Raw genomic sequence first — 72,089 nt, forward strand, 5'->3', positions numbered from 1 at the left:
GTTGCGTGACTGGGTGATGGGACACCATGGAGGTCATTGGGGATGTGAAAGTCATTTTGACTGCTCCATAAGAAATATGTGGCCTAGTGGACACAATCAAATTACTGTGATTAGAAGGAATTGAGTGACTGTGTTCAGTCTTGGGCACAGGAGAAGTTAAGAGCATGGGTGAGATGGATGATGGGGCAGTGTGCTGGATTCTGCTGCTGGGGCCATAAGACCCAGACTTACCATTTGGCTTGGGCAGGTTGTCTGGAAGTGGGACTATCGTCAAAGGCATATTTACATTCACCTGAGGTGCTTGCGGGTCTCCATTGGCTTGGAGTCCAGGGGTGGTTCCTACTAGGGAGAACTCCCTCATTGCTGGACCAGGTATGGGGTCTAATATCCCAAGGGGATCCTTCTCAGATGACAGTTGGATGATGTTTTGCAAAGTGCAGGGAGGAAGCTGAGGATGCGACAGCGTTGGCTGAATGAGAGGTCCTTGCTGGGGCTTGGGATGAAACACCTCTACAGTATAACTGCATGAGTTTCTCATGATTGGACTTTTGGCAGAAAGAGTGGGAGAAGGGTTGAAATGAGCATGACTGGCCAGGGCACAAGAAGCCTTGGCAGGGGAGCCATGAGGCAGGGTGCTCACTGGGGACAGCAGGATCCTGTGTTTTACATTTCTATGGTTGGAGCCAGGTTTGCAAGTTCCACAGGAACAAATCGTTGAGGTACCTAGACTTCCATGAGCATCTCTTCTGGGTGAGGGAGTACCATCCGGAAAATACTGTGATCTTCCTGCAGTGGTAGGACTAAGCAGGATGCCATTGTGATTACGGGGAGACCTCTGACCTGCCAGATCAGTTGTGCCAACCCTTATTTTGCTGTAGCTAGAACAAAGATCTTGCTGAGGTGAAGAACCCAAATCTTGGTGGTAGTTTCTCTCATCTGGCACTTTCACCGATGTCCTTGTAGCTTGCAGGGTCAGGTAAGGTGGAGAGCCAACCTGTGACAAACCTGGTGCACAGATGAAAGTTTATATCAATTTATAGCTACTTATTGCTGCAAAGAGCTCAGTGAGGTTAATACATTGGGCTAAACAAACAGACAAAAAAAAACCCAATAGAGAAACCAGGAAATCTTGAGATATTTCCCTCTATCAGTATATGGAAAACAACAATAAATCAGAGCAGTGAGGGCTGAATTACACAATTTTGCAGATGTTACAGTTTTTATTAAGAAATATTCTTCAATTACTAGAATCAGATAAAAGTGCTTTGAGATACAAATATCACAATGTATCCATATTTATTAGGACATTTTAACAGTTCAAGGATTTGTGTGATTCCAAAACAAACCTGATTCTTACATTTTCTAAGAAATAAGAGTACTCTCCAAATATTTTAGACCTACCGGTTCTGCCACTTGAACTGGTGAGAATCAGTCTGGGGTGCGGTGACTCCATGCTTCTGTGCAGGGAAGCTACAGCAATTATTTTCCTCTTGTGGATGCACAGTTTTGTGACATCCTCATCAGCCTTGACATCATCAGCTGTCCTTTGCCTAACAGCAGCCCCAGGGTCAAAGTTGAACACCTGGATGTTGTGATGACAGCACCTGTTACCCATTTAATTGGTGATAAAAGTGTGACTTTGCTGACCTGCTCTAATGTTTGCTAGATGAGACCTTCAACTATACAGTTTCATAGAACATAAAACATAAGAAACTTCAAACTTCTTTGCCTTCTCACCCAATTCACATTGTACCGGCATGCTGCCAATAATGTACTTTTACACACCCACCTTTGACAGAATGAGAGGGCACTCTAAACCACACTTGCAGGTTCCATTTTTCAGCAGATAACTCTTCACTTGCTCCAAACAGGTCAGAACTGATCCACTGGGACTATGGAGTAAGAGTATCAATATGCTATAAACCAACCCTTCTGAATGACAAGACTGGAACGTTCTTTTCATCAGTTCATTTGACCTTGGCCTAAACAGAGAGAGAAACACTGAGTCTGCAAGGCCACACTGGCTACAAGGACATCTTCAAAGGACAGCAAAGGACCAGAAGCTCCATCAAGGTCCGTCAAAGGACAAGCCACAAAAGTAGGAACACCACTGACATCATCAATCATGCTCCCAAGATGCAGTTCTCTACAACAACACTGTGAACAGTGGTTCTAGCACAAATCATGGCACCATAAACCAAAGTGTCTGGAAATGACTCAACATTTACTCTAGGATACAACTTTTTCAGAATAGGATTGAGATGTCTGGGGGGTATGCCATATGGTTTAGGTTACCAAAAAAGGGATGGACCTGACTGCAGCACATTTCCTCCATTAAAGTTCCTCCAATGCTTTGACCAGGCTTTTTTACGTCCTTCTATAAAGGTCATAGGTAGTAGAGCTTGTAGCAGGACCCAAAAAAAGCCCTCGATGAATGATTTATACAAACTATGAACAACAAACACCCAATAAGGATCACCCCAACCTAAAACATAAGAATGGGTATAAACAAATAAATTACTCTAAATCCCAGCATTACCTATAGTACTGCTAACCATTCTAGAGTCACATTACAGTTTGTCATAAAGACAAATTTTAAAGAAAACTATTTGGTTATCAAATTAATCCATATCCTATAGTATCTAGAACTCCTAGAGTTATTATACTGTAAGTAACTGTACAGGCCATTAAGTGTGGTAACCTTGGACTCCTATATTGTGAATGTATTTATTCTATGTGCTGTCCAGAGGAGGACTGGCTCTCCCTGTTGAGTCTTGGTTCCTCTCAAGATTTCTTCCCAATATTCACACCATTTTAGGGAGCTATTCCCAGCCACTGTCTCTGTGGGCTTGCTCATTGGGGGTTTAGGCACAGATCTCTGTAAAGCTGCTTTGAGACCATTTTAGCAGAAAAAAGCGCTATAGAAATACACTTATCCTGAGTGTACTTATACAGTTATCCTGAGAAGTTAAAATAAGTGAGAGGTCATGAATACAAAAGATAACAAAGAAACTTCCTTACCTGATGTACATCACCCTATTATGGTCCACCTTGCGCAGCCAACCGACAGGAGTCTGGGTAGAGGAGGGCAGGCCCTGAGCACCCACTCCATCATAAGTCTTCACTCTGTTCATTTTTCCAGGGCCCTACATGCTATGCTCTTGCAGGAGAACACAAATCCAGTGTTGCAGAATATCCTAAGGATCAGTTTCATTGCTACACCATGACTCTAAGGCTCTTGTCAATATATGTCTGTAACACTATAATAGTCTTTGCCAAAGGGGTACCATGTCGTTGTGGGGTTGTAGTGTGGTGGATTCTGACTGTAGCCACATTTGGACATCAATGGAGAATAAGAGGGCTCTCATCTCTATTTGAGTGAGGTCAAGCCAGTGTTATCCCAAGCTACATCTGGTCCTGTCTGCTTTGCATCCCTCACCCAGTGTAAATCAGCGATTGGACGCATAATTTCTTATACTTCTTGTACAGCTCACCTAGAAACAGGAGTAAATAAGAATAAAAGGATAACCGTTACTATTCATCAATGTCTCATTTTGTTTTAGGGTTGTTTTACAGCACTATGATCCCTAGGGACATTTTTTTCAGTCAAAAATATATATCTCTTTGCAAAAATATATCCATGAACAAATTTTTAATTTTACTCTAAATATGAGAACAGTCCCTTTTAACTGTTGAACACTAGCCTACTCTAAGGGAGGTATCATGTGGTAACAATGATGATGTGATTATTATATGGGATGTATAGATTAGGATATTTAATGTTTACATGAAACAGGAACCATAAACATATAGATAGAAAGATCTTATGGCTACAACAATGTCTAGCATCTTATCATTGTTCAACAGGAAAAAGGTTACATGGGAAATTTAAATTCTGACACCTACAGAACCAAAAAAAAGGTTGAGAGGCAGAAATGACAAATCAAAGGAAGCTTTTCTGGGGTTTTTTTTCTGAAAGAAGAAGGGCAATACATAAATTTTCTTTTTGATGGAGTTACCTCACAAAATATGCAATAATGTACCATCATTCTAACTGCACTATGAGGTGTCTTTCGTACCATTTGAGCATACCTCCTGAGCTCAGTCCAAGACCAGCTATGTATCAACTGAATGGAGGTCATTCTAAAAGATCTCAAAAAAACAAAGAAATGTGGATATCAGAATCTGCGGTGAAAATTACATTTATAATATTCATTTGTAATATTTAAAGTAATATACATTTGTAATCCTATGTGTAACATTCTGAAACATTATTTCAAACCAGTTGAAAAGAATGGGCTAGTCTTTGTCCATAACAGAACTGACAGCTTTAAATTTCTTTAAAGAAAACACATCACGAGCAAAAGTGTAATACATTTACACAGCATTATATATTGGCAAATACAGTCAATACAGATATATCTAGGTTTTGGCCTGTATACTTTCATTTTCTGACAGTATTCATTCTTTTCATCTTCGGTGAATATAGATTTTTTTTTTTTTGGCCTTTATACTTTCATGCTCATACCAGTATTCATTCACTTCATTGTCTGATTTAATGACCCAGTAATGGAGATGCAGAATTAAGCATAATTGTCAAGAGTTTGTGTTGTATTTATTCATTATCTTTGCCTATTGGGTGAAATGGTATTTAAATTAGCTCTTACACTTCCACTCTAGACTCAATGAGGGCCACAATGCCAGAATGGAACATGGAATATATTTTTAGTTCTTTTAGATCTGTAGTTCGAGTTCCATGTCAATGCTGCTTCACAAAGGAAGGTGTCTCAAAAGACAGAGTCTTTGATCACTTCAGGCCATGTAAGAATGCCTGGGATCCCGAAATGGTTCCTGTCTAAACATCCCACTCTATGGTTACAATTTAGTAAAGCATAATAACTTTTTATTACTCACTAATATGACGAGAAGATTTTGCAAGATGTGAAATACAAGATTCCATTTGACAAGAATACGCCTGGAAAGGGAGCCTTTGTCCAAAAATGTACATTACATGCAAACCAAACTCACTGGACTTAAGACTCTGCATTGTTTGAATGTGTAATTATATAGCAGCAGTATGCAAGTTCAGTATGGCTCAGCGCTGTTGTTGTTCCTATTTGTCAAGGCAATACTGCCTGGCAACATTCAGTCCTTGTATTAGTCCACATGATTTGTTACGGATGTGGCTGCCTGATTAAAATACAGAATTCCAAAAATAAAAATCATATTCATATGCACACTCCTTCATACACACAACCGGAGATAGTCAAGTCAGAGAGGAAACTAATATAAACATGTAGGAGAAGTATTTCCATTTCACTGCCACCAGTGATCTCATCACATTAGGTAGGGGCCAAGTGTTTGATTAAAATGGAGGATGATGGTAAATAAGAATGCCTTTGCCATGCAGAGTGAATGACTAAACTCCACAATGCTATTCCTGGTTATATCTGTACCCAGAACAGAAGCAAATCATTAACAAGCTCAGAAGACATCAAGCCCGTGAAGGACAGAGCATTTACACACCCTGAAATAAGACTGAGATTAAAAGCGTAGTCTCACAAACAGGGGCATGTTTGTTGTGCTGCTAAAAAATTCAAATCAAAATATAAAAAAAATATATAGATTCATCAAGAGAGGTTCACAATGTTTTTTTTTTTTTGGGGGGGGTCTGATGCAAAGTAAAAGTAATATGCATAGAAATGATTGTGTGTGTCATTACAGCATTATATTACAGCAGCTATATTGCAGCACAATGCATGAGCACACGACTATGACCCTTGCAAAAAAAATCACCTCTGGGTTTAAAGTTGGAAATCCACAGATGACTTTTAGGTTTCCTTGTGATTAATAAAGAACAAAAAAATAAAGATACTTGCAGGACAAGCCATAAGGAAAAACTTAAGACTTCAAGCCATAAGGAAAACTTGTCAAATGTACAGCAGTAAAATGCTGGTTAATAAATCTTTCAGTATGCAGAAACATTAGCTTCTGAGTTTACGCCAACTTACCAAACCACTCTAATTCTGTGGTCAAGCTCTTGCTGATAGCACAGTTTCTTTCATCCCATCTTTAATGAGTCACAGTATAGAGAGTGTTGAAAGGCAACAGAGAGGCTCATATACTGTTGACTTACGATTTCTCAGCTTCTCTCAGGACCCTCTGGTGCTGCCTGACAGCTTAACTGCAACATGGAGATGAGACAAACAACAGGACTCCAGTAATACAGTGTAAGGAGCATGGGCCACAATCATTCATGTTGTATGTCCTGTGACAGATGACTTGTCCAGGGCTACACACATGCTGTAAATGCTTAACAAAGAGGTTTCAAGCATTTCCCTACTACTTATGGAAGAAACGGTTAGAAAAGAGGTCAGATTTGGTATTTGGAAAATCTCCATCAATCAATACGCTTTCCATTCAGTTTTAAAAATATGAGATTTGATGTATGTTTACCATGAAAACAGGCACATGTAAGTGACTAGTACTGCATTATTACTATTTCATAACTGATTATTATATATAATTTGAAGCTGCAGTCTACAAAAGTACCAAAAATAGAGAGAGCTCATTTTAACATAACAAGATTTTCAAGAGTGCAATCCAGCCGCAATGTTTTAATAGCCTACACTGCTCTCAAAAATAATGATGGATGAAATATTAGATTTCTAGCATAGCACCACACTGTGCACTGCACCTAGTGAGTCATACTTTTAAGCACCAGCAACGGCATATTTAGACAGTGTGGCACAGTTGCACCCACACCATAAATCAAACAGAGAACATGGCAACTCTCTTGTGGCCCTTTAAGACAAATCCATAGCTTGGATCTGAGTTCAAATTTGGGTCAGACAGTCTTGAAAACTGTGGGTGGACAAAAAAGATGAGAATCAGGACAAGCTTGATTCTGGTCTATTTTTGTCTGGGCTGGCTGGTGGAAACAGCGGTTATGCTGTACAGCTAACCTTCAGAATAAGGTTTTGAGGGGGAATATGGCTTAATACTGCAGAGGTCCACATACTATGTCCCGTATAAAGACATGGTTAGAATACTACTCTACAACAGTAAAAATGGTAATATCATGGAAAACTACATCAGTTGTAGGCAGTTCAGAACAGAGTAGACGACTGCCTCAGAGAAGTAATAGAAGAGCACCTAGTGACTTTGTACCAAGCTTATTTAGCAACGGTGTAAATTATTGTCAGAGTCCCTTTGATGATGCCCCTAAGTCTATCACATGGGTAAGACACTGCAATAACCCTGTAATGAAACTGCTGCATGTATGATGTTACAATGCACAGGATGAATATTTATGTTCTTTTCCCATTTATTTATCAATTGCTTTGGACAGACAAATGAGGTAGCCATGGCATGTTTGATGGTATATTTAACCCTATAGCAGCATGCGTATCCAATATGGCAATATGGAAGACAAGCAAAATATGGGTTGTGCAGATAAAACAGGGTGATTTTCATTTTGCATCGTGTCAGACTTCACAGTGTTAGGCATCTAGGCATCCAGTGTTCTGAGCAGTTTACACACAGACACTGCAATGTCACTGTTGAGTGATAGTTGGTAAATATATATCAAAGTCAAGAGAAAAGCAAATATTTTCATGTAAAGCAATATTTTCAAGTAAAAGTAAAAGCATAGAAGGTATTTATACACAGGGTATTTCCACAGGGTAACCAACAACAAAAATTTAGATATTCAAGACACAGTGATTCTTTTCATTTTCATCTCTTTAACAGCGGCATGTTGTTGCATACAACAGGATTTAAAAGATATGTAGGGGTCAAATGTTTAGTCTCACTGGCCGAACCGGGTAAGTATTACACAACAAAGGATGTAGGACTCATATCAATCTGAAAACAAACCAAATTTATCACTAAGCTAGTTATGACATTAAAAAGTAGGATTTTTTGTTAAGAGTATATGGGGTTGTTTTGGCTAGCTAATTTCCATAAAATTGCAGGTACGGTCTATCTGATTCATACATGGAACACTTAAACGAGCTTAGGCATGATGACGGAGGAAAATAATCCATTAAGTGATGTCCCATGTCACAAGAATAAGCTATAAATTATATGAAAAGTAGACATCATCATCATTATTTTCAAAAGCTGTACAATATTGTACGATTTAATGGTACTGATTTGCATTCTGAATTCTAAAAATCTGCATTAGACCTCACATAGAAGAGTTTATACCTTCACTTCACTACCATATAAGCATAACAAGAGAAAACCTTCTATGTGTGTGTGTTCATGCGTTTTCATGGGGTTCTTTTGTATCTGAACTGATGGCTGTTGTACTCTGATGTTCTAAGCAATTCTGCAGCCATTATGGACTCACCTTTACAGAATAATACTACACTTCACAAAGGTTGTGAGTGTGTGAATCAAACAGATGAACTGCCAGGTCCAGCAAAAAACTTCATACCAAAATTATATGCCAGGTTAAATTGGATTGCAGAACTAAGGCAAGGACAAGATGAACCAACTGTAACTAACTGTACTTATGTTTTCAGAAGGAAAGCAGGATCACACTTCTCACTCTGCATAACTTGAAGATGTGACAGTCCCATCATTAAAGGAGAAGAAATAACCTTATTCTATAATCTGAATCATAGTCTTTCAGTAGTCACAAAATGACAAATATCCTCAGTTAGACAAAGATGCTCTTCTGGTCTTCAGAGATATAGGAGACATTCAAGAAGGAATATTTTGTGAAGAGAACAAGTTGAGATGAACAAAACTGTAAACCCTCTTATAATGTGTATTTATTCAGTCTCTCATGTTATTTAGACCAAACGGCCAAAATTTAAGCTGCACACTACTGTCACAAATATGTAAAACTTCATGTAGCATCACCTTCCTCAAACACACACACACACACACAAACCAGGGGAATGCTGATAGGCCTACTATTGTCAATCAGCTGAGCTAAGCGCATGACCAACCGCAGGCCATCCAACAAAACGTGTGTGATTGGGATAGAAATTAGATGACAGGTTAACTTTTTAAATTAACTGTACCGTACACTAAGCACACTAGGAAAGTTTACTGGCTTACTGTATGATTGGGGTAGAGTGTCGAAACCTACGTGGACCTAAGATCTGTAACTTGGTGGCATACAAGTTGAAATGCCGCTTGCATGTTACTCTGCTTGCGATTTTTTGTGCCACACCTCAGGACTAATTTCTTTCTGTGTATCGTAATACTATTCTGCCGTTTATTTATGTGAAATAAAAGTCTTCGTGCTTACAACTCTTTTTCACCCCAAGACAGAAGGCAGCAAAGCTGAGCGATGAAAGCTAGGACAGCTAACTTAAAGACTGCAAGCAAAAACTGTCCACAATCAGCTGACTATCAAGCAAACAGTACACGTTAGCGGACGGTTTGCTGCAAGAAAGGCAATTAAAACATAAACATACCTTTGTTGGTGTTCAAAAGCAAAAACAGATAAGCTCATGGGAGCGGACTGTTATCTTGTCTTATATTAAAAAAATTGTTTTTTTAGGTTTCCCATCAGAGTATTTTTTTCTCGTGTCTGTGCATTAACGGAGAAGACAGAAATTTCTATGTTCGCCCCCTGAACGCAATATCCCAATATTAATGTCTTCCATCTTAATAATGTTCAAAGTGTTCCCCGTAATAATAAAAGCAGACAGTGCAACCAATAGAGGTTTCGCATTAGAATCAAGCTGTAGTCCAACAGAAATTAAAAAATAAATACATAAAAAATACAGACGACTCCCTCTCCTAGTGAATTTGCTGTATTTCTAGAGGTTTATAGGGATGGGAAGATAGATACTGACAATGCGCATGCGCCCCAGTTGGAGCTTACAGGAGAAAGGGGTGTCCCAGCATGCACCTCAATATGTGGGAGAGTTGGGGAGAAATAAACTTCGTTAAACTAAATATATATGCCTGTGCCTAATTAGTATTATTATTATATATGCCTGTGCATTATTATTATTATTATTATTATAAGCAAAATCACGCATATACATGGGTCTATCTGGTATTCATCATTGATATGGTTGAATACACTAGAGTCCCTGTTTTCCAAGCGCATTTCCAATAATAATCTGTTCATCTCTCGAAGCCTGTTGCCCTAGTTACCCCTGTCCTTTCTGTATTACAAGACTATCATTACAATAAGATTCTGAAACAACTGAATATCAGCGTACTTACTATTTAGTGCTGCTGATGATTGATGATTTTTGTTGTTGTTGTCGTTGTTGTTCATAAAGCAGAATCTGAAGTCACTATTGATGGTGGGACATTTCATATTGTATTCTTTATCTTTGTATTTTAGACTGAATATTCAGACTTTAAAGGACATGTGTGAGGTTAAAGCGCGGGGAAGTGCAATATTTATAATTATTTAACCATAATCAGTGCCTCATAACTACCGAAGAAAGAATACACACAGCTAGCCACTGAATACAGCTTAGTGCACAAGTAATATGGGTGTCACTGTGTGGGGGGTGAGGGACGCTGTCATTAACCTGTCTACAGTTCTTAGGCAAGAAAAATCTCCAATAAGTAGTCATGGATGTTCAGACATTATAATGTTATGTAGAGTCAGACTGATTCTGACCTTCTTATCAACTTTCGCCTCTGCCTTCGCCTACTGTGTTGTTAAGGATATGCTATCTCACTAAAGGAGGCACCTTTTCAGAGGAATAACACTGCCCTAAATCACATTTACCAGGACTCAGAATTTACTAGAAATTAGTTTTAAGCCCTAAGTATTGATCCTTCCGAATGGGAAAATAAAATTGTGTATTTAATTAGCTTTGTGGATAATGTGCATTCAGTCCAGCTCCAGCGACATGTAACAGTATCACGACCGATGTAAAGGATAAATCAACACATCCTGATGAAAGAAACCCAGGATTAAAATACAAACGTTAACTTACTTCACAGAAATAAGTAAACCATGTCCATCACACACAGCACATAAAAAAAATAGGATGGGCAGTTTGCTTTTATGTTAAAACTGAAGCACTTTGTTACAAAGGACTTAAAACAGTGTTAACTGACTCGGATCAGACTGCCATTTGTCTGTTTTCCTCGATGAAAGCATGTATTCAGTGATAAAGAAAGGGAATATGTGGAGTCAGTGAAGTATCTCCAGAAGCATGTACCGTGTTCAAAGACAAGCACTTTTACAGAGACAAGCCACATTATTCAGAGCAGTCACTATACTTTATTTGAAGGGAGGAATAGCATACAATTTCATCTGTACAATATTTAACAATCACTTCCAACCAGGCCCTGAAATAGTCTGTTAAATATTTGTGAAATAAAAGGAAGAAAATGGCATGTCCGGTTTTATGGTAATACAGTTGTTTGCACCTGCAATGGCCAGTTTTGGTTAAATGGTGACATTTGCTTTACAGCATAATTGAGAGGTAATGAGTCACTCAAACCACAAAGTGCATACTGTTGAGGGGAGAGAGAAAGAATGAAATAAAGAAAGAAAGGAAGGAAAAAGAAAAAATTCTAGCGATAATTCTCCACAACGTTTCACCACACTGTCAGTCTTGCTACAATGTTAATGTTGTGAGAGAGTTGGACAGCAGCCTGAGATGTCTCAGGTAAAAATAACAGATCAAAAGGTTGCTTTTCTAGTGTTTCATATTTAAACAGGTTTATAAATAGAGAAAACTCAAAATCAGGAGGACCAATGACTTTGTTTGGGCCATGACATAAATTAATAAAACAATCTAAAATACAGATATATAAAATATGCAAGAGGAAATACTATAATAATATCGTTATTCTTATAAAGTTTTTCTTTTTTTCTCTTTTTTTGTTTGTTTTTGTTTTACCATAAAAACAACCTCATGCTAAGTTCACAATCTAAAACAACATTCATATATACATACTGTGTATTTTCAATCCAATCATCCACTAACGCTGGGGGAGAGGTTTGGCTTTCATTAAAAAAATGAGCCATGATTTAAAGGGTCTTCCATTCTTTCATAAGACCTGCGATAGATCCAATCATAAGGAAAACCCCTGGATGCATTTCATTTGATAGTTGGACTTTGTCAATTAGGATGTACAATGTGTGCACAGCACCTAACTCACAACCAAATAACCAACCAGCCAGTGGCGATTTAGTCATGCTAGACATAACCTGAAACAGTGCTCAATGTGTGCTGAGAATCAATATTAAAACAATACTAGAGATCCTCTAAGGAGAAGGGTTTGAGAAGACAGCTACATGGATGTGTACGAACGAAAGTGAGCTACAGCAAAATGGTAGTGATTGCATATATGCCTCTTCCTCCCCCCACTGTGAGCAGACTGAAGTGTTGAGAGAATTATGTTTGTCCATTCTTTTAACTGTCATGCAAACCTAACATACATGCTAGGCTAAATGGCCTTCTCTAGTAATAACTGTGGGGTTGTAACCTCTGAGAACATTAGCGCCCTTAGCGCTGTTAAGTTGGCACCTGCCCCATTTGACCATTGCACCACCCAGATTACTAGAGCACCCACTTGAAAGTCAGCAATAAATTAAATTAAAAAAAGGTTTTGAGCAGTCATTTGATTGAAAATGCTACGTTTGTAAAAAGGCTTTAGCTGAGGTGTTCCTCCAGGGTTGACTGTACACAGTCAAATGAACCTGAACATTTTTCCGTTTGTGGTATTACAAAAATAAAGCTGGTTTAAAAAGGAAAAGACAACAAAAAACCCAAAACGAAACAAACAAACAAAAAAAAAAAAACAGAGATCGAAAAGTCAAGAGAAGGAAAAGCCTTGCAGTTGTAGCAGTCAGCCAAAAGAATCCCATTTTGCAGTGTTTGCAGCAACACTGTTGAAGGATTCACAGTTTATGAAAGGTAACACATGAATGAAGAGAGGTATATGTCAGGCCTTCACAACACCCACTAACTAATTCTTCATTTAAGCTATTCTGTAAACACTGCATGCATAACACTGTCAGAACCCTAAATTAATAAAAAAGGTTTATTCCAATTTTTCAGCATTCTGGGCTTCTTTAAGGAAAAAAAAACATCTATAGATAAGGCTTGATGCATTCCAGTGGCTGTAACATCTAAATTTCAAGACACTAACAAGTATCATATGTGGTAAATGGAAACTTTCAGACTATGTGAGGCCAAAATCTGGCTTGCTTAAATTCTCTCTCATACATTCCCATTTTCTCAGCTACATAAAATTGATAATCACCAGTTTCTTCAGCTTAAGTTTAATTAGGCTACTACAGCCAGTGAAATGCATACCCCTCATTCAGAGCTGTATTTATTGAAGGACATGATGGTGAAAAGATGAAAAATGAGTGAGCATTTGACATAACTGTCAGTGGTTGACCAAACTAAAATCTTATCATAATTCTACAATGTGAACAGGGTGCCACTCTAGGTGTCTTAGAGCCATCATGTCCACTAAAGTTATTCCATAGCCCATCTGTAATTCTGTGTCAAACATGAGTCAGGCCTATGACAATTTCACACATGACAGTGTCAAGGTGGTATTATGAAGTCATAAGTTATATACCCTACTTCATGGGTCACCGTATAATGGCACCAAGAGTGAGAGAGAGGCTCCAAGCAGAGGGAAGGAGGCAAGAGGAACGAACACTTCCTGAGACATATTGAAAGACAGTAATCACAGCAGACAAGTGAGCACGTATGACCTGGAATGGAAAATTCCACATGGTGATGAGAAACAAAAGTGACGCCCTGACAAAAAGACAGTTGAGCTAAACAAGACTACAAAATAAATGGTTTCAATAACTATAAACAGTATCACATATAGACTCAACATACAAATTACAATGATAATTTAAAGAAAGAAAAAAAAAAAAAAGGCATGCAAACATGTCAATATTGTGTGGACACTGCAAACCTATAATCGGTAAGTGCTTTTCATATTGTTTTTTTCACTAAATTCATATTTTCAGGGATTTCTTCTCAATAGGTTTTAACAGGTTTTAAAAATAAAAATAAAATGAAGATTCAACTATTTAAAAAAAAAAAAAAAAAAAAAAAAAACGAAAACAAAAAACAGTCACATTTTAAACAGCAGGGCAACACGGAAATACATACACAAAGATGAAGAAGGCAGAAAACACTGGTTTGTAAATGGCCACATTTTTTCTTGGCATACTCTGTTATATATAAAATGTCTCCCCACCCCTTTTTTTGAAAAGCTCCTGTGTCAAATGTAGATCATCTAAATGTGTGTGTGTGTGTGTGTGTGTATAAATGTGTTTATATGTGTGTGTGTGTGTGAGTGATTTTTTTCTTTTCTTTTTTTTTAGTGTTACAAAACAAACTTGTTAGGATGAGAAACTGAGGTATACCTTGTTGAGAGAGGTTGTGGTTATTTAACAGAAATGCCGGGGAGGAAACTCCCAGATAAAAACCGATCATTTCTGTTTTGTCATCACTCTCTCTGTTGATATATGTACAGCAGCGGTACACTAGACATTCAGAAGCTGTTTTGTATTGGCATTGCAAGAGTCATTCATATAAACACATTGAATGCGTTCAAGAACCAACATTGCCCTTTTTTTTTTTTTATACTGAAATGACATGAGCATTGTGTAGGAGAGTCTCTTATTTAAAATCCCCTCCTCATCTTGAAAGAAAGAGAAACACCAACTAAAAGTTTAACTAGCATACTAATTTTGCCCATTCATTAACAGGTGAGTATGAAAGTTCCTCCCACCCTGAAGGTCCTTGTGTCAGATTTGTTTTTTCCAAAATGTGCCCCAAGGTGAGAGATTTTAGACGCGTCTGGAGGTTTGCGCCAAAATAGCAAAAACCAGTTATAGGCCCAGATTTGGTGCAAATCCATTGCTGACAATTCACCTTTTGTAGTATGTACATCACAATCGCCAGGATTTGTCAAAATGAGCTAGCTGCTCGGAGCAAAGGTCCTCTGTTTGAGGGTTTGTTTCTACTTTGTCCTGTCCTTGTGTTTCATGTCTTCCACACCAGTCATAGGCTAGACTCCTTAGGTGGGTAGTCCACGTTCGTCACCATGGTGACGACAGTGACAATCTCCTCTGGCGCTGTGATGCTGGTTTGCCGTTGCATTTGGACCACCCGCTCCTCCACACAGCCAGCAGAGAGTCTAGCCTCTGCCTCATGGTCCCAGCACTCCTCAATGGTTTCACACAGCATGGTCAAACCCTGAAAATGAGAGAGAAAGAGAGAGGGAAGGAAAGGTTAGATGACATGGGGTAGATGAATTTAGAAGAAGAATGAGGACATTCAAACCTTTTCATTCACACAGAATGAAACTTGTACAGCACAAAGAAGCGTAGTCTATACACCGGGCATAGAAACAGAGCACGTGATCACAAACTGTGACATGACCACACAACCTGATTACTCTGGTGGTTGCCGATCAGCAGTGACGCTTAACAGATATGACTGATATGGCACAGCAGTACTGAATGCGATACTGGTTCTTTACAAGCATGACAAAGTTGAGACAAATCATCACATTTTTAAGTACAAGGACCAATATCCCAAGGACCAAGGACCATTTGTATTTCATGTACTGGATGCATTATATGAAAGTGACGACAAAATTAGGTTTTACAATGGCTCCTTATGATAAACTCTGGACTTAGAAAAGGGCCATAAACTTGTGACACCCTATGGATGCTTAAAATCACCTAACAAAGAAGTTCCTCAAAAGTAACTGTACACTGGCTTCTAGAATAGCAGTACCACTCATCCCTTAACCCAGTGATGCAATCTGACAACGCCCCTTCTCTTCATTGCAGCTTAGTGGTTTTAAGTGGTTTAAGTACTCACTGGATGCTTCTGCCAGCACTCTCTGAGGGTGGGTCGCAATTTTTTGTGAACCACCACCTCCTGCATATCCTCCAAGGTGGGGTGCTGGCCCACCTCCTCCTCAAATGGCAGCGTGTACTCATCCACAGGGCCTGAAAAAGGTCAAAGAACCAGAGTGGTTGGCATCTACTGCAGACAAAATGTTTTGATGATTTAAATTTATTTACAGGAACCCCGGTGACTGTCTGGTTTGGTGTAAGCTTTGAAGAAATTAAATGCAAATTGAAAAGTCTTTTTTTCAGAATGTTGCATGCTTATAACATATAACAATTCTAGCTGTTTAATGGATACTACAGTGCACGCTGCAAAGAATGTGAGGTAAAATTAAGAAGTGAGTTCAAATGCTAATACATATGTAAAATGGTAGTGCACATGAAAACCATGCCATTTTTGATGTTTAACAGGCACTGCGTGGAAAAAGGTATTACACTATCACTAAAGCATTAAGGGGTGTTTCCAAACAGAAATATGACTGTGGACAGGCTAAAAGACACAACAGTGTTTTCAACGTATGATTAAATCAGTGCATGTTCTCCACTTGCCAGCAAATAACAGTAACAGAGCTATTCATTGGACAGAAGCATTTAATTGATCTGTTGCTGAAAAAGCTGATTGGCAGTGTGTGTCTATTCACAGATCCAAAGCAGGCCATCCAGGACTCAGATGAGATCATCACACACAGTGACTCCTGTCACAACAAACCCCTGTGGGAAGGCCATGTTTTATGGTTCTACTCAATACTATTCCATCAGACCAGACACCCATAATCAATAACTGAGACACTGTGTCCAGTCTGGACGGTTGCCTTTAAAGAGCTGCTCAATGAGCGAAGAGTTTTAGTTTTCCACAGTTTGTAGATACAGCCTGAGGAAAACCTATTTAATTTCCATAATTTTGTTCAGAAGAGTTGGTCTCTTACAACTCTTCACATTTTTATCATAGTTATTGTCTATTAAATAATAATAATAACAATAAGAAGAAGAAGAAGAAAAAGAAGAAGAAGAACAACAACAACAACAACAACATGTGTTTAATCACACTGGTTCTGTCATTGCACTAATACATTTTCATAATAAATCTAACCACCAGGTGGCACAAGAGTAGTTTAGTTGAATTGGCCAAACAGTTATACTCATCACTATGGTTCTCTGCTATGAGTTCTACCTCTGCTTATGACGTATGAATGACCTGAGTGCAGCAGAAGCAAGACAGTTTTTCAGTGACGTGGGTGTTGCTCAAGGTGTTTAATTACTGATGACTCCCTTTCTTACCATCAGCTGCTGTACAGCGGGAAGCCAGCTCCCACAGCACCAGTCCCACGGCATACATGTCTATCCTAAGGAAGGCATCTCGTTGGAAGTTTATCGCTCCCTCCAGCACTTCAGGAGCCATGTAACGCCTTGTTCCAACCTGGAACAAAGGAACATGTGCATGGACACACATACATACAGACATACACAGTATTACGTCTAAAGATAGCTACAACCAACAAAATCCCAATTTAGGCATGGATCTTAGATTAAAATATAACCAAAGACAAGACCAAAAACAGGAGTGCTGTATAACATACACTGCATTGCCCTGATTCAAAAGGTTTTCTGTACTCACTTGTCCGTGTGTGTCTCCAGCTGACTTCCCGGCCTCGAACCTCAGGGCCAGGCCAAAGTCAGCAATGCAGGCGGTCAGATTAGCCTTCAACAGTACGTTCTTACTCTTGATGTCCCTGCACACAGAAAGCAGAGAGATTATTTTAACATCCAAACAAACTGCTAACACTAAAGCGGTTGACACAGATTTACCTCCAACGGTTAGACAGAAAGACCACAACCACAACCAAGGCACAGGCATGACAACACGAATATGTACTTAACACAGTATGAAGGTAAGGAATGAAGGTTTAGAGCTTTAAATTACATTTAAATTCAAACATTTTAAAACAGGATTCTAGCCCAAGCTGCTTAAATTAGAACCAAACTACAAATACTTGAGCAATTAGTGACCTGTGTGTATGATGAACAGCTTAAGTTGTAAAAAGCTAACTTTTGTTTCAAGCATTGCTGAGGGCAATCTGTCATCACAACCTCCACATTCTCATATATATATATATATATATATATATATATATATATATATATATATATATATATATATATATATATATATATATATGTGGAGGTTGTGATGTGGAGGTTGTGATGACAGATTACAAATTTCACCTGTGGGCAATGGCAGGCTTGTGTCCTTCTCTAACACCTGGAACATCAGCGTGGAGGTACGCAATGCCCCGCGCCATGGTTTGGGCAATCTGACACAGCTCATTCCATGACACTACATTGGCCTTTAAGTAATCTGTGAGAGAGCCCTGTGAGAAAAAGAGAAAGAGAGTGTGTGTGTGTGAGAGAAAGGGGAAACACAAGCAAACAAGAGACATTCACATGAAACGAATTTCTACCTAGCTCCTGGGAGAGATGTGTGAAGATATTATAATCCAGCCTTGGCTGATCAATTACATCATAACATCAAACGTTTAATAAAGGCTTTCAAAAAAAAAAAAAAAAAGGCTACTATTTGCCTCCATAGGGCTGACACAAATGCTTAGTCTGGAAAATACACTGTGTATGTCAGGGATCCCCAAATCCAGAACCGATACTTTTTGCCTTCACCCCATAATTCAGAGGCTGTTTTTTTCAGTCTGCTGTAAAGAGGCCACAGAGATGAGCAGAAATGAAAACCAGCAGGATTTTGGCCCTCCAGGACTGGATTAAGGGAAGCCTGGTGTAAATTAACCCAGACAATAGCTGTCCTGACCGTGGGCTGTGTAGATGACTCTGGAGACAGCAATCTGAACAAAGCTCATATGAACAAGGCCAGGGAGAGCAATAAACCAATATGGTGGGAAGCAACATGCTGGTAGCCTGAATAATTAATGAATGAAAAAAGTAATAATAAAAAATTATATGAGTTTTAATTTATTAAACATTTCAGATATCAGTTACAAAACTTCCTCTCAGTCAGTCGTGGCATGACACTGCACAGTACTGTGAACCTAACAGATTTTACAAATCCAGCCCTAGATATTCCAGTCCTGCTGGTTTTGGGCCCCAGATAATGATCAGATGCTGATTTTTCCCAGCAACAGACTCTTCATGATTTCACAGCTTAAGCGCGTTTTGCGGGAATAGAAACCGACTTAAGGAACCGTGATGTATTTAATAACAACTAGCGTAACAATAACCCACTGGCCACAGCAAACGTACATGTAACCTCTTACTTTCAGACACTGTGCTCATGGCAACACATAGTCATAGAGGTTTGTATGCATGGAAAGTGAGATAGAACCGAAACTGTATGGAAGGTTGCTTCAAGGAAGCCTTGACACATTTATAGTATCTGCCTTCAGAGCATTTAGACGGCTAAAAGCCAAGGTCATGAGAAAGGTGTTGCAAAAAGCAAGACAAGATCTGCATCTTATTACCTTCTCATGGTAAGATGTAATAAGCCACAGCTCTATGTCGAGATTGGTGCCCCTCTTTTCAGCTCCAATGAAATGGAGAATGTTCTCATGCTTCATGCCAGGCAGGTTGTAGATCTCAAATTCGTTTTGCCATGACTGCTTGTCCTAAGAATAAACAAACAGATATCATTAATCATACATTCTTTAAGCACAATTAACTGGCCATCATTACATCTGGACACTTCCAATTAATTCATACAACAGTATCTTCAATAGGTACAAAAGCTACACCACTGGCAACAGGTAACACACCCGCCGATCATGGGATTTGCCCATTTTCTTAAAACTAGAATAATCCCGCTAAACAATGGAATGACTCCTGGCCGTACTATTTCCTTTCCGAGTACAAATGAGCTTGTGTTACACTTTTGCCAGAGTAATTGGCCTTTGTAGAGAGCTTAATCCTGTTGGATTAGCTCAAAGGTTTGAGTGCACTGGTCTTGGCCCCTGCCTCTCGTTGTTACCTGAATGGGGAAAATCTTGACTGCCACATAGTCGTTAAGTAGCTGGGCCTTCCATACACAGCCAAATCGCCCCCTGGCTTTAATCTCAAGCAACTGCAGTGGCTTCTGACCCAGTACTGGGGAGGGAGGCATGGGCCCAGGGTCCTGTAATACAAAAGAAAAGGCTCAGAACTTAGTGGTTCACCAGATAATGAGGGACTTCTCCTTGCAAATATGGACATAGGGCATTTGTAAGAAGTAGCGTACGATTTGTAAACCCTAAAATGTATAATATTCCACCATGTCAATGAGCTTTACCACACACGAAAAAAAACCCCCCAAAAAAACATGAAAAGAACTTTTGGTATTTAATATAATAACTTTCACTCCAAGGCTACATTAAAGCGCATGAACTACTCAGGCGTGGGCAAGGCACTTCCTTACAAAAGGGAAAGAGGAGAGTTTCCACTGGCGTCAAGCTCCACAAAGCTTTGACAGAAAGGGCTTGTGGGAGTTGAAGTTCTGAATCAGTTAGATATAATCCGTTACCCATCTAAGTAGACTACTGGGCTGACAAGTAGTTGACCCAGTTCCAGAGGCTGATGAGTGCACTGGTGAGCGGGGAGAGAAGAGAGGCTTTACCACATCGGGTTCAAAATGCTACAATAGCCGGATAAACACAACAATGATATTTACTAAGCTCAGGACAGATAATGTTTTCGGTTTGATCAAACTGTAATCATGAGCTATATACTTCTTTTCAAAAGGTATTGTGCGGGGCTGAACCTTGTTTGGCAGTTGGTATAAGAGTGTGAATGTGTGTGCCCTATACACACCTAACATGACCTTTTCAAACCAATTCACCTCTGTCAGCAAAAAAACAATAGGCAGTTTCCTCTGGGTGCTGACGCTTATCAAACAAGCTAATCCCCTCTATTCAAGTACAGTCAGCAAGAGAGCCACAGGGTTTACTGGCCTTACTCCAGCACCACTCCACAGCAATATCTGTTCATTTAGATTTGTTTCACAGAACATGGCTCACAAGCCTAACGCAAATACTTTCCAATGGATTTTTCTGCCTTTTAAAGAGGAGATCTTAAGTGATAAGATTTGTGAAAACACTCATATGTGTCACTCACATTCCTTAACATCAACACTTTATTTTGAAAACATGAGGGATGTGGTGTGAGGAATGCAGTCAGGCTAAAATTGATGATCAAGAGTTGGTTGCAAAGACTATCATTTCCTGAGTTTCAGGTGTACTGTTAGAACCAAAATATTATCCGTGAAGCAATACTACCTGGTACGTTGGGGTAAGCTGAACAACTACACTGTGAAATGAGATATTCTAAAAGAGCCCAACAGAATAGAAAATATGTGTATATCAAAGTTAAAGAAGGGGCAACAAGTTAAATTAAATTAAAATGAGATTTTACCTCAGTTTTCTAACCTAAGCAAAGCTAAAACACCTCCCATCAAATAACACTGTTACATTATAGGCTTTATCATATACGTAACTATGACGGCGTATGACAACAAAACAAACAGGCTTTCACAGAGCCTAAGCCTGTGTGATGCGTTTTACAGATTTCATTCCACCACGTTTAAACATGTCCTCATAGCTCACAATGTTATCTGACAACATCATTACAACAGTTCTAAGCAGGAAGACTTCCCTTAACATTACTTCTGCAATTAACCGGTGTGACATTCACTCGCACTACAGGCCATCAATATTACTGGACAAAGAGTTTTCCTTTTACCAAGGCCAAGGAAAATATTTACCCAAGCTACATCACATATTAACAAAACCTAACACTGACCTAACATGCACTAGCTATCCTGTGTAGATCATTATCATTACGAATATCACCCTGGATTTGACGTGTTACGAGAATGCATACCAAATACCAGTGTGTGACTGTTGACATAAATATGTCCATAAGGGCAGACCTGATAATACACAAAGTTACATCACTCAGTGTATCTCATTTGAACTTCCTGATTTCAGAGTTTTGTTTTTTTTTTTTTTGGTCTGCTCAGTGCTAATCTCAATTAAAACAGTCTTTAGACACCTTAGTTCCAGACTTTTCAATCTAAAAACTGGCAACAAATGAAAAATAATGCTTGTAAACTATCTGAGAATGAACAAAAACTAAGGAACAAGAACTCAGTGCCGTGAGCAACCGGAGCAATTGTATCACAAATTTCTACCTGTAAACAGTCTACCCAGTTGTCCTTGCTAGTTAGCAATAGTGACAATTCAAGTTTATTTTCTAAACCACAACTGACCATGAAAAACACAAAGCTGACAGGTTAAATTACATGGCTAACACAGTTTGAGTTAAATAATAAACAATAGGCCTACTTGAGGGAAACCAAAGGCTATAATCAGTGATCATATACGGTCACAAAACGGTGTGTTGGCCTACATTTTTGGTATTCGGTCAGAGTGTAAAACTGAGAGGAGATGCAGAAAAGGAAGTTATTTCAAAGGTTCACAGTGTTAGGACCCTATGGAGAACTCTTGCAAGACTGTGGCAAGTGCTGGAGAGAAGTGGACCTATTGTAGAGGAGCTGTGTGAATTACACTTGGCCTATATTTGAAATGGGATGTCAACTAAACACATAAGCCCATGAGCGAAGAAAGTAAAGCATATGGATCTAGGTTGTGTACTGCACGATGTTAAACCCTCGAGGAAATAAATGCTTGCGAAATAGAGAAGATGAAAGCCAGCAATTGCAGAATAGGGAGTGAGAGAGCAAAAGGGCAAAACATCCATCATGCAAAGACAGGGGAAAAACAGAACAGCCAGTACAGAACAGAAAGGGAATACTTTTGAGATGATACTGCAGGTCTGTTACCCAAAACTGTTGCGCACAAAGTGACACAGAGAAAGGAAGAAAAAAAAGGGGGGGGGGGGGGGCGGAGGGGGACGAGGGATCAATATGCTTAAGGGAACACAAAGAAAACAAACCCACACCCTACCGCTCACATACCCAGTCACAACACACACACACACACACACACAAACACAAACAGGTCAGGGTCATGTTTACTTTTCCATTTGCCTGAATGTCAGTCAGAAAGCAGACAAAGTTGTAAAGTGGCAACAATAGGCTCTTTGTGGTTCTGTAGCCCCAAAGGGAAAAGGACATGTGGAGAGACAAGGACGTTTGAATTTTCGACAGCATTCCTCTTTACAGGGGAAATAAAACTTGTTTACAGGTATTGTAACTCAAGAGGCCCTTCTCTCTCACTAGAGGCCAAAAGGTGATATAGTGTGTCAATGTCCAGGTTACACGACTTTGTTTACCTTGTCGATAGTCCAGTAAACAAGATGCCAGTGGAAAATGTAACATCTAGGTTTACTAGTCTGTGGGTGAGACTGTATTTTAGATCAGAGCCGACAGTGTGTTTTTAGCGTGAACTGTCTTGGTATTTTCCTAGAAGCCAACCTTCATTGAAAAAAGGGCTAAAATAAGGCGCCGCCACGCTCTTACTAATCCAAGGACATGTGGGAAAAAATATCACCATGGAGGATTTGCTGTAGTGAAAACAAAAGTCAAATCACAGTCTGTTCTGATCTCTTTTGAGATCACAGTAATCCAAGCATACTCTGCAAAAAAACAAAAAAAACCAAAACAAAACAACAAAAAAACCTTGCAATCATTAAAATTTAAGAAAACATACTGGTGTATTTTCTGCATCCCTAAAGGTCAATGCTTCAACCTTAACAACAGAGTGAGGAAACGTCATCATGAACAAAAGGCTCACGAGAGACTGGTCAAACCCCGCTATTGAAAAATCAACTCTCTTTTTAAGTGGGATCCCTTATTAAGATACACACAACAGTCCCTGTCTCACATCTAGCTGTGTTGAAAAGAGGACGCTGGCGCTGGAGGAACATGCCCGGAACATTCTATACACTAAGAAACAACTCTCTTTTCCTTCAGAAGGAAAATGACTCCATGTACGTACGACTCCATGTTTAACAAAGATTTCTATGGTTTAATGAGCTAAAATACCCTACAATCATAAAATGTGCATATGAGCTACATCAACTGAGTTGCAATCCTAGGTCAGAATTTGGGAATTCACTGCTTTTTTTTTTTTTTTTTTTTTTTTTTTACATAGACTGTTTAGCAAACCTCAAAGCATCATTTAAGTACATCCTCACTCCGCAGTGCTTTTTAAACTTAAACTTTATACATATAACAACAGCAACAGAAAAATTACCCCATATAAGTCTGAGGTTTGAGTGTGACATTCCAACATTCATGACATAGATCTTTGCATCACATTCTTAGCATGCTTTGAGACATGCATTCAGAAACGAAGGCATTGACTAATCAGCCCATGCACTTTAATCCGAGGATTTGGAGTTCACCAAATCAATCAATAAATAAATAAATAAAATAAAATAAAATAAAAACTAAGGTGAGAAAGAGGCAACATAGTGTATTAAAATGGAATGGGAAATTAGACTTCTCTTACCTCTATCATGATATGAAAGGCGTGCTAGTCAAAGAAGAAAGGAGGCAGAAACAAAGATGTTACTGATCCGAGAGTGTAAGAGATGGACAGATATTAACAAGGGCATTTAAGGAATGCTTGCTGTCCCGGCACTGCGTCTGCGGGGGAAAAGCCGCGCTTCGCTTCCGAAGCAGAGGAAATGAGACGAACCTCTTTTAAAGTTTCCGACTTTTTGCAGAATGAGAGTAAAATGTCAAGTATATGCTGAGTATATGTGGAATGAACATCCTTTTCCTGAGAGAACAACCTGCAACAGTGTTTTCCAGCAGCTGAAGCCAAAACCCCTCGTGTTTGAGCTATTCAACCGTAAGGTCCTAGTCATGTTCCTATTCAGTGCATTAGCGCACTGGAATCAGCGTTGCATGACAATTTGGACTACACTTGTCTCCTTCTGTAAGAACACAGTTCTTTGAAACACCTATCATAAATTCGGTCCGATGAGTTTACGTGTACTCCATATGGTTACATATTGTAAATAGTGTCTAAGCTGGCATTACACAGGTTTTAATATTCAAGTGTAGTAGCGAGTGTATAACTGGCATACAGTTAGCCTAGGGATCCGACCAAAATGTCATGACGACAGTTAGCATTTCAACAGCTGTCAGACCACTGAATATTCTGGAACTACTGCATGACTAAGACATTTTACATCCCTCATTGGCCTCCTCTACCTGAATGAAAAAAAACAGCACACATCACTTATACATGACATCTATACTGCGCAAACCACACAGCACCCCAGGGATGCGAAAAGAACTGAGGGAGAAAGATTGTGAAACAGAAAATGGAGAGAGAGAGAGAGAGAGAGAGAGAGCAAGAGAGAGAATAAAGCGGAAACATGATTTTACAGTTACCTTTGAGTGACACAACAGGACATCACATCTACATTTTGCATCATTTCAGGTTGTGTACTAAAGCCCACGATAAATTTGCCACCACGTCTCAGCGGTGAACACCAAGACCGTGATTCGTCTGTCAAACTAGAGTTGTTGACAACTGTTCTATTTTGACTGATCTCTCCCTTAAAGCCACAGCCATGGCAGCTTTATCTTTTAGGCGGGAGAAAAACTGCATTTATGATGGCCATTGACAAAGGAGACACAGGTACAGTCTTGTCAGCACACTGTAGGTGATACAACATGAAGAAATTACACATCTCGTATTTTGGGGTGTTGAATGTGCATCCCTCATGGGATTAGGCGCTGTGAGGTGAACATGGATTGTAGTAAAATGCCAAAACCAAGTACTGGTACTGGTTTGGTCTCATCACGTGAAGTCAATTAGTGAGACTGTTAATAATGTTGACGTGAGGCAGTGCCTCTGTGTAAACATCAGCGCTACATGACTGTGGCTTTTGCAAACTTCAGTTCCAAACCTTAACATGTGGTCTACCAGAAGTCAGTTTAAAGGCCGAACAACCGAAACTTTCACAGGACAAAAAAGTGATGTGATCCATTTAAAAGGTTTAAAGCACAGAACACAAATTCTCACTGTTCTCTTTCATTCTGCCATATCTGCTTGTTGAAATCTTTCTCCCTCTGTCCTATCACCCTTCTACATGAACTTGCTTAATCATACACCCACTTCTTCCTCCCATACTTTGATGATACTACACCGCGGAAATGCCAGTTCTGAGAGGATCGTACATGTAACCAAAGAATTACTGACTACAAGTTCACGATGAGATCTGTTGTCAAAAACTAAACACCGCAAATTTAACTGAAACTTCGTGAAAAATGTCTAATACTCATGTTCTAAAAATCTTCAAGACATGAATAACTGAGTTTTGATGACACATTGGCAATCCGGGGGAGAAACGGTGCATTCTTTCAACTGCAAGAGTCCTACAGGTCTTGCTCAAGTCTTTGTGGTGATGGCCTTTCAGGTGTTTAACATGAACCCTAATATCAGTGCATAACTACGTCAATCTGAAATGAGCACAGGGCTTTGCCACGTTCCTGGAAAAATAGCTCAGATGTTCCAGTGCTCTGGGTCATCACAACACTGCTGATAAACGAAGTAAAGATGGTGAGAGCAGGGCATGCTGCACTGATAGATCTGTTTTCCCAGAAAAGTCTCTAACATGACACGAGCGCGGAGGTCTGATGCTAAATAAGGTGACAAACGCTTCACAGGAAAATCCCAGGTGAACAAAAGAGAAAGAGCACGATGAACCGAGTTAGAAAATTAAAACTTGAGCAGAAGAGAGCTGACCCTTCGATTGTGATAATCACGAGTCCGCAAAACTACCAGCTATGGCGATGTGCATCAGACCGAGAGCATATTCACCCCTGCCATGATTAACCATAAAACAATGACATTTTACTGAGGATTATACAGTAGCTTTCTTATCCTGCCAGCTAAATATGAGGTTAACATATGGTTAAACATCTGAACAGCTTTTAAAAACATTTATCAAAGAATTTTCATACTACAGAGTACCTTCCAATTTAGAGTACAAAGTTACTTGAACAATGAAGGGATGTGTCTCCATAGTTCCACCATGTTACCACTTCAGCCAGTGAATTAGATCTTTCTAAAATCCTCTGCTGCTAACCACAAATTTTATCATGAAAGTCTGCCCCACAAATGATCGAATTTGTTGTAAATCTACTACATCAGGTTACGGTACAAAGACACATACTTAAATTCACCTGTAACACTGTGAGAGTTTCCAGGTGCTTCAGTCAATAGCACCTCTAATCAAAAAACAGCAACCCTTCCAGGTCTTTCCCACATTCACCTTGCTTTCATATCAACAGGGTCTCTTCCTCCACCACTTTGTACAGATATGGCATAGGCTTAGACTGTTGTTTTACAGTGCTCTACTATAGAAAACGGATCAGCTAACAAGCTTTTTTTTTTTCATCCTCTGTATGTCCCGGGTGGTACCAAACACTTGAAAGTTCCTTTTCCACTAAGACACACTTCAGCTAACACGGGTGCCATGGGGATAAATGCTTCAATCATTATCTTTAGTTATTGCGTGCCATTATGAAGCTGAATATATTCAAAAGTTCCTTCTTCTGTCCAACACAAACAAGCAAACAAACAAACAAAAGTAAAGAAATTATTACTAGGTTACATTCAGTGCACTTAACACCCCAGCAAAGATTGTCACATGTTCTGTATAGTGTTGGATTTTTATGTTTCATAGTACGTTTCCTGTGCTTTTAATACCTCAGTGGTCTAGTGTGTTTTTTGGTGCAAATCCAGCAGACAGACATGGTAGGTAGAGCAGGAGCAAGGGTGACACTCAGCACACTGAATCAGTGAAATAGCTGACACTTAGGAGTTTCGAGGATAAAATAAAATGCTCCAAAACAGATTTTCTGAGACTCCTGACAAGTAGATGATTTTGATGTGATACACTGAGAACGCACACACGCACTGCTCACACATGCACGCACAAACACACACGCACACAGCCCCACACACACACACACACACACACAACGCAGAGACCGGCTCCAAACCACAGAAAGACCAAAAGTCCCATCTTTGTACTGAACTACCCAACACATTTTCAGTTTCACTTCAGAAAAGGCTCTCTAACTGTGTGCTGACACCTGTGAAATTCACTGTGATATGAAAATCTCACACCACATCATAATGTAATCCTGCTATGACTTCAGAGTAATAATGCTAAGCAAACGCCGAGGGGCCGTGGAAAACACAAACCGACATGCTACAAGTGCTGTTAGCAGCATTCTTACCTGCGTGGGCACCAGCACAGGTGGGTACGCCAGCTTATGATGGCGATACATCCAGAAAGAGAAGAGGATGATGGCAGCAATACCCATGATGGGTACCAGAGAGTACAGAAGGGTGCTGAACAACAGAGGGTTAACAGGCTCCGGTGTTGCTGTTGCTGGACAGAAGGGAAGGGAGAGAGAGAGAGAGAGAGAGAATAAATAAAAAAAGTCAGTCTGGACCTACACAGTAAAATTATAAAGTGCAGCATTTTCCTTTTTTTACTTTGTTTTCTTTCACACAGTACAAGTCTGACTCAATGAACTACGCAATTAAGCAAACGGTCATTTGCAGGTGAGAGGAAGAGGAGAAGACAGACCTGACATGAGTTAATCTGTGACACCTCTGTAACACTGCTGTTACGAAATCAGATCGAACAACTCAAAGAGAGACAGGGCCACAAAATTACAACAGCGGTGACAATCATCTGGTCAGAAATTGTTTCTTATTACCAACACCTTTGGAGAAAGAAATGAGGAGGATGAGTTTCCGACACTTTCATTAGCACATTTCGGAGCAGCAAAGCTCACCGTCACCACCAGAATGGGCTGAGCATCCCAACACTCCAAGACTGTGACCAAGGCCTACTGCATCTGTCACCATACAGACAAATGAAGTAATCTGGATTTTAAACATCTAGTTCTAGCATCTGCCAGAAACACACTGTTTCAGACTAGGGATTGACGGATTATTGTTCCAGCTGATAATTGGAGCTGACGCTCATAACTGCCCTGAATCCTTGTTTTGACTGATATGTTTGCAATAAAACAAAATGCTGCTTTCATCAGGTCTTTCACTGCAACCAAAAGAAAATGAGTGGTGGCCGGTGCCCGCGGAGGAAAATTCCTGTGTGTATGAATCAGGCATCAAACACACATACCTTGAGATGATAGCTGTCGGTTGATTTCATACCTTTAGAACAACAGCCTGCACATTTATCTGGCAAAATACCACCAACTTTTGCTTCTTCTATGAGCTCCACGCACTTACCTTTTTAAATATACGGTTGAAATTGTCTCTGTTTTTCTAAACATTTAGTTAAACCTATGTTCATTTAAAGGATGCTTAAGGAAAAGGAATTTTCATATTTACAGCAAATGAACATTGGCCCCAAATATTTGTAATTGGCCCCCTTGGTTACTAATAATCGGTACCGTTACCAGCCCTGCAAAACAATATTGGTCGACCCCTATTTCACACAGGTTTTCAATCCAAAAAGCGAATGAAAACTCAGTGTGAGAGTGTTTGTGACAAGACAGTCTGCTTAGCAGCAGCAGCAGCAGCAGCGCATCCATGCCACAGGTTAACCCTGCCAGAGATAAGACTTGAACGTGCCTGCTGGCCACAAGCCACAGCTCTGGCCACAATGATCTCCAACACACACTCATGCGTGTGTGTCAGGAGCGCATTTTCCCTGTTCGACCAGTTGCCCTCGTGAGCTACTGCGAGTGACTTACCACAGAGTTACCCTCAGCTGAACCCACATTAGGTAAAGACTGAAGAGCGGTTTAAAAAAAGAAAGAAAGAAAAAAAAAAAAAAAACAGTCCTCTTCGTGACACTGCCTTCTTTTTTACACTTCCTTTAAGCTAGATGTGGGTTAAGGGCACCGCATTAGTCCACAGGAGCAGGAAAATTACAGCCCCCTGCCAGCCCATCACCCCTCCCTTATTCAACCCCTACTCAACCCTCCCCCCTCCTGCCCAACACGCTCTGGGGCATTAGGATTGCCCATCACACACATATAGAACTCACGCAAATAAACAACAGTCACAAGATCACGCTATGCCCACTGCTCTCCTTATTCACAGAAATCTTTTGCTGCATACAATAATTCCACGGCTGGATAACTCTACATCCATGAGGGTTTTTTTTTTTTTTTTTTTAATATCCAAGGCATGTCATATCAGGTATTTCAAAGCTGCAAACAAGTTTCCAGTGGCGCGAGGGGGACTCAGCCTCCTACGTAATCTAGCTTTTTGAAATATTTCAAGTCTAAATCACAGCGTGTAACACTCTAAACACTTGTGTTTGGGCAGTAGAGAAAGCTACAGAGTTTTTTTTTTTGCCAGGAGGGCAATGCGACATTCATAACATGCCATTTTTGCATGGAGATCGACACTCTGCACTATGGCATGTTCGTCGAGAGGCTGTAATTCTGAACCATACTGTGTTTGGAAGGAGGGTGACATTTGCAGAATTTACAGTTTGCCACCCTCGTAGAGTTCCACTGTGACTCATGAGTAAAGAAATGCTGATACTTCTTTCCATTCTGCTCTGCTCGTACGAAGCTTCCACTGACACCTTACTGATGCATTTCTGTCATCAGGCTCAGGGTGTGTGCATGGCATGAAAAAAAAAAGCTTTAATATAGCCTTTGTTTTGACAGGTACTCTGGCCTTTGACAGTCATGACGCTTTTAGCCACTAAGCCATTCTGAGCTGTCTTATTAAGCCCCTTTCACACATAAGACCCGGAACATTGCCAGCTAAAATTTTTCTGGCAATGCTAGCAGATACTCCCTTTCACACTTGCACACCATTCCCGGAACGAAAGACGCTTTGTTTTGAAAAAAAATTGACAGGCCAATAGATTCTGCTGAGTGTTGATTTGTTGGCAATGTCATCAATTTACAACATTTTTGGTAAACAACCGATGTTGTTACATACGATACTGGGTTCACTGGTTCACAAGATTTTGTTCAACTGATTTAAATCTTTCAGCTCAACGTGCTATGAACAAGTAGGGCAAATACATGATCAAAAATGTCGTTCTCTTATCCAGCAGTTTTACAGCTGTGTTCACAGTCACACTTGAGTTTATCGGGAACTTTTCCTTGTCTTGTCCTGGAACACTGCCAGATGGACTTTTCCTGGATTTCGACCCTGGCCCATGTTCCATTCCAGTAATCGCTACAACATTTACGGATCAAGCGGCATAGATTTCAAAGGGGTTTTAGATAAGTAACTAGGAGGAAGCCGCCATAGATATAAAAATCTACTGAACGCTATATATATATTTTGCTTAGGACATATTTCATTATTAAACACCAGCCTTGATACAACTGCACTTGAAAAATGTTTTTGAACACATGACCATGAAGTCCTATAAAAACACAGTAACAACATTTAGAATGTAAAGCCTTTAACATTCAAGGTTTCCTCTAAATGATCTCTTCCTGTTTCATTTCAGCACTGACATTTTTACTTCATTTGTACGAAATCAAAAAAAGTCAAGATTTGTATTGTCTTATATTAAGTCTCACGAATGCACCTCCTCTACGCAGCACACTGACATTGGCATGGCCCTTCGCTGATCTCGCCAAGATGTTTGACCGTGTTGCCTGACAGCTCAACAGAGATAAAGCCTCGCAGATCAGTCCTCATAATCTGAACGACACGGCAATCTCTAAGGGCCTGCACCACATGTCACGAAATGCTAAGCATGCAAGAACCTCAAGCCCCAGTTAGCAGCCTCTCTGGACCGGAGAGGATGGTATGAATAAGAGAGTTGTCTTTCAGACCATGGCTGTGTTAGCTTCCTCTGCAAATGTGTGTTTACTGAATTGCACAGATTTCATTTCAGTGTCATTTTACATCCATTAACACCTACACTGTTACAACTACTGGCCATTAGAGCTTCAGATAGTTCTCCTAATTGCATTTACTCTGGAGAGCGTGGATTATAAAAATATTAAAACAGTTAATTCAACAATGCTGCATATCTTGGTCCATTGCCATGCTGTGGGAGAGCTCAATCTCAAACTGTGGTGTCACTGCAGCTTGCATTTAGACACATCAGTGAGCTTCACAGTATACTGAATGGCTGAGTTCTAATTAGTCCATTCACACAGAACTATCAAGCAAAGGATTCAACAAATCTGTCAAGTTTGGCGAGCTAGAGCTGATGTAAAACCTAAGAATTTGGAGTTCGAATACCAGTAACCAGGGTGTACATGGAATATCGGTAACCAGGGGATACAGGTAGTCAAAACACCTTGTGTGTGAACGGACATGTGTGGCAGGGATAGGGACTTTGAGTCTTTTTCTTTTTTTTTTTAAAGAAATAGGGAAAACAAACAACTTTTACTGCCAAATAATATCACTAAGGCATGGAGCACAATCTCACCCACTCGATTAAAAAAAAAAGAAAAAGAAGAAGAAAAAAAAAACATTCCAAAAGAACGAAAAAAAAGTCAAATCAAAAGACTTCAGGAAAAAAGAAAACCAATTAACTACATTCTGTGCAAGTACAGACAAGATAAAAAAAAATCTGCACAAACATCCCTGTATAGTTTCAATGAGGTTCATAAAAAGTTGCATGAAAACAACATAGAGAGAGTTGATTTATTTTATAACATACTAAATAAGGTGCATGTTGCAGTTCTTATCGCTATACAGATGTAGACACCGTTTAGTTTTGGCAGTCTTAGTAGACTTACTGTGTACCAGTGGAACGTCTGGATTATAGAAGAATTTCTCATTGCACATGTTGCCTTCACAGCAGCAGAAAAACACCTCTGGATCCTCTTTTTTCTCCACACATTCAGTGCTGAAATACATAAGAGAGTAACATTTATTAGGTTTTTGTTTTCTCCTGCATTGTTTTACATCCAAAACCAAACTGACAACTTAGCTTTAGAAAAAAAAAAAGGCAGCCCATCAGCCTAAGATTTTTTCAAATAGGCACCATCACAAAAAAAACAAACAAAAAAACCCCCAAAACATAATTTATCATACTACTTTCATACTACCTACTTTAAACCTCTCCTCTGGTTTGTTTGTTTTGAAAGCTGAAATAATTTGAGATCAAAACATGTTTATACATCTGCTGGCAAGCAATATAGGACCACGATTTTGAAGCCTGTTTTTCTTGCTATATCACAAACTGACTGATATGAAAGGAATTATAAATCAGTAACTACTGACAAAAAGACACATGTCATCTGACAGGGACTTCATAAGTGGCCTGACCACATCGAAGCCTTGAGTTCTGAATATGGGAAAACAAAGCATACTGGAACACAAATGCCCAAAAGGTAGTAGACACAGAACCAGATGCAAATGATCTAAAAAGGGGCAGCATTTGTCTATAAATAATGAGAGCAAGTTTGTAACTGTTGTTTAGGTAGGCCAAGTACCCCTCACACAGTCATTGCAGCTACCGTTTTTGCTACCTGAAGAAAGTGACCTGAAGTTACACTAGGTGAGAGGTAAACGGGTCCAGTGACATGCTAGAACAAGACCCATGAGGCAGACTTTTACTTTGCTTATGAGCTTCAGCATTTCGCACGCTACAAAAAAAAAAAACACCTCAGGTAGATAGGATGTCTCCCTGACGAACAAACAATGTTTATTATCTGTTGAGGTGCCCAGATGAACTGATAAGATCGACTGAATTTTCAGCTGCCCTTTGATGTTATATGGGTAGAGGGTGAAGAACCAAATTTCTTGGACTGGGAAAGTTGTTTACACAAGGATAAGGTGCTTTACTGCGCTCTTGTGTGTGTGTGCGCGTGTGCGTGTGCATGCACAAATTTAGAACATTTGTCTAATGAACTGGATATTCTGTGTTCTTTCCAGTCAGTAATCAAACACAGAAATTAAGTTCCATCTGTACCCAGCATGGCAAAAACTGGCACCTAGGAGGAGGTTAAGATGATTCCGTGTTCAGACATGTCAAAGAATTATAATAACATTATCTTACAAGACTAAAAAACAAAATTTGATCTAAGTAAACCTGGCAGAAACCATGAGTAATACAATCTGATCTATCTTTTCCAGATGCCGTTACAACTTTCAGTGCATCTTTTTAAACTTTAAACCTCTTTTACATCTCACTGAAAAAAAACAAAAAAAAAAAACAAAAAAAAAAAACAGCATCTCCATCAATCACCTGTCATAGCAGTTAACATCATCAAGCCAGCAGCCCTGCTTCACAACCTCCACCATCCCCGACACATTCCTCCACGTAGCATAGCAGTGGAGTCTCTTGTCCTTCTCCCCGACACAGGACTCAATGCCGCTGCGGTTTACCCGATTTTCCATATTGGGGCTGTAGCTGAAGTGGACACATTCTTGCGTCTCTGATCTGCCGAGGATGGCACCTGCGGTTTGGGACAGCACAGAAAAGATGAGGAACATTAGGTCTAATTAAGCTTATTATGTGAACTACACAGGTGCAGGAGCAAGCTGTCCAGTCCTGGTCAATTCTGCAGCTGTTGATTTTACATGGCTCGCATCCAGCGATGGTAAAAGGTAGATAGGATCACGATTTATCCAGCTGGTCCCCTTGTTAATTTGATAAAGAATGCACAAAATAAATGCCGATTTTGTACCTGTAAACGTATACACCTTTTTAACAGCTCTGGAACATTAAGAATCACATGTTGTTTCAAATACATTTTGTAGGCAATGTCATGAAAATACATAAACATATGTAAAAAAAAAAACAAAACCCAAAAACAACAACAAAAAAAAAACCACCTTTTGAAATAAAATGTTGGAAGATGGGGATTTCATTACAGCACACCTGCCGTTGCATCTGTGCATCGGTTTAGCAGAGGTTTTGGCATCAAAGGGAGGAATTGACCAGGAAGTAGCCGAAAATGTCCTTCTGACTAAATATTTCTCCATTTACACTCCCAACCTTTTTATGTGATGTTTCACTGCACAGTGTATGGCTAACTGTTCCAGTTAGATAACAGCTGCACAGTGTATGGCTAACTGTTCCAGTTAGATAACAGGTACACACAGCGTACAAGGCCATACAAAGACACAGAGTCAATATTCATATATAGTATGCTCCAGTCATCATATGCTTATGTCTCAGGAACAGAAGTCTGCGGAAGTCAAAAAGCAAGCCTGTCAGAGGATTTGTGGGGCTACATCGGTGTGTCACTCACTGTTGAAATGTGCAGCACAATACCACTGCCTTTGTAAATCTGGCAAGTTTATGAGGTGGTTTATGTAAATGGTGTCTTATCAAGAAACCTTACCAAAGAACGTTAGACGTAACTGATCTCCACGGCCATAGAAATCAATCACACGATGTATTAAATGTAAAGTGACAACTGCTTTGAAATTAAATAATCCCAATAATCCTTCATTACTTTTCTCCAAAACAAAAAAAAAAAAAACAGTCACATAAAAGCATTTCTATGTTGTTTTTACTCCAATTTTGTTGTGGATGTTATTTATTTAGTAATAGTTGAAACGAACACTTTTATAGTTTACTTGTTTCATTGGCAAAACAAAACAGAGACTTTAGAAAACATTTACAGAATTCACTGTTCTGCCCTTCTGCACTGCTTTACTAGTTTTACTGGTGTTAACGCTTCAGTGCATTATTTAAAAAAAAAGCTGACAATGCCTTCGAACTAGAAATATCCTATCAGCACTGCACAGGGCAGTATTACACAATATGAAGTAATGCTATCATGTACAGAGGATACTCAGAATTATTGCATACAACACTACATCACCCACTCTAGATGGACAGATAGATTCAGGAAGATAAGATCTGACAGCTCATTGACATTTTTTTCATCCATACTAAATACTACGTTTGCTTCATTAGTAAATAATGTATAGACTCACTTAAAACTAACCACAAGATGACACTGTAAAAGAGGAATCTCTTGTTATTCTTACTATTAGCCAACACTGGGAACCCCTCTTTGAAACTGGCTTGAAAATTAAACAACGACCTAATCCATGGGATTCAGTATAATCCAAGAAAAAGAGATGCAGAGATGCAGCAACAGGATTTCAAGGTATTTGTGTGTAAAATAGCTGCAGGCAACTGTACGGTTAAAGAAAATCTACAAAGGAGCCATTTTTTTTGTGGTTAACCAAATAACACTCTTTAAATGGTGGCTTTACTAAACAAAAGGAGGCCCGTGCCATTTAGGGATATGGAAATAGAGCGGTTTAACAATTTCTCCCAGCTATAACCACAAACCAGAACACCACACTGTTGTGTAGACCGAGGCACTGTCAAAGTCATAAACCTCTTGGTCATAGAAGCATGAACCTCATTTTGCTGCAACATATCAAGTGAAACAGTTCATGCTACAGGGATACAGCATTGCCTTTGGGAGCACACACTGCTTACCCTAATACCTATTAGCCTACAAAGCATTAGGCTATATATACTACCAGGACATCCCCACGGCACTTCAGCCAACATTTTTTCGCTGGATGTTTGATGTTTCGTATATTTCAGTAATGTCAGCCTCAGTTAACATAGAGGCAGCACTCACTCAGGGTCAGACAACAGTATGTTCAGAGAATCAATGTGGCTGTTTTGTGCAAAGAAACTGAGATGGTCAAAAGTGGAAAAAGCAGATGTATGATGACTGGGCTGGACTGTTTGCTAGCATTGTCAGAGGGACCTGAGGCAACATTAGCGTTGACTCTCATTTGTGAGTCACACATGGAACACTTCAACCCTGAGGCCAGATATTTGAAAACTGGTTAAACACGTTATGTGAAAGTCCTAGTGGCGCCAACATACCATAGAAGAGTCAGAGTTCAAAAGCCTCATAAGCTGAAAGAGCCTTGTAAAATACGTTAGCATGCTTCTATCATTTTCATGCACCCTAGCCTGTGAAGGACTTGGTCCCTCACTGGATATAATCATAACTGAAGTAGCAACGTTCAAACTTTATCCTTATTCCAGATTCCGCCCTTATTCAATATACCAAGCTTTGACTCAGGACATGTGTGAGAATGTTACGGAATGTAATCCGTTCCTTATGAAATCAAATGACTTGTGGCCTCAATCCAACAGCGGCTTAATCAACTCACTCATACTCATTTGACTGCGTGCTACAACAATAACAACAAAACGCCTCATTAAAAAATAAAATCAACAGAGCAACAGCAAGGGCAGCGCAAATGATTTTTTTGAAGAATTAATTTGTTAATTGCCCCTTGGTGGGGATAAATCTGGGGGGGATTAGTTCCAGAGAGACAAGTCACCATTATCAGGATTACAGGGAATCTCCTGGAATTACTGTCACAACCGCATGAGGAGGAGCAGTTGTGTGACGACGCAAGAAGATGTGCATCAAGCATTTACAGATCTAGGCCAGAAACACGGCTTACAACGTTTCACCATAAATACAATTTTGTGTGTGTGTGTGTGTGTATATACATATACATATATATATATATAGTCCTATTCTAACTTTATTACTGATAATAATACAAGAACTGACAATTAGACTTTACACACATGCACACACACATACACACACACATGTGCGCGTACGTACGTATGTATGTTTGAAGTCCTGTTTTAATTCTCAGCTCTTGTATTATTATCAGTAAAACACCAGGTTTGCAGAAAACCTCTAACAAACATTACTGAACCAAACAGAGGCATGCTTTTCAAACCTCTGCAGTAAACAGGAAGAGGCCCGATATATCTTGGCACTGTAGTTGTGCGGTGTTATTACAGTTCAAGCTTCTCACCAGAGCTGATAACAGTTTCTCTGGGGGCAGCTGAGAACCAGTGAGTCTCAAACAACAAAAGGGTCACCTAGGGTGAAAAAAGTTCAGGCCCAATGAAAATGGACTGATAAAAAAAACTGGAATCATGGCAGTGTCACTAATGACACAAATGCTGTTTGTAGAATCACCTAATGTTCTCTGCAGGCACCATTCTGTCAACAGATCTTTGCTTACCATACTCTTCTAGTCACAGTACAGCAGAACGTACATATTGTTCCATTAAAGCGTGTAGCTTGCTGCATACATTTCAGGTATCCATTTGTTAAATACACTGTAAACCAACTGGTCTGATACTGTTTTATGTTGTCTCTGCTATTCTCTTTCACTTGACGGCCACACACTTCCCCTTCGTTGCTCTTATCTGTGATCAAAAGCTGCTAAATGTGAGTGGTCTTCTCTCTGTCAGTGAAAACTGGGAGGAGACAGCATATACACATAAGACATCTCTTTAATTTATCTATAATAATATTCTCACACATCACTGAACAGCAGAGCTTTTTGAACATTGAATAGATGAATCCATTCACCATAAATTTGTTCATTTTAGGCTTTGTCACACCTTGTTCATTTTGAGCAGTTATTGTGACCCTAGAGCAATCTCCTCCATAGTTAAGCACATATGGGTAGATGTGAACACACCAGTCATACATGGGTGTGGACCACAGCAACCTGACCAAGACCCAGTGATCTTGGTCCATTTCCAAACAACCCTGATGTGGTTCTTTTGCGGTATGAATGTGATCAGACACAGGCTCGATCCAAGTACAGCAAATACTGTACTACAGTAAGACATGCATGTGTTATGGTACACACAGTACTACTGTTTGCAGGTAAATGTGCTAGTTCAACAAAAGGATTTAAGGATCAACTTGGAGCAGTGATGAGTTACACTGCCTTCTCAGTATAGACGACTCTATATGCCACCTGCTCGATGAAAGAAAAAAAAAAAAAACCCTCACCGAAGTAAGAATTTAACCATAATATAGGTTCACTGCAGCATGAAAGTGAAAAACTGAAGTTTTTAAACTGACAATACCTTAAAATCATCTCAGCAGTATAAATTCTGAGCAATGAAAGAGGTCAACATAGCGTATACTGATACAGCCTACTTAAAATTTCACTTTGTAAAACGTGACTGAGCCAATACAGGTTGCAACAAAATAGCTAATCATCTCCTGATTCAACCCAAAGCAAACTGACTACAGATTTGAAACTGATACTTTAAACTTTCGAAGATGTCTTTAACAGTATTTCATTTCTGTTTCTGGCACAAGAACCTGATAAATCTGCTAAAAATACTTTCATATAGAGCGTCCTTTGGGCTGACAGTTCGTGTTGTTGTTAAAACGGACACGTTACCAAAGACAAATCCACAAAGAGGTGCACAAAGAAAGATGTACAAAAAAAAAAAACAGGAACCAGATTAGCAATGTTTAGAAATTAAACCTCAGTTCAAGTCTTTATTAGTCTAATACTTACATTACTACAACTGTCTTCCTGAAGAACAGATACCATTATAATTTAGCAGTTTGTTTTTCGGTGATAAGGGGAAGAACTCTGTGTTTATAAACAGACACGCTGCCAGAGGACAGGTTTGTACGGGCCAGCTCTTGGTTCTTGTACTTACACTCCGTTCAAGACTCGAAGGTGGAGGTTCGCTGGAACTCAGGTAAGCTTTAAAATTAGAATCAAAGTAAACAGCTTCACAATGTAGAAGCAGATCAATGTTAAATCTATAGTCTACTCTGACTGCTTGCCAAACATTAGAAAGGTTGGTCTCTAAAAAGATTCCATACCTCATCTGTATACACAACATGCTCAAACGTACTTTGCAGATATACATGCAAAGTACGCCCACCCAAAACTGACATGTATGTCACAATGGCTGAGCAGCAAACACAGAACCCCTTTTGATATTCTATTAGACATTGTATGATATATAGATGGTTGTACATTGTGTACGTACAAAAGAAATGCTGGAATTACTGGAAGTGGCCTGTTGACCGCATGTGCAACGCTTATCACACTTAAACAGTGCCCTATGTCCCTTCCCATTTGAGGAGTGGTGTCAGCACACACACAACCCCTTGACCTTCAAACCTCATGGCAAGACATTTTCTACATGAAGAAAAAGCAACGACACATACTAATTAACCTGTAATCAAGCCTCTTATTGAAAGATCTATACCATGCAGTACCATGTGCACAGGACTGCATAAGTCCTATTTTTCCACGTTACAAGGTTCAGAGCATCCACAGTGGTATTGCCATCAGTTGGATGTCTCATTGTAACCTTAGTATCTTATGCCTGTGAAATTTGCATTTCACATGAGAAAAAGAGCTCTTTATGCCTCACTCAGTTAAATAACATTTTCTTATCTCTAACATATGAATGCCCATTTCAGACACTTCAACGTCTCCATAAAATCTGCTCACCAAGTGCCTCAAATATGAATAACTGAAAAACTTGTGTTCCACTGATCTACTAAATATTGAACACTCAATATTGGCTTCTTCTGAACAAGGTGACATCTTTTGCTTCAACAAGCTCTGTGAAGTCTGATCAGCCTTAAAAGAAAGGTTCAATCAGTTTTTCTCCATTTCGTTCTAACCTCAAAACACCTGCTGTTATATCTGATTTACCAGATGCTAACGGTTAGTGTCCTAAGCAGGAAAAATTAAAGAAAAGTACAAAAGAGTATAGAAAAAGCATTAAGCATAGAAGATCAAGATTTGGATGGTTCAAATGGTGCCCTTTGTTGTCACTGTTTCTGGCTAACCAAACACTGACAGTCAAGTTATCAACCACAACCAGCGCAATCCATCGAACCTCCACTGAAAAGACCTTAGGGTCATTCCATCTGAAAAGTGGGCTTACACATCCACAACGTTAGCTTGTTCTGAAAGGATCTGTAGAAATAGATATGACTTCCCATGACACTGTTTTGTAGTGGTATAATTTAAATTTGTGAAACTGAAGCTGATCAATTACATCCAAACTGAATGTGAATCCAATCTTGAATGCGAAGTTTTGATTTTCTCACCTAGGAAGAGCAGCAAGTGCTGATAGTCAAGAAATGGTATAACCACAGCATTATGTGGTACATGTGTGGTACAGCATATTTGAAAAAACACACACACACTAAAAACGTCAACTGTGCTGGAGGAAAAGGCCATCATAAGCTACCCTCAGGAATAAATAAGAAAGGCTGAAGTAAAATTAGGCCTTCTCTAAGATACGGCTTCCAACTACCTGATCATCATAAACATCTGATGTTACATAATACGTATTGGGCTGGGATATGTGAGTTCTTGTATTTTTACGAAATGAGTCCATTTCAGGAACAATCAACCCAGCTTCATTTTTAACAAAACAAATGATATTTTTTTCAAAGTAATGTTTGTCATTTGAAATGTCAGTCATTATCAGGATACTCTTCAAACTGGCAGCATTAACAAATCATATATCGTAATAAATATCGATATTGATCAATATGGAAGAAAATATCGTGATCATATTTTTTGCCATGTCATTCAGCCCTGTTGACAGCAATAGGATGATCTGGCCCACATGAGATTCCATCATCCAGAGTTTCTTAACTCCAGTCTTGTAGGCCATTAGACAGAATATTTTAGTTAGCCTAATGCCTCAGATTAGCATACCAAGTTCACGTAGTCAAGGGCTCAGTCATCAGTAGATTAGGTGAAACAGGTGTGATAACCCTGAGTTAGAGCACATGCTGTCTTGTGGGTCTATAAGACTCGAGATCAAAACCACTGCTATAAACCACAAGCCTATCATTGTTAGCACAGGGGCATGGCTGCACTTTGCTCATTGATAAATTAGCCTACTCCTTCAGCTACTCTTGCTGTCAGCAAGCTTTTGTGTTCTTTGAACCTCGTGCTACATGGTCTGGTGACTCAATGTGGATCCATTTAGGGCTGTCAGTATGTATGCTTAATGTCTCAGAGCCAACGAGTTTTCTAGTTTTACAAAAAAAATTACAGTCAGAGATGCAGTATTTACCTAAAACCAATGAAACCTGGTTTTTACACACACACACACACACACACAAACAGGCAAAACTAAGTATGCTTACAACACACTTTATGAGTCATTAGTGCCAATTAAACTACTTGACTCATAAAATTCAAGATACCTAACCACATTCATCCAAATTATTTTTCTGAGAGCCCAAATGGGAAATATAAACATTGTTACCTTGTTACAACTCTTCAAATGGTTTGGAAACATAAAATATTTATAGGGGTACTCATGAGCCATTAACAGACCAATTGGCTGATAGATGACCATCATAAAGCATTAAAGTGCATGCAGTGAGAAATTCTGCCTACATTGCAATGTAAGGGCAAGAGTTAACTCTAAAGGCCAATCCAAATTATTCATCAAAACAAAACTCTCTGGGTGATGAGATACAAATCAAACTAATACAAATGGATCTTGCACGAAAAAGAAATTCCTGTCTCAGTGAGTGAGAGCGGCCCTCGCTGAGAATTGGGATGTTTGATAGAATAAAATAAACAGAACAGGGGTAATATAGGTCTGTGTGCATTACTTTGCAAAGCTATCATCTATGGCTTCTAGGTGAAATTAGTTAACTTACATGTTACTCATGTTTAACACATTTACAAATCCCCATTAAGCTCATTTTATCCTCAGCTCCAGCTCAATAACTAGCAGCCACATAGCAGGAGCTTCTGTTGAATTAGATGAACAATTGGAGGTGGGCTAGGGGGTGTTCTTGTGGGAGTGAAAAGTCTTGACAGTGCAAAGATGTTGGCTGCTCATAACTACACTTCACAGATAGCTCCTCAGTTCTGCCTACATATACCTCAAGTTGTAATTAGGGTTGGATATCCCAGACTGGATTTCAGGGATCAGACTTTGTCAGTGTGTCTAGCCTTTATGAAGCATGAACAAGACCGCTGTTTTGTGTCTAACAAGAAGCTGTTTGCAAACACTGTGGCGCTCATACAAAAACAGTAGAGATCTGCAATGCTCAACCATTTGGAATGCATTTTTAAGGACGTCACTAAGAGGAAACCCCCTATGAGTTTTGCTCCTGTTTTTTTTTTTTTTCCTATGGCTTGATGTTTACAAATGTAATTTGAAGTCTTGTGAAACGGCAGTTCCTCATGAGATTTGAGTTGTAACCCTCCACTTTGAGCAGTTTCCTGAGAACTACCACTGCCCTAGATTCAGTCTCTGCCTTTACTGTGCTGTAGCAATCAGAAAAGACTGGGAAACGTTGCTTGTCTTCCATCTTCCTGGACATGTTTTACACTCAGTTAACACACAGCCACGTACACAAACAAAATGCATCTGACAATAAGAACTATGAGGTTGCAAATGAAAACTATCTGAGAAGAGGAAAAGCATAAAACATTTGACTTAAAAATACCCCTCACATCAGAAGTGGTCATCGACTTCCATCGTAAATTATTCAAAGAAGCACCTGTCTCCAACAACATTAGCCAACCATATGCTTGTATGATAGAAGTCCACTCTGTCATAGAAGCATCAGAATACATCACTAAAATACAGAAGGTCAAATGTGAGTCAAGCTTTAAAAACAAGTTCAATAAATGACAGAAATTAGATCTAATTTCTGTCATTAATTGAACATGTTTTTGAAGTTTGACTATGTATAGCTATATATCTACATTTCTACCAATACTGTTATGGAGTTACGTATTCTAAAGAATTCCCTTCCTTGGCCAAAACAAAACAAACAGTACATGCATATGCTGAATCCACAGACTAACAGCCCTTTCCGGCTGCTTTTGGCTATGACATCTGATGTAAGCATAAAGTAGATTGCCAGTTCTCCGAAGCCAATATTTCAGCTCTTCTGTAGGTCAGGCCATAACATTTCTGCATGACTTTGGTAAAGAAGATGAATGTGCTATTAACAACATGGATATAAGTAAATCAAAGAACCAAGCCAAGTTGAATTTAGGTAAGGGGGTCAAACTAATATCCAATATTCTAAGAGAAAACATCTGTCCAGCTGCTGCTAAAAAAGCCAGCCACAGATTGAATCTGAGCAAAAATACCGCACTGAGATTTAAAGATAATAGAAATCAGTCAAATAGTGTAGTGGAAGGAAAAATCTTGAACAGTCAGTTGAGACTGAATTTCCTCTCATTCAACTGGTCCATACTTGGAACCCTCAAATTCAGAATCACTTAAACACACTCACATCCAGCAATTACAAGGGCTAACCCATCTCCTTCGTTTTTGGCCGATGAATATGCATAATGAGGGGGTGGTTCAGTTCATTTGCTCTGAATCACCATTCATTAGAAGAGAGTGTGCAATCTGGGCTAATTGTGCTCTTTTAAAGACTGCTGCTCAGAGGGTAATGTGATAATTGTTCAAACATAAAAGCCTGCTTAAAATTCAGCAGAGAGGTGGAGCAACAGATCTGGGGCTTTTGTTTCACAATATGGAGAAAGATTAACATGCAAGGAACCAAAATATTTTGTCTGTTATGCTGAAATGGCAGCTCGTCCCTAGTCCACTAGTGCCCTTTGACTTGTGCAACTTTTTCTAACAGGTGCACAGTGAAAATGAAAGCTATGAAAGGCTCACAATTTGAGATACCGTTCCTTGAAAAAACAGACAAGGTACCACACAAACGGAAGGTTTTTTTCTTTTTTTTTCAGTTTCATTATTCAAAAACAGAAAGAGGACAGAGAAACAGAATAAAAATGGGAGCACACTGTGGGCTAATACCTGCAAAATGAAGATGCACAGCAGTATTTTCAGCTTAAATGCACCCACTGCCTGCTTGCAAAGAAATATGAGGAATAATCCTTTAACAGTGAGAGTGTACACAAATGCACAAGGCTTACCAAATTGCCCATCAGCCAGGCATGCTGTGTGACGCCAAAGGGGGATTTAAAAGGGTAAATGTGTATTATCCCCCCCATAAAAATCTTTGTTTTCGGGATTTACTATAGAAGTGGTGTCACTCTCTAATGGTTCCCTGCTAAGCTGCCTGGATGTGTTTGAAGGGAAGTGTCCCTTATAGTACTGTACTCAAGCTGTGCCTACAGATACAACTGTGTAAAGCACACTTACTGATGGAACCCCCCCCCCCCCCCCCAATCCCCCATCCCCCCTCCCCCCATATTGACAGAGGCAAGCCACCCAGCAAAAAGATAGGACAAAAAAAAAAAAAGATTGTTCTGAATTGACACAACAATTTCCTTCAAATTAAAATGCTAAACACTCAAAGCATGCATTACATCAAGACACTTAAAAACAGACAGAACACAGACTTCTGATTCTGAAAGATTTTAAAACAAGAAAAAGTCTGTCCCTTATATTTACTCGTAGCTCAAGTACAATTTTTTGGCTACCTTATTTAGGCTTTTACCGTTCCACTTCATATAATGATATGGTCAGGCTGTTGGGCCATTGATTATGTTGGTCATCAGACTGCTTAAGAAGTAGTTCAGGATTTAATGCACGTGTGTTGCATCTGGTATACTGCTAGAGGCAAACACTCTGCATAATGGAGGTCTATGCTTAGGGATCAATTCTCTCCCCTCCAGGAAAAGAACTGACCTAAAATGCCTTTTCAATATCTGGTACACACTGAAGCTAAAATTAGATACTAGGTAACACAAGGGTATAGCATATATATTGTTACACACAGGGCTAAGCCTGTATCATTTCAGCTGACAAAGATTCATCATAAGCAATTGGTCAAATACCAGTCATGGAGGCTCTTAGGACACGACAGTATCTTTGTCAGAGACATCCTTGCATCTGCTAATTTTTTACCAAAAAACAGGACAAAACAAAAAGGTCCTGTGAGTGAAACTGTTGTGAAACCAGCAGGGTGTAATAAACGGATAAGAGACTCAGCACGGTATAGGCTATCAAAACCAGTTCAATAGGGTGTTGTGCTAAATAGCAGTGCACACAATGTAAACATTGCAGATAACCTTTAACACCACAGTCAGTCTGTGGCTAATGCCCTCCAGCTCAAACTGACATAATTTGGTTGCTTTTAAGAGGGATTTAGTAATAGAGAAATGCACACAGACGATCATATTTGGATTTCTACCAGTGGAGATAACAATCCACTAAACAGTAATAATCCCAACAGTAATAGATTGTTTTGATGCATCAGGGCATAGACCTACCTGGGATATATCTGTCCACCTGTTCTTCCTTATGACATACAAAACACAGAGTTAAGAGTTTGCCTTTGTGAAGTCCAAATAGACTAACACAATGAAACCAATACAAAAGATGATCAAAAAGACCAACACGACTCTTCTTATTCCTACTTCATCATACATGATGGAACACTCCAATGACAATAATTCAACTAAATATTCCTAAAATAAGAAAATGTCACAAAATAATCAAAGCCAGAGCAAACAGTAAAACATCTCTTGGATTAACTGCTAAAATAAACTGTTTACTGCTATCTTGCCTGAGGGCAAGGGTGCAGATTTCACACCAAAGCAAGATAAGGCAAGCTTCAGCTCCAAAATTCTTATTTTCGGAGCAATGCTTCCAAAATAAAAAAAAAAAACGGAGAAAGTAATGTGAGAGTTCTAAGAGTTAAGATCTCACTGAGAAATGACAATGGAAGACACACAGAAACAGATGACAACCTATTATTGTACACCCTAAATATTATACATGATTCGAAGGAAAACTCACACTGAATGTTTATGCTCCTCCGTTAAACACTGCAATATCCTCTCAGCTGCTCACTATGTAGTACTGGCGACTAATCCAAGATAAGATTCACTACTACTCAAAATAATGGAATATCACTAATTCACTCCAAGAGCCGTGAGGTAAAGCGAGGGGGTGATTAACCTTGCCGCTGGCAGCTATCCAACTTAGTTTTTTTCTTGGCAAGCCTGCTCCCTGACCACACCCCATGTTTGACGGTGTCGTCTGGCCAATCAATGAACAGTCAAAAACTGTGCCTAATTCTAGTAAACAACTGCTCTGTTCCCTAGTTCTGACTGGGCACACATGTGGGATTGGCATGGTTTAAGAAGAGGCACTTAGCTCCTGTTAACAGGTGAAGCCAAATTCGTGCTACCAGAGGTAGTAAACCAATCTGAGAAGAGTACTTGAATCATACCAGAGGCCCTGCATTTACTGTAGTTATGCACTTGGTCTAACCCTCTGTAGCCTAAATGAAGTCCTTTGTGCTAGTGACAACTAGAGCCCTCCCCTCAATCAACCAATAATAAGTGATGAGTACTTCATTACCCTCAGGGCAAGAGCCCAAAGCCTATTTCACTCTATGAAGACGATGCTGCTTGAAAAATCACTTCACACAGTAAAAGGGAGGGCATTTAAGATTCTCCCTTCATTGGGTTTTTCCTCACCTACAGCCTGTGCGTGAAAACCTTCTAAGGACAGAAGGAAAAATATCACGACATCAAATTGACACCGGGGGGTTTTTACATTTGCAAGCACACAAACACGTGACGTCAGAAAAATATTCTGAGTTATGCAGGATTTTTTTCTCTCTCTCGCTCTTTTTTTTTTAAAGTCAAACAAGACATGATTCCCATGGAGCACAATGGAATGACTTAGCTCCACGCTGAATAAAACCCACGACTGTAGTTACTGGGCATCGGCTTTCATTGCTAGAACGTTACAAAAATGTACATCTGCCAGGGCAGGCACAGAAAACATTTGCATTAATTATAACATTATGCATTATACATAGAGCCTGGTACTCCACCATGCATGGCAACGCTGACTGTGGCGTAAGAGCATGTGTTTTCCATTTGATGTAGCCTAGTTTGTGGACGCCAGCACAGTAAACTGAACGCTGTAGTCACACTTAAGTAATCTTTGATTTTTAGTTTTGGCACCACACTTATGCGGATCGAGGTTACGTGCGGTGGATTTAATGTGGATCCAGTGGCCTCACAGAGCTCACCATTTTACGAGAAACCAATAAATTCGATCTCATTGCGGCGTAATACGAGAAAACTACCCCAGGCAGTTGGCTTCCAATATCCTGTCACGCAAATAAATACATGCAGCAAAACCCTCACGAATGTAACATGCTTAAAGTAACTGTGAAATCTTACAAATATGAGTAAAAGCACACACATACGATATTTTGATATACCCACCTGATGAACAAGAAATGAGAAAAACGCCGAATGCAAGTTTTGTGGCTGGTCCCATTTTCGATCCAGTGTGGAAAAATCTTTCTTTTGGATTAAATCCGTGCGCTTTTACTTTCCAGTTTCCATCCAAGAGTTTAGCATAAATTCTTGACGACGATTAACCAGTCTAATACAAGCCACAAATTCAAAGACAGTTTATTAAAAAAAAAATTAAAAACTCTATAAACATGCAAGGGAAGTCAACAGTCCTCGGTATGGACAATGCAAAGCGTGTAAAAAGAAATGTCCATCAGTTATCAGCCGTTGAGAAACTTCTCCAGTGAATCAAGTCGTGCCACAATACTCGATCAGTTTCAAAGAGAAAACAGAAGATCCTGAGTTATGTCTTTAGTAATCTTCTGAAATATCCGCATAAGAATACAAAGAAGTTTTGAAGCAGTCCAGCAGAAGCAGTTTATCCACTCATTACTCGGAATGATCAGAACCTTAAGTATAACGAAATGTCATTTAGCTACTTTAAAATAGACTGCTCAATAAGGGTCTCTCTATATATCAGCCAGCTCCAATAAAAAGTCATAACGTCAAATAGCAAATTAATTGTTACAGTGTAACCAAGAATTATTCAATTGCTTCCAAATAGTTTAAGATGTTAAGTTAGAGTGCGAAAAGCCAACAGCAACTGTTAGCTACGACTAAAATTGAAACGCGGCTAGCATATTGTTTTTTGTCTAGATCCCCAACTTACTGAGCCGTGGGTAGAGTGCTCCTACAAATTAAACATTTGCAAATGCAATGCAAAATGAAATCGCATTGCTGTGTATGATCAAACACTCTCTGACCATCCACATTTCAGCTGACCGCAAAAAGCATACAAAACCCCAAGCTGTGTTGAACGGGACCCAGCTAGCTGCTAGATCCACGTTCAAAATCAAGGTTTTCTGGTCGACCACTCTTTTCGAGTATAAACATCTCCAGATAATTAATCCACAAGAAGAGAATGACTTGGTTGGCGCGTCGAATCAGGAGAAAATTATAACGACTGTCTGACAACCTCCAGGTAAACCAGAAGATATCTCCAGATTGTCACCGTCAGCTTGGCTGAATCGGATCTAAGGTACGGATTAGCAGTTGCTAGCTAACCAGCAGCAGTCACCGACGTAACTTCATTCGAGAAAGTGTCGCCAACATGTAAAGAAATGTTAAATCTTGTTTTTAGGTGATTAGAATTCGTTATTTTCCGTCCATTGTTTCTCGTATATCTGTTCTGTGTGGTTGCTTCAGACTGAGATATCGCTCCGCTACTATCTCTGCTGCCCTCGGTAAAGTGTTTTATACGGTAAGCTTTTACTGTATTCAAGATGGCAGACCTGACGGATTGTTTTTGTTTTTTCTGTCCTCCTCTATCGTTAACCCCTCCCACTTTAAATAGCTAGCGAATATATGGCGCCAATTTGGTGACTGACGCGTCCTTTTGTCAAATCAAAGCAGTGGAAAACAGTACGAGCACCAAGAAACTGAGCACTTGTCACCGTTCTGGCAGAAAGAGTGGACAACCGCAGGATGGCAATGAATGACATTAATTTTAATTATTAGCCGTTAAAATACCGATGATGGATATTTTCATTGTTTTATATATTACTTACTTTTAATATATTATTATTATTATTATTATTATTATTATTACTTACTTTTAACCTAACTCAATGTCTTTGGGACAGCACTATTAGGAGTAGCTTACACAACAGAAGTGTTGCATAGTCCCTAATCGTAAACACGTTCAGAGGTATGAGCTGCAAGTATTGGTATGATAATATAGTAGTAATTATACCATGTTATACGTATAGTATAATTATACCACAATGTAGCTATTATACTTTTAAAAGTTAAAATACTTAAGTAATTTCAACTGAATGCAGCATGGTTTAACGTATGAGTTTGGAGAGAAGTCTCCGGCCATCAGTTTCACAGAACGAGAAAAGTTGTACATACATGCATTTAGGGATAGGGCTATGTGAAGGGGGTGTGTGTATGAAAAGTGCACATAAATATATACATTCGAACGTACATACACACATGCATTATATATATATATATATATATATATATATATGCAAAGAGGGTCATTTCCAATCTTTGAGTTGTGATCAAATGTACTTTTGTTAAAAAATACTTCAGAAAATAGGTTTGAAGACCATAGACTGATGTTCTTTGAAAATGTACATATAACAGGTCATATAACCGAAGGGTACTTTGTGAGTTCTAAAAGCAGATCAAATATATGCTGTAGTTGTACACTGCACTCTTTAAAAAGAACATCAAATATAAAAAAGACATGAACATCCTTACGTCTCTCTCTCTCTCTCTCTCTCTCTCTCCTCTCTCTCTCTCAGAACATTCATGAGACAACTATTCAGTTAGACAGAGGAACACAAGAGTGAAAGCAACAAGCAGTACCGGCTAAGATAGTTATTTCAATGGCGCTAAGGCTGTTTGGCTTTGATGTTTCAACAGGGAGAGTGTGCAGTGAATAGCAGTTGTTGCATAGAGAAAAATAAGAATGTGAAACTGACTAAAGACAGGACCCAGTGAAAGTGAAACATGATGGATGAGGTAATGATTAATAACCACTGGGACCACCTCCCCTTACTACCTTTTCCCACAATAGACAACAATGTAACAGTGCTTTATGAACCAAGTATTTGGTGTTTTATGGAACACCTACTTGCTCATGTATAGTGGTTCACCAGAGACTACTGTGTATGAGTGTATTAGACACAAGTATGAGACACAAAGGTTATAGTGAAGACACATTTTTGGAATGTGTCACCAAGGCTGGTATTTCTCTCTCTGTCAATCACATTTCAATTCCCACAGGGCACGTTTCATGTAACACCATTAATTACCAGCTTTAGAATGTTTATTGGTCATAAGAACAATAATGCCACACACAAGTGAAGTTTTGGCAACTTTCCTGAACACAGTTACACATTTTCCCCAAATTATACTTTTACAGGGATTTTAACAACTGTAGTGGTAGTTACAGTTAAGCCCAAAATTATTCATACCTATGCCAAATTTGCATTTATAGTGAATTTTTATTTGACCAATAGGTTTCAATTGGCTGGAAATGACATAAACAAGTTACAAAAGATGGTAAGACATTGTGTCAAAGATATTAATGATAAATTTTAACTATTTCTATGTTTTTTGGGTTTTTTTTACAAATTTTTACCAAAAATGCCATGTCCAATATTATTCATACCTCTTCAAATTGTTGCATATTTTTGAGAAAATGCAAGCTTCTATACCATTCCAAATAGTCTTGATCATTTTACCACGTTCTAGAACATTCTAATCAACTATAAATTGAGAACAGTTCATGCAGTAGTTCCCTACGCAGTTAACAGTCAATTGCAAGTCATGGCTATAACCAAAGAGCTTAGTGCCTCTGGAATTGAGCCATGATCAGATGCAGTGAAAATTCCCAGAATACAAAATATGTGTCTTTCGAAATTTGCCTTTTACATGCAGGTAAATTCACTTTTGAAACCAGAATGGCAAGATTGGTAGAGCATCCTTAATGTGTTCTGCGTTATATTTAAGATATTCTAGACTCGGAATGTTCATATCATCACCAGAAATTTCCCCAAATTTAATGATCAAAAAAATGCATCAAAGAAGTTTATATGGACTTATCTGAAAGTTAAATATCTTGGCTGACCACATTTTGTTTGGCATTTAGTCAGCAAACATTCCCAGTGGGCTGACAGTCTCCTCCTCCTCTTCCTTTGAGCATGTGGGTGTTCTACCAAATGACATGGAACATTTTGTTGCAGGGTCGTTGTTGAGATTCCATAGATGCCTGTCGTTCCTCCTGTTGTGAGCTCATTAACTTTTAATCAAAGTTCTAAAAGTGCCAGAGATTATCCTGATGGATTTCAAAGCCAGCGAGTGAGATGTCAGCACAAGGGATGCATCTGTTGAAGTGTGTCATCACTGTCAGGCTATCGTCCTTGAGTGGATGAACCTGCAGCTCATCTGTGTGAAGAGCTAACATTTTTTGCCCTCCTCACCATATCACCACCAGTGTATCGCAAATCTTGGTGTAGTTACACTCTACTCCTATATTAGCATAATCATTTTCTGACAGTAGATTGGAATGGATCTCTCAATTAATTTTTGTTTATTTAAGAACAGTTTCTGAGATGCACTTTTTTGTTTTGTTTTGTTTTGTTTTGTATTACAAATCTGATTCATTCTTAATTTGAAGTGGTTCCCAGACTGAGATTACAAATATGACCAGTCTTTGCTGCCTGGGAGTGCTATGCCACATTCTTACTCCTTCTATTTCTCCTTCCTGTTCATCGTTAAATACTGTGCTTTAGCACCGGTAAATCACATTATATCCTCTCCCCTTAAAGCACATTAATGTTGAGTCTTGGCATGCGGCAAGCATATAATTTTTATTCACTGAAAGCCAAGTCAGTTCTTTCTTATTCTCTATGTTTTGACTGATCTTCAGAGAAAGCCCTGTAAACAATGTCCACAGCATTAAAAGGCATAACAGGATTCTCTCTAACTGATAGCTTTCTTAAATTGTTTTCCAGACTAAAGGGAATTGCTGCAATATAGCTTTGTGAGCCTGAAAGCTACAGTGTAATATATAATGTAACCAGACCTCCCCACCACCCCTTTAAAGTTGCCATGGCAAAGTGAACTTAGTCATGCATACAGTACAACAGTGCCTCTTTCGTGCAGAGCAGACATAGTCTTTTACTTTAAATAATTGTCAAGGGACAAACCAATCAAGGCACGTGTGCCTTTCCTCTCCTCTTTAATGTACAATTCTTCTTTAAAATTGCATGAACCTGAAGGATGTATGTTTGAGGTGTTTTCCAAATCAGAGGAAGACTATATTATCTCGGGCACTCTTGAACAGAACTGTACAGTCTTGCGTACTTCTTGAATGTACACCTGGGATCAAGTCAGCAGCCCCATGAGCCTCCTCACAGGGGTAAATCTCACTCTGTAACAAGGGCTCATTACCTGACAAACTGACCCCTTCTACCTGATTCTGGACCAGCAAATGGTTCTGATCTGAGTGTAATTGCTCCAAAGGCTCAGGGTAACAGGTGAACCAGTGAGAGTTGACACAGTAGACTGTATTGTGCTGGGACAAACATCCCTGTTTTGTGTGTGTATGAACTACCGTAGAACAACAGAGAGAGATGAATATATTTGAATGTAGTTGTATTAGATATAATACTAATACTAATATATATATTAGATATATATTAGATAGAAGTGCATGTGGGATTGTATAAAGCAATCACAAATGTTTTCTTTCTCTCTCTCTCTCTCTCTCTCTCTCTCTCTCTCTCTCTCTCTCGCTCTCTCTCTCTCTGTGTGTGTGTGTGTGTGTTTGCGTGTTTGCGTGTGTACATGCAAACATGCATGCACAAGCCTTAACTCATCCACACGTGTATCATTTGTCTTTTTTTGCTAAAGAAAGTTTGGATTCTCTCCCAGTGGTTATGAATCACATCTAGGATCTACACTGAGTCTTGATATTTTATTCAAATATCTCATTATAAGTTCTCTCCTGTTCACTGTTTTGAAGTCACTACCAAACCCTTATTTATTATAACTGAGGTCTGTATTATTCTGTTCTCATGAAACATGATCAGATGTAAGCATGGTGGAAATGCATCAGCAGCTTAGATGCCTTAATTAAAAATTTGAAGACTGTTATCAAGAAATGGACATGGGTCAGAGCAATGATGTAAGCAAAAACTTGAGATCACACTGCATGAAAGAAAAAAAAAAAATTCAGCAGATGTGGACAAGAGGAAGAACATTTACTGTTTGGTTTTTCACTTAACACATTCCTTTCCAAGAAAATATACTAAACAACATATACAAGTATTCTGCCTATAAAGAAGGCAACAGTATGAAACACAGCAGTGCAAAAAAAACTGAAATCTCTTGTGAGAAGGGAAGTGTGTGCCTATAAGAGGATAAATTTGAATGGCATCTGAAAAACTATTATTAAATCTATCTGAATCAGTGATTGCTTAGCCATTTGATGAGCTCCTCTGTTCATGTGTAAAGTGTCATATGAGAACATTATGTTACAACCGTTTAGTTTCTCCTCACTGTGATGCTAATGGTACGCGCCATTCCCTATGGGCTAGAGCCGCATGTCCATAGCTAAAATGAAAAGTTAGCTTCCTGTGCCAAGTGGGGTAGCAGCCAAGGACTGGCATCTTGGCAAGAAAAGGACTAAGTTGTGCCATAGCGATAAATTCCTCACACCACTCCTGCGTCTGTCACTAACCATGGTGTTTCAGTAGATGGCTCTGTTTTGTTGTGGTCCTGATTGTAAAAGCAAAACAGTCACACCAGTGAAAAACATGCTAGGCTACTTGTCCGTCGTAGATGTAATGTACATCAGAGTTCTGTTATGTGCCAATTAACAGCACAATGTTTTCCTCTAAACCATGGTCACTTCATTTTTAGAGGAAATTATGGGACAAAGCACAGTATTTGGATACTGCACCTCGCATGTGGTTTGATAGGACACAAACATCATTTGTTTCAAAAGTCCTGTTTGCATATCCTCATATGTCATTTTTATCTGAGTGCCTTTGCTGAATTCTATACTTTGTTTAATACATGAACTTTGCACTGAATTGGTAAGTCCTGCCTTTCACATTGCCCTTAGTGTCTTACCAAGTCCCCAAAAGTTACACATTGTGTTCTTAGCAAAGACATATTTTTTTTCTTACTTCAGCCTGTACTCCCACGCAAAAAACAGGGCAACATCATTTGTTCTGAGTGTTTCTGACAGTGTGACTTTCTAGGAAAGGCCTTTATGGTATATTTTACCCTTAAAGGTTACACAGCACCACCCGTTGTGGTGTCGCCCCACACCGCGGCATGCTGTCGGTGTGTCACTGCTGTGTGTTTGTCTTTCCCTGATGGCCATTGGACTGATACTGCTGTTATGATGGCCCATGCTGGGTATGACCTCCGTGCCTGGACCCTCTGACACCTGCTAGACTCAACACTACTAAACTACTAAGACATGCACAAAGTATGCTCCAAAGCCATGCACTTTGAACCTTTTCCTTCCTGAGGCCTCGATGGAGACCAGCAGTGCCTAAGATGTGTCATGAACTTGATAAAAGTCAAGACAATGAATAGGTAAAATTTAGAGTGTCTCTACTAAACAGCCTTTTTTGGTCCAGGAGAGCAAGAGAATGTGAGCAGAGACAGGAAAAGGAACAGAGAAAGAGAGAGAGAGAGAGAGAGAGCAAGAAAATTAGAGAGCTAATGAGGAACAACATTAGTCATTACATATTGTGGTTAGGTTTTAGGTTAAGTGCTTTGCTTTGTGGCACAGCACCAAAATGGACCTCAGGAGATTTGAATCACATCCCCCTGATAGCTGCTCAATTTCCTTTTCTGAGCTTTGCTCTTTCATCAGTCATCATCATGTTGGACTGCTGACCTGATCTCACAGCCGCTGCAAATATGAGAAGCATAGCATGGCTATGAATGCCTTCCTACATGAGGGCTATTGACCTTCGAGTTGAAACCACAGATGGTGCAGTATTTTCTCCCCGCTGCAAAGCTACAGTCGTCTGCGCCGCCTGCCTACTCATTTCACATGAGGAAAAATCAGTAAATGCAAATGAGATGGGTAGCTTCATACCTGTTACAGAAACAAGAGAGTGCTGATAGATTGGGGGAGTAAACAGACTTTGCATGGCTGTGGAAGGAAGTCTATGTTTAGGGTGTAGAAGTGTGGTATAGCCCCCTCTTCACCCTCCTCTCTGTCTCTCTTTTTTTCTCCCTTTCTAGCACCCCTTCTTTCACAAGTTCCTTCTGATACTTTTATTTTCCTTTTCTTTGGAAAGGTGTGCTGCTTCTTGCAATCACAGGATCATTTTTACACAGGTGGATCACTTATGACATTTTCTCCAATAATGAAGAGGCCACTTACTTTGCTAATGAGTTTCTTTTCACTCTGTTTTGTCCCACTTTGGTATGTCCAGTTCCCTGAGTGATTGGTACACAATCAGGGATAGCGCATGTGTCTTCTGATAAATGCAATGTCAACCGCCATTTCTTTTTATCTGTTAGTGTACAAGTGTATCCATGGGAACATTGCAAGTGTCAATGCCCACGCTATGTCCCTGGTGTCACCTGCAATTGTGTAGACACCCTTTCTGAGGTTTTGATGATCTTGTATGAATTAAAGTACTGTTGACCCCAAAATTATTTGTTTCTCTGTAGGTAGATTTTTCACTGAAGGAGTCCAAGTAATATGTAATCTTTCACTGATTTCCATTCCCGAGTTTTCCAACAAGCATACATGTCTTCAGTCACTGTTTTTAGATGCTTCAGTCAAGAGTGGACAAGTTTTACTTCTGAGGCTGTTTCCTTGAACCACAGTTTGCATCTCCCAGATCAGTGTCATAGTTTCCAGGAATGCACTGATGGAGGAAGCACATATTAACCCTATGTTCAAAGTTTATTTAAGAAACCCCAAGAACAATGCAATGCATTAAATGCTTTTTTTTACTACATTTAAGTAACTACTCTTATATCCACTCTCCCTGTAGCTCTCTGAGAGAGACAACAAGACTGGGAGCACCTCTTCTCCTGGGCTTCCCTCCTCTTTGAAATCCCATTAGGCCACTATCAGGCTGACAGTCCCTTCAGAAAACCCAAGGTATGTTTGATCAAGGGGACAGCTAGCCTCGCAATCTGAAGAACTGTGCATAAAATCTCTGTTCTCAATGCACTAAATAATAAAACATAATGAATCTATACCCCCCCCCCCCGCCCCAAGCCCCCATCACAAACTATGATTCAGTTTGTGATGAGGGGGGGGGGGGGGGTGATAGGGGCATGATAGATCAATGAATCTATCAAACTATGAGTTTGTTCATTGTAAACAGTCTCTTAAATTGCTGTAAACAGTTTAAGAGAGAAGTGATTGAGAATCCATCTACACATTATACAACTCCTGAAAAAACAGGGATGAAGCCTCGAAGCACACCAGCCAGCATGTTATTATTTCACTGCTTCAGGACAAAATCTTTGAAACAGCACCTCTATGCGTGTTTCTTCCTAAGCCACAGACTAATGTAACATCCAAAGCCTCTCCCTTTAGGAAAAGGTGATTTGCATTGTGCAACCACAAACTCAACAGTCCCACCCCTCCCTCCCCCAGCTGAAAGTAAGTATGAGCTGTGGGTTTTTACTGTGGTGAGTACTTCATGAAGTCTCAATAATCTGATTACGCTGAGGGAGATATTCAGAGCTCTTTAAGAAAAGCATACTCTTACACTCCATGCGCGGCAATGGATCAGAGCTGATACATCAAATGAGGAAAGGTGAGCCCACAGCATCCAGTGCTTGCCAAGAATGATGTTCATTTTGGTCAGGCATCTAAATTTAGAGCCCAGATCTGGACAGTTTCTCTAGGAGTCCCACACACCTCAGAGGACTACTTGGTCCCTCTGTGCAATTGTAAATTACACAGGACACAAGAAATCATGTGACAGCTTTACATTTGGCTTTGCAGATGAAGAGGTTTTGTCTTCAGCTTTTTACCAGCTTCAAAGTGAGAGTCCTCAAAGCTTCATAAGACCTCAGCTGTCACTTACTACACAGAGAAAAAGCAATAACAACACCGAGGTGTTTTGTTTTGGTTTTAAATGGAAGAATAAACTGAAAGTTATCTGTCAAGATGATAACTCATTGTACTTGTGATTTACTGTAAACAAAATGCCGTGAGGTTCACAAAACCCATCATTTGTCTGTGCTGTGCGTCAGCATCTTCAAACACACTGTAATATAATTATCCACATTAGTGCCTGTTTTACAGCTCACTTAACAAGCCTGGCATTCCACATTGTTTAAATGCATGAAATATGGAATGCTATAGAGTGGCTGGCCTGTCTTCTTTGTACAAGTGAACTCAGTGCTAATACTAAGACCTGATATCGTTAGCTTTGCTTGACAAGCCCCAGCCAAGCCTTAGACCTTACTCAACAGCAGTTCCGCTATGCTAAAGCAGGTCTGAGCAAGTCAGGCCTTCAAAAATCTTTTCTCAGGAAACCTTAATGCTTTATCAGTTCAACACTGGAGAGGGTGAGTCTGATAGAAAATGCTATTTTTATAAATGTACACAAAACAGTTCATTTTTAGGCAGCACATTGAACTGGAGAATTCATGCATGATAACACCTTATATATTTTATAGAAAAGAAAGCTTGAAGGTCATAGATGCTTTCTCCTGCAGATGCTTTCTCCTAGATGCTAGAAAGCTTTCTCCTGAAGCTGAGAAAATGGAAGTCTGATGTTTTCCAAGGCCTTATAGCCCAAGACCAGCATGCTCTACCTTATCAACACTAATGAGAGATGCTGAACACACATAGTGGAATCAGCATATGAGGGAAACAATGGAGAGGTTTAAACTGGTCCTTAAAAAACCACATACCAGCCATTCAGGAAAACCTACAAATCACTGTTCTGCTGTGAAACGCCCTCTGCTGTCCCCATGTCCTCCTTATGATGTCCTTAGGTAAACCCAGTTACCAAATCTACTGCACGTACATATGCATACTCACACACACACACACACACACACACACACACACACACACATACACAAACATGCATGCACGCATGCGCACACACATGCACGTACACACACTGATGCCTCCTTGATGTCTCCCTCAGGCTTGGCCAGTGTGGGAGTCTCTTTAATCTCGCCCCATCGATTAACGACCGCTTTAGTGCTGATAAAAGAGCCATTTGTCAAGTCTCTACACTCCCCCCCTTTCTCCCTATATCCTGTTGAACACCAGGTCTATCCGTTTCTAGCTGTTTTGCCAGCATTATGACAGCAAGCTGATTAGATCTAAATCATTAGCTTCATGTCAAAGCAGCTCCCTGAGAGATCAAGTGCCAATGAAGAGCGGTTAGATTTGACTGAGCTCCAAGGAAGCTATAGTCTTTCCCCCCACCATCTCTCTCTCTCTCTCTCTCTCTCTCTCTCTCTCTCTCCCGCTCTCTCTCTCTTTGTCTCCTTTTCTTTTTTCTCTGTTGAGCAATACTATTTATTTATGTGAACTCTTTCCAGTCACAGTTTGCTTAACCAATACAGGTGTTGTAGTCAATATGCTAGAGGTGTTGCAGTCATTTTCTGCTTTGCTGTACAAATCACACACACACACACACACACACACACACACACACACACACACACACACACACACACACACAAACTTTGTAAGAAGAATGTCAAATCCTGAATCCAACAGCTTACATTTTATGGTTTTACTATGTTCCGTTTGTCATCTAGAATATACATGTATTTCAGAAATATGGACAGCAAAGGATTTTTCCAGTCAAACCACCCAGTTGTATATTTCAAAACTATCACTCAATTAAACAGAACATTTTGGTGGTTTCAAAAGATTTAAGAGCTGTGTGGCTCAACTGGACTTAGATATGAAGCATATGAAACGACTGAGAGAAGTTGTTAATTGTGTGTCTGCCCACTGCTGTTTTTGAATAATGAATCATGAGTTATGTGTAATCCAATTTGCCAGAGGACATCAGTGCCAATTAATTGTAAAGAGAGCCATTTCAATTTTCAAATGCATCAGTCATTGTTGTTTTATAGTGTGGTAGGGTTATAAATAATTTGAAAAGACAATAAGATGTCTGAGGGCTTATTTTAGAGAGCGATAAAAGCATTACAGAAAAAAGAAAAATGAAAACAAAAAAAAAACACTCGATAGCTGTAACAGTGTTTGATGGACATTTGTAAAATAGGTTATGTTTCCTCTACTCTGAATGGTATTGGATGTAGCTATCGTGGTGATAAAGTTAGGAATGTTTCAATGCTGTATTTTCATCTTTCTCACAACAACACAAATTGACCAAACATAGAGAGATTAAATCATCAGCCCTGCAGCCCTCTCAAAAGGGTGTGAAACAACTGTGTGGAGGACTGCACACTGACAGCACTCCTCATTCTCCTTCTAAACAGCTCCACTGGGTCCCTTCCCATATACAGACATACATCACTTTTCACAGTGTCTGTCTCCACATACAAGGTTAGCTCATGTCCCTCCATCCTAGATCAAACAGGGCTGTGATGCCATCTGCAGATAATCTGTCGCTTGTATCATAATCAGAAATGTGATTCCTGTGGCCAAACCCAGAAAGAGCCCTCAAGAATAAGTTCTACGCAGTGTAAAGTTTGCCCATGGGAATGTTTTAAATGACTTTAAAAACGGCAACACTGACTTATGACTGCTCCTGATAAATATTTTAAGAGGTACTTTTCCCTCTGTAGGACAGGGTGTCTCATGATGGAAAAATACTCTGAGACAGCTCTATGAAAATGACTGAGATTTTAAGTTGATTTATGATTTTTTTTCTTCCTCAGTTTTTGCCTTAAACCAGCGATTTTGTGGCCAAAGACAAAAGACAGTCCATTTATGGTTATCGAGACCTGAAAGGAGGAATATAGAAATGAGATCCAATTCTCAGGTGTGAGTGTCAACACACTTAAGGCATTTTATTGCTTTTCTCTCTATATTTCAGATAAGAGTTAAATTAAGTATGAGCCTGCACAGTCAGTCCTTATATGAAATAAACACTTTGACCTAAAATGAGCCAAAAAGGCAAAAAAGAAAATAAAAACAGTAAAGAAATGAAGCGTTACAATTTCTAAATCAGTTTCTACAATACAAAGTAAATTTAAACACTAAATATTTCTTATTAATTTCCTGTATGACCCTACTGTTTATTCCAAATCTGATTCATGTAGTATCTCCTCCTCTTTACCAGGGATAGAACACATAACTTCATGACCTCAGATTTTCCTTTTAAGCCAGCAAAATCCTGTCTGAATATGTGCTAACACCATTTTTGTTCTCCCAAATTATTCAAAGTAGTGAACTGTTGCTGCTTTCGAATCGAGGGCCACTCCACAATGACAGCTGCTATGATGTGTCAAGGAGGCAGGCATGGGGGCCCTGGTGACAGACAGGCTGTTTTGTCTCTTGTTCCTGGGAAAGCTTTTCAGTTCCTCAGCCCAAAGGCTGCACATATGCGCTGAGCCAAGACACTAGTGTAAGGCCAGACCTGCGTGACCAGCTGCTGGTAAAAAGTGTGCAGCCAAACATGGCTAGCTTTAGCACACTTTTTTTTTTTTAAATTCAAGAAACTTCTTTTAGTGCCCTTCTTTCAAAAGTATTGTATCTGTTTTATAAACGTTGGGGAGGAAGGAGATCTGTTTTTGTATTGTGTTGGTATTCTGCCATGGTCAGAGGGAACAGTTTAAATAGCAAGTCACGTATGTCGTCATCATTGTAACTTAGCCCTCCTAGCCAATTTTTTGTCGTTTTGTCCCTTCTCAGTCTCACCATTGTAATTGTGATGTCATGGGCGTGGCTGTTTTTTTCTTCCTTTGCTGGCACAAAGAAAGAAACAGCTCATGACACCCATGTAAGACCATCTCCTTAGACTCTGACAGCAAAGAAAGAACCACGATCATTGTTTTGGTCATTTCACTGTGGGAATTTATAAATGCCTATTCAGAAAATATTTATTGGTGAATAAAATACTGGCTGTACTAATAAGTAAGCACACACACACACACACACACACACATACCAATTTATGCTTTCTGCATACATAATGCGAATGATGACTTGTGCAAATGAAATTCAGCCTTGTGTTAGCATTCATAAGCTAGTTTAAACTGTGTCTAGATTATGAAATCAGACTTTAAAATGTAAAGGATTTCTGGACATGGATTACTTACAAAACATCATCAAATAATTTGAAACATTGAACTATATTCTATTGCACTGTAAGATATGGACTATCCTTTTACCAAATTTTATCATTTTATCTCTGAAACTGGAGGATCCTGGTATCTTGTGTTTTACTGCTGTGAGATTCATTCAGAGTGCTTGTTCTTAACTTTCTGCAAAACTAAGAACAGTTCTTGAATTCAAGTGGATATTTCAAACAGCAGGAGGGAATTATAGAAATAATGACCAGTCACCCTACATGATAGAGGCGTTAAAGGTATGGCCTATCACTCTAGTGTCTGCTAATAAGATTACTAATAAGTTGCTAATAAGTATGGCTAATAAGTCTTCATGGTCAGCCAGCTGTAAAGTTGAGAGCTGTTATGTAACAGAATCATCAGCAACCTTTCCAAGGATCAAACAAATGACCAAAACATAATGTTTGCCTGCGCTTTCAAAGGGGCATTGACAAAATACAGACCACTCTTTGGAAGAGAATGAAAGAGAATTATTAAAATTGAGCATGTCTTCACAGAAGCAGAGAATTTTGTGAAGAATGCCATTAGTGAAAGGCGATGGAAGAGTCATGCAAAGTTTTATGAATTTGGACAAGAGTCAAAGGCAAGTCACAGATTTAATATCAGAGTTACAATGCTCAAGTTTCATTGTGGACTGTCCAATAAAGAGGCCCCCACCCTGAAATGAAACAAAGCCAAAAATCACATACCACTAAACCATTGGCTTCAACTCTTAATGTTGATAGTTACCTGAAAAGTTAATTCAGGTTATGTTACCACAGGGGTAAAACCAAAATACACTGTTAATTCTGTACCATGGTTTGGAGTTCAGAGACACTGAGCAAGCAACTTAGAGGAGAGCTCTTTCAGCATAATTTATTTTTATAAGATTCCAAATTCTAATGGAGCTGAAGCAATTTGGCTAGTGAAAAAAAGCAGGAGTAAGACTCTGCCTACAACTGTTGATCTGACATACCTTGCCCTCATAATGTCAAGTTTAAATGTCATACCTCCGAATAGGCTTCAGTGGGATATATCTGTTAGCCCAAATTCTGTTTTAGACTATTTTTCATTTTAATAAGCTACACTGCGATGCATTTTGTTCTTAGCAAAAATCAGAAAAATCTCTGAAAATATATTATTGGAACAGCAAACTTGAAAAATTTGTCTATGAGATAAGTTAGAAAGAGGCAAGAAAGTGGTGCAATGTCAGACAAGAAAATAAATGTTAGATTTCTCCTCGATTAATAATTGGCAGTACTGATGCCACTTTCCTAAGCTGTATGTAGAAGTAAGTAGAGCAGAGAGTGGAAAAGAAAAGAGATCAGATAGGATGTCAATATTTTGATTGTTAATAGAAGCAGTAATAGTGGCCTTGATGAGTAACCTTGGAGGCAATCTCAGTAATATGCAGCTGAAGTTACACAAAAACCTTATGTTGTTTTGGATAACACATTCTCAAATCTGTCAATATGAGAATTATGTCAAATTTTAAACAAGGGATACATTTGGATGAAATTACAAATGCTCCACACACACAAACAGATACAGAGAGAGAGAGAGAGAGAGAGGGAGAGAGAGAGAGAGAGAGAGAGAGAGCATGAGCATGTACATGCACTTGAATATAAGGAGTAAGTGCAGTCCTTACAGTGCATGCCCAAACATGCTTTTGAATCCAGTCATTACTTTTTATTGCAACCTTTTTGACAGAGCTCACATTTCCATTGCAGTTCTCTAGCTTGGAAAGGTAATGACCATCACCTAAGTCAAGAGATTAAGATAACTGATTAGAATCTCTCTTGGCATTCATATTTTTGGAAAAAATTTCTGAAGATGCCAAATCTTTATTTTCAGAATAAAGATTTTCCAGAAAACTCACAGTTACACATGATAAAGCCAAATGGGAGAACATCATGTGTCTTCTTCTGCTGGAGAAAAACCTGCTGAGAACATAAGCAGCACTCAGGTTGTGCTAAACCTCGCCGCTCGTCTATTTATGGACTTTTCTCTCATCAGATGGAACATGTGGATTGTACTATTGCATGGTCTAATGCCTAACTCACCTGCCGTCTGAACTGTACTATGCGCTATGGTGAATATGAAGACCTTGTGGGTAAACAGTGTAAGTTATTATATTATATTATATTACATTATATTACATTATACAATTTAAGGGTGTCAGCAGTTCTAATCCGTTTTAAAAATACATATGCCCTACTGGTTGCTCCATCCACCAACACAACAGGAGGGATGATGAGGAGCTGCACTAAACGTACAGAGCTGCACTAAACGTTACAGAGCTGCACTAAACGTACATCTGTTAAACAAGACTGAGATCACATGAGTCATCCTACATCAGTTTGAGAATGAAAATATGTGTATAGTCTTGTAGTCAATTTACGTTCAACCAACTGAATTCAACAAAGTCACAGGTCACTTACTGAATTCCATGCTAAACTGGCTGAAATGACTCAATTATTATACCTCAGATTAAGGGTTCATTTAAAGAATGGATCAAATGAGAAAGTACCCTGTTTTAATGAGATTGACATGGAGGGGGGACTTACCTGACAAACATTTTTTTTTTCATTGGTATGGTATGTGTTCTTACAGAGGAGGATTATGCTTTATGTTCCTCATCTCCTGCTAATAGTGCTTTTCAGGTAGCCCAAAATTTCAGATTAGTTAGGTGCTTTTTTTTTTTTGAAGATAGACATTAAATTTACACCAGCCTATGATCTCACTCAGTGCCAGCTGTTGTTTTCTGTCTTTCTGAGAGCAATATTAGACAACAATTGAAGTCTCAGTATCAGTTTACTCGAATGGTAGCATTTCATGTCCCATTTGACATCCCATTGGGTTTCGATGGACTAATAGTGTGTGGAGTGTGTATTAGCTGAGTGGCTGGGCATACATACAAGGGTGGCACAGGGTGTAATTAAATTCCCTGGTATTTCTAAATCATTTGCTGTTGATTGCATAGGACCCCACCCCACTGGGGGGCCATTGTTAGCTGGTTGTAATTAAGAGGTTATTAGCAGAGAGTTTGTAATTAATTTATGCTGAGATTGCTTTAATTAGTCGATTATCTGATCATTTGCAGCACTATGGTGGTGGGACGAGTGCCATTTGCAGAGTTTCAGGCCTCTACAGAGGAAGGTTGAATTACCTCTTCAGGGCTAAGAGCTCTTTGATCATGCAAACAACTGCGTTATCGCTAAAAACCGTTCTGTCACATTGTTATAATCACAACACATGGCTAAAGGGCATATCATTGATAGCAGAAGGATTAAACTGAGTTCACTTTGATCTTGGTCTCCATGCCTCATCTTGTTCTTTCAAATCAATATCTTTCCTCATATTAAAGTCTTGATTTCTGTTTTATTTCACTGTTGCCAAGGGATGTCAAGCAATAATTGTTAATCTAAAATGATGGCAATTTACAGTAGGTATGTGCTATATAAATGTAGCTTATTAAAGCATTGATGGAAAACTGTAGTGATTCTGAGAAGTAGAAAAACCTATTTAAATTTTTGAAAGGTGATCACTTAATTATAGCAATTAGATTCTACACCAAGCACAAAACATCAGCCTACAATACCAAAGGTTCTGTCTGTAGGATTTTCTATCTTGCTCTTCATCTGAGGGTGTGCATTAGGGGCCCACTCAGTGGTATACAGAGGTGTTTCCGTGACGATATCCCTCTCCATGACAATGGGATTCTAGGCTTTCAACACCCCCCCCCCCTCCTTCCCCCTACACCCCCACCACCACTGGCCTCAACAAACAAGGACTTTGCGTGGGTCATGCATTGCAAGGTTTTCCCCTTTCACCGCTCTGCTTGTCACAATTGCATCCAATCTCAAAACACGGGTCTTCATTGGGCAGGAGACCCTGGGTCAATGCAGTGCCTTAGAAGCAGCACCCCCACCCCCCTTCCAAAAAGGATGCTGGGGTTGAACAAGGTGAAGTGAGTAATGATAGCCCAGCTGCAAGATTGATGTAGTCTCCCTCCCACATGACTCGTTGCACGCTGTGTTACAGATTAAGAGAGAATTGCGAGGACGTGGTACAATCAGGGGCCATTTCAGGACAGACATGGTAGCGGCAGCACAGAAGAAAACTATAAAGTAACTAGAAGCAGGCACTTTCCCATTAATATTTATAATTTGGTGGATAGCGTATGCACAGCTGTAAAGAGATTAAGCAGTAGATTTTTTTTTTTGGCTTTTTTTAGCACCTGGGTTTTATTGAAGGGAAATCAAAAGCCTTCAAGGGGTGTAAGATACCATTTTATTATACAAAGAAAGGAATGCTACAGATTTACGTGATGGAGAAGGGAAATCACATTCTGTATTGGCAGTGCATTTTTCTGCCCTCATTTACAGACAACAGCTGTATACCATAAGTCAAAATCAGCAAGGGGAAAACAAATGTTATAGTGTGAATAATTTGTTTTTCATTTACTTGTGAGGTGAACATGGGAATGGAGAGCCATTTTGCTCAGTCACATTAAAATGGTCTTGATCTGAAATCTCATTTATTCCACTGTATCTGAGAGAAAATTCCTGTCCTGACTTGGTAGAGTGGTTCCTTTGAATCCTTATCAGGTTTCATAAAGCCATGTAATTAAATACTGATGGATCTAGAAATACAAAGTTAATAGAGTTCTCTCCCAATAGAAGCAAAGCTGTAAATGCTGCCATGGGTGACTTCCGATATATATTATCCGAGAGTACATCAGTCTGTAATTTGGACACATAATTTTTATATAATGAACCCCAGCCATCAACTCCTTGTTTGAACATTTAAGGCGCCGACAATGAAATGCTAAAAACACTCAAGGAAGGACTTTCAAAGAGCAGAGCATACAGAAATTACTAGCATTTCTTCAGGGGTTACTAGCACACACTATCAGTATGTCACTGTGTCAGTTTGCTATGTTATTTTGTGCAACAAATGTATGCTTTTAAATCTTTCCTAATAGAAATATGTTCAGTCTTATATTGTGGAACATCTATAAGTCTCTACATTATTTGTTCAGAACACTCATTCCTAAAATACTTAGTTTATGATATGAATCATGCTCTTCCATCCATCAGTATTGCATGTGGCATGTGCACATAGCAGATTCGAGACTGTGCTTGGCAGTGTGTTGTATTTTCAGTTGTGGTATGTGGATGCTAATGGAACAGGTCTGTTGCTTTCTCACACTCTTTTTTTGTTGTGGAGAGGGTCCCACTGGGATTGAATGTATGCACCGACTTTGGGGGCCAGTCGAAAGTACTGCAGCATGGGAGAAATCTTCTAGGCGTTTGGCCAGGTGCTGCTGAGAACGCGGGCGAGGGTGGCTGAGCGTCGCAAGGCTTCTGGCATCAAATGCGCTTCCACGGAAATGACCAGGGGGAGAGAAGATGATTAGCAGCTACTAAATGCACCAGCCTTGAGCTTGTTAAGCAGAGCCAAGAATGGTGGCAAAATTCACACTCTCTCTCTCTCTCTCTCTGGCATGCAAACAGTTTCCCTCTTGCTCCTTCTTTCTTTCTTTCTTTTAGTTGATCTATGTTGTGTACACCATATAAACAAAACTGAAAAAGGTGAAAATAAATTGAAATCAATGATTATGCTCTGTTGTTTGGTTTCCTTAGTTTTTATATTCAGATGTTTGGAGTTACCAAACACTGAAAGGAAACAGGTTCAGTCTCTCTCCCTCTGTCTCTGTGTGTGTGTATTTGTGTGTGTGTGTGTGTGCGTGTGTGTGTGTGTGTGCTCGTACATGCATATGCATGTGTATGCATGCAAGGAAGAGAGAGAAAGAGAGAACAACACAGTTAGCCAGAGTACATGGCTCCCTAAAGAGACAACAGTTGAACAAATGGCCTTTTAGAGAGAAAAGAGAGTGATTTGGTCCCCTGAAGAATTAGTATACTTTTTGATCAAATTGTAATCATACTGGAACAACTGGATGTTTGATCAAAGAGAAGAATTTCTTTTCTCTGCGTGGAGATGCTGTGTTGGCACTGCTTCTACAATTGATCTCTACCTCACTCTTGTGCCAAGGCAACAGGGCAGAATTGGATGGGGTTGTGGAGAAACCACGACTCTCATCAATCCATCCCTGAAAGATAAAAAAAAACTTGAGCTTTAATATGTATTCTAGGATGATTTGGAGGTTGGATCATTTGCATGGGAGATTTGTGATTGGTCAGTAAGATAGATAAACCTATGTCCAGTTAGGAACAGTGCTTGATTTCATAAGAACAGGCTGGAATTCCTAACCTTTCTAAAATCTCCATTCCAATGACTTGATACACACTTGCCCTGCATAAATAAAGTCTGAATGTTTTAACCTCAAACCTAACAAGTGTGACAGTCTAAGAGCTGTTCTCTAATTTGAAAACAAAAGCTTTTGGTGTCAAATGGTTGAATTCTCTAGTATGGCCCCAGCTCATGAATTTATTAGCAATTACCAATGTTTCATTTCATGTCTATGCTAGTAAAAGTTATTTTCCCATTTTGAAGTTGATCTAATAGGACTGTCTAAAACAGCCATATACTATTAGTGCTCTGGGGTCGTCAGTACTCCAACCCAGACAGACTGTATGATTGAATTAGCATTAATTGATTTTATGATTCAAAAATATGTAGTGCCCTGTCACTGACCGTATGGACATCATAGTCTTTTTAATTTACTTTGCAATGTATCTGCGTAAGACAGAAGCTGAGTTTAGACAATGACTCTAATCCAGAAATTCTATTTTGTCCTAAGTGAAATAGGCTTTATTTGTATTTTTGAAGTGACTGCTTTACTCATATTTATAATTCTAATCAGTCCTCATGTATGGTATAAATAAAGACACCAAGAGGCTCTGTTTTAACATCTTGCACCTGTTTGTGCATTGCTTTGAAGAGGTCCTATAGGTCAGTACAAATACATCAAATCACAGCTGTGCTACATTGACTGCCTGTAGCAGATAGCTGAGGTTGACACACTTGGCAAGGAGCAGTCACCAATAAGGGGCAGCCACTGCCAGGTTTTGAGCAAAAAGTGTTATTGCAACATTACTTAAAAAAACCTGCAAAATAATTCAAATAAATACGCTGGATATATATATATTCAGTTATTTTTACTGCATAGCTTAAACAATGCTGCTTGACAGAGCAATCCAAACCATCTGAATTTTAAAAAGGAGCATGAGGGAGAGATCAGCCAGGTTTTGAAAATCCATTTGCATATCTTTATTGATATTTTGCCTCATTTTGCAGTTTTTGTTCAGTCTTGTTAGAGGTTAAAGGTCTTTTTCTGAACCTTCTCCACCATATTCCTGATTTACAAGTCAAGGATTTGAGGTAAATGGGGAAGAGTAAGGAAGTGATCTTGTACATGAAAAGGCTTGAGTGTCCCTTATCACAAGAACAAATCATTCCTTGACATTCACTGCTGCCTTGATCCAACTACTGTAGCCTTAGTGTAAAATGAATATGAAAATTCACTCTACAAACTTTTTGTAGAATTTGAGTATCATGTGTTTTTGATTATGCATCACTGAGTATAGCTTCCTTTTTCTGTGACCATAAATTCAGGCTAACATGAAGAACATCCTCATAACCTAAACTATGCCAAGTTTTTTTTTTTCTTTTTATGACTTATTTGATTGTCTAATGTAGGTGTTATGCTTGTGAGATGTGACTGTATCTTTTTTAACACAACAAGGATGACTTCACCACCACCCACTCTTTAGATTATATTTTCCATAAATCTTATTTTCTAGTAAAATGGAACATGTAAATGTTATCACTGGGGGCTCCAAATCACTTAACTGTACCTGAAGTATCAAGAATGTGCTGAATTTTTATGCCTGCTTTTGTTAGTAAATTGGAGAAATATTTCAAAATTTGTAAAGAAAGCATGAAAGCATGAAAACCTAGATTTGTTGATCAGAAACACCATGATGTGATTTTTTTATTTTTTTATTTTTTTGCCTCGGTCTGATGATGTTTTTCACTTTGTGCATTATGTTTAATATCCACTGGAGCTGCGCATGTATAATATGTTGTTATTATGCTCTCAGTTTGATGCAACTGACAAAACTTCTTTCTGTTTTTTGTAGAAATTGTAGTACAAGCAGCGTGATGCCCAAATATTTTTTGCTTTAGGCAGCAGTATGACCAAGGAAATGAAGATTTGATTCCATGAATACAATGGCCTTCTTTATCACATTCAACTTTTTCAATTTTAATAGCTGTCTCTCACACCGACTCAAAATACATTATGTCTTCAGGCATTTATAAAAGCTTCCTGCATACACATAGCTCCATTCCACACAAAAAAATTCTAAGCATTTTTGCATCACATAATTTTCATGTAATCTTCATTCATAAATACTCTTCAACCATCACCACATTCATTTTGCCTCTGATGACTATTTAGATCTACAGTGTATTTCTATGATGTGTTATGTTTAGTCAGAAATGCCTTCTATAGAGAGTAATGTACCTCCTGCATTCATCTATCGGGCTGCACTTAACAGATGAGTAGCACCCAAAATTCAAGCTAAAAACACGAAGGCTGCAGTCATATGTTAAAAAAAAGGAAAAAAGAAAAAAACAAAAAAAAAACAAAACAAAAAAAGATGTAAGCATGAAGAACAGCACTGATGATTATCCATCACCAACAATAAACATTCGGTTGTTGTGGGTCAAAGCAGATTAAACCATCTCAGTTGTGGATGTATATAGTGCCTTTACATTCCTATGTTTGTCATTGATGGAACAATAACAGATATAAACAGGAAACAGTATTACTTAAATGTGTCTGTTAATAGCCTTTGCATATGAAACATACAATACATGGAATTCTCCGTGACATTAAAACCTAGCTCTTGATTGGTGAACCTGGCTAAGCTTCTTAGGGCAATTTTTTTTTTTACCTGGAATTTCAAGGTTTTCATCACAGCTGTTCTGTGTTAGCTTTCTCTGGGAGCAGCCTGTAATCATCTTCCAACTTCTTCTGTCTATACTGTCTCTTATTAACTTGTTACACCTCAGAAATGAAATAGATACATTCCTTTATGCAATTTCAAGGGAAAATATGAAACTTCAAATTCCCACTACTTTTACACAAGTTGGCAAACATAAGTCTGTTTTATTTTCATCAAAGCTTGTCATAAAACTAGTAAAAACTCAGACTTAAAATGTTTTCACAGCACACTATCTTTAGTGTTTATCATGTGCGTGCGGAAGCAGGATCTCTGTTGGGCTAGAAATTGCATAAACTCTCTGTATAGACTGCGTAGGCAGTGGGAAGCAGGCATAGAAAAACAGATGATTCTCGGTTGCAGCAGGATTTAGAAACAATGTATTAGGTCAAGTTAAGGGGCACATTGACCCCCTCAGCTAAAATGTACAGCTGTGGGTCAATCCCTGTGATATTTCTATCAGGGATAATAGCAAGCTCTTCAGTGATAAAAGCTAAAGCCTCTCACAATGTAGAAAAACATTTATAACAGAACATGGCTTTGCTCAATCTAACACAATCAGTTCAAATCAGGCATCCCCGGGGTGCTACAATGAAAGAGACAAATGCCTTGTTTGTTCATAGCTAACGAATTATTAATTAAGGCCTAATTAGTCAGAAGAGATAGCACAAAACCAGATGATTTACATATGAATCATTTTTTCAAATTTTCAGTAGTTATTTGTAGAGAATATACACTGAACACACTGAATTGATGAACACAATGAATTGTCTACATCGAATTGTATGAATTCTGTTCCTTTGACAAAATTTAGTATCTATAAAAGACATCCATCAGATAATATCCTTGTGGGTGAAAGCGGAAAATTGGCTTTGCTGCATTTGTCTCATTCCACACAACAAAAAAAAAAGGTTGTGATATTTGAATATATCCTAATTCTTATTGATCCCAATAATTGTACGTGGTAAAATTTATTGAAAGAGCCAAAAAAAAAAAATGACAGTGTCCAAAAAGACGCAAAAATTGTTTCAAAGCTCACATGCATTTGAAAGTGATTATCTTTAAGCTTTGCTCATGTTAGACCCCTCCCCCTGCCCTGCAGGACCCGCTACACTGCTGTAGATTTTTCAGCAGTCACTTGTACAGTAGCCTATCTGAATGCTGTGTAGCCATTTTAAACCCACAGGGGCAGACAAAAATAAAGGTCTATCATGAAATATTCATCCTACTCGTGACTATATCATGTAAGAATGAGTAGGACACTTCTCACATAAACCTAAGGCCATGCAGACCATGTTGATAAAAATAGGACATCACCATTTGCTGTGTATCTAGATTCTTTACTTCAATATACAGTGAAAAGATGAACTGCTTTCATGAAATGTACTTGAACTGGGAGCAGCGGTCATAGAGAACGTCCTCCAGCAGGCCAAAACAGCGAAAGACATAGTTAAACAGGGCATCTGC

General features: G+C 39.2%; 1 protein-coding gene across 2 annotated transcripts; it reads right to left on the bottom strand.

Moving 5' to 3' along the window:
* Positions 1 to 14,620: 14,620 nt before the first annotated feature.
* On the bottom strand, positions 14,621 to 47,895 carry acvr2aa (activin A receptor type 2Aa). Of its 2 annotated transcripts, XM_030785971.1 has the most exons (12): positions 47,779 to 47,895; positions 33,998 to 34,208; positions 32,544 to 32,653; positions 28,068 to 28,222; positions 24,313 to 24,336; positions 19,836 to 19,979; positions 19,333 to 19,476; positions 18,074 to 18,219; positions 17,466 to 17,580; positions 17,129 to 17,267; positions 15,819 to 15,949; positions 14,621 to 15,185 (listed from the first exon to the last, which is right to left on the bottom strand). In XM_030785971.1, the coding sequence occupies exons 1-12, from the start codon at positions 47,831 to 47,833 to the stop codon at positions 14,991 to 14,993; spliced, it is 1,569 nt and encodes a 522-aa protein (XP_030641831.1). In that variant the 5' UTR covers positions 47,834 to 47,895; the 3' UTR covers positions 14,621 to 14,990. The 2 variants fall into 2 exon arrangements, with proteins under 2 accessions (XP_030641831.1, XP_030641829.1); XM_030785969.1 differs by lacking the exon at positions 24,313 to 24,336.
* Between the last annotated feature and the right edge of the window lie 24,194 nt (positions 47,896 to 72,089).

The sequence above is a fragment of the Chanos chanos genome, chromosome 10 (genome assembly GCF_902362185.1).
Source record: "Chanos chanos chromosome 10, fChaCha1.1, whole genome shotgun sequence".
Classification (NCBI taxonomy): Eukaryota; Metazoa; Chordata; class Actinopteri; order Gonorynchiformes; family Chanidae; genus Chanos; species Chanos chanos.

What these genes read in the sequence shown, in the direction of transcription:
- acvr2aa (XM_030785971.1), bottom strand. Translation starts at nt 47,833, where the DNA reads ATGGGACCAGCCACAAAACTTGCATTCGGCGTTTTTCTCATTTCTTGT. An exon ending in TCAAGATTTTCCCCATTCAG is followed by an intron (nt 19,477 to 19,835) that starts GTAACAACGAGA and finishes GTTTATTCTTAG; the next exon opens with GACAAGCAGTCATGGCAAAA. An exon ending in AGTGCTGGCAGAAGCATCCA is followed by an intron (nt 15,186 to 15,818) that starts GTGAGTACTTAA and finishes TCTCATTTTCAG; the next exon opens with GGTTTGACCATGCTGTGTGA.